General features: G+C 47.6%; 3 protein-coding genes across 12 annotated transcripts in view; 2 read left to right on the forward strand and 1 right to left on the reverse strand.

Annotated features, from left to right (window-relative positions):
- The first annotated feature begins 335 nt into the window (after positions 1-335).
- On the forward strand, positions 336-34208 carry nAChRbeta1 (nicotinic acetylcholine receptor beta1). Its single transcript, XM_075684363.1, has 6 exons — positions 336-712; positions 13836-13972; positions 15916-15960; positions 16025-16134; positions 18578-19664; positions 33740-34208. The coding sequence occupies exons 1-6, from the start codon at positions 547-549 to the stop codon at positions 33908-33910; spliced, it is 1716 nt and encodes a 571-aa protein (XP_075540478.1). The 5' UTR covers positions 336-546; the 3' UTR covers positions 33911-34208.
- Positions 34209-50523: 16315 nt separating this feature from the next.
- LOC142575222 (acetylcholine receptor subunit alpha-like) lies at positions 50524-64072 on the forward strand. Its single transcript, XM_075684374.1, has 7 exons — positions 50524-50797; positions 50870-50914; positions 54052-54161; positions 56319-56499; positions 58949-59330; positions 59717-60105; positions 61659-64072. Exons 1-7 carry the CDS (start codon positions 50624-50626, stop codon positions 61845-61847), a joined length of 1470 nt encoding a protein of 489 aa, XP_075540489.1. The 5' UTR covers positions 50524-50623; the 3' UTR covers positions 61848-64072.
- A 1259-nt stretch (positions 64073-65331) lies between these two features.
- The window catches only part of Nep2 (M13 family metallopeptidase neprilysin 2), a 190306-nt gene continuing 183887 nt past the window's right edge, over positions 65332-71750 (reverse strand). For all 10 annotated transcript variants that reach the window (XM_075684366.1, XM_075684367.1, XM_075684371.1 and 7 more), the window contains one exon: positions 65332-67132. In XM_075684366.1, coding sequence (XP_075540481.1) covers positions 67033-67132 — 100 coding nt within the window. In that variant the 3' untranslated portion in view covers positions 65332-67032. The remainder of the gene's footprint in view (positions 67133-71750) is intronic.

A 71750-nucleotide genomic window follows, 5' to 3' on the forward strand; every position in this document is an offset into this window, starting at 1 on the left:
TGCGAATGGAAAATGCATCCGTTAACTGCTAACGTGCCGTGACCCTTGGTTCAATAGGTCAAGGGCTTTCAGAACAAAAACGACTGGGGACCCCTTTAACTGCATTTCAGTCTGGCTGCACTTGACATTTCCTGGCGTTTCTGCACAGTCGGCCGCTGCCGCCGCCGCCGCAGCAGCGGCGCCCGCTCCCCCTTTCTTCCCGCCGCGGGAAGGGACGTGCAAGGGCGTCTCTGGCACGTGAGGGTCGCGCGAGCCTGCGCTGCTCCCGGGGTTGCCGTCGCCGCCTCGGAAGCGCCCCCAGGCCGCCTCGGAAGCCGACGGCAGCGGCGGAGACGATTCCGAGGATTACAATCGCCGGCAGCCGAAGTGCCGCGGCGGCGCTGCAGGCGCGTCTCGGGTGAAACCTGCGGGTCGATGGTGGATGCTGCGCGCGCGCAGCGTGTTCCCGGCGTCGCAGCGGCAGACCGGGTGCAAGGCGGCGCCAGCGGAGGAGCAGGGAGAAGCGAGCTCGGCCGATGCCGGTGAGGGCCGCCATGGGGCCCCGCGATGGGCGCAGCCGGGCGCTGGGCGGCGGCACCGCGCCGCGCGCCGCCGCCTGCTGCTGCTAACCGCCGCCGCCGCCGCCATGTCGACCGGGCCGTCCGCCGTCTTCCCCGGCCAGCCATGACGGCCGCCTGCACCATCCTGCTCTTGGCCCTGCGGCTTGCGCCAGGTGAGCGAACCCCGCTGGCCAGGCCTAGCCACTAGGCCTAAGAGGAGACCGCGCCATTGGCGCGCCGCGGGGCCGTCGACCCGCTGCCGCACTGAACCACCCACGTGGGCCTCGCAATCCGGCCTCGGTAGGTGCGGGCCCCGAGGGGGCCTGCGCGATGGCTCGGAACCCCGGGGCTCCTATCGCGCGCGCGGGGCGGCCGCCGCGGACGAGGGCGCCCCCCCTCCCGCCACACGCGACTGCAGGGGTGCACGGGCGCCCCTGCCGCCACGGGGACACAGAGGGGCCCAGACCTAATGCTTTCGCACCGTCCTCAGTAAGAAGGAAGCACGAACATCGAAGAGCGCTCGCCAATGAAGAGAAATTTGTTGCGCGAGCGAAGCTTGCGATCCAGGGAAGCTCAGAGAACTCGCACGTCAGACAGGAGGCACAGGCTCTAGGGAGAGGGTGCCCCCCGAGTCCTAACTCCAGGCAGAGCACAGAGAAGGGAACGTTCCAAGAACACCATGGAGGATTGAAATGGCACATGTACATGTAGTCTTGTGAACAAATAAAGCATGAGGTTCCAAAGTGGACTTTCGGCAACTGCAAGCACGGCGCGGCCTCGTCAATTCCATGTGCCTCGCTCAAGATCTGGTGGTCCAATGCTTTTCATGGGGCCGCATGGCCATTGGTTTGCGCACCTGGCGCCGAGTATTGTACCACGTGCTCTTTCACTTGCGAGCCAACCCTTGGACGTGCACGTGCCGGCCTATCCCGTGGCACCTCACTGTGTTGCCGGTATCTGCATAAAAGTGATTTTTAAGAGACTCCCGCTGTTCAGCTCACTTATGTACTAGCGACATATCAGAGTTCGCGGTGTGCAATACCTGCAGGTTTAATAGTCTGGAGTTACAAGCATCTCGAATTTATCATGACTGTTAGAAGGCTGCTTCTGGCCAGGAGTTGGTGATGCTTTTTTAGGGCGGATAAGGTTGTGCAAGCGTATTATGATTGCATTTCTCCATCATCACAGAGTGATGCATTGGTACAAAGTACTTAACGTGATGCCGCAATAAATGGCTTGCTGTCGTGAATGACACTTTGAGACTGCGTTTTTCACGTGCAAGTGTTTCGGCAAGGATGAAATCCCTAAGGAAACAACACAATTTTCTTCTAGAGATACTGAGTCAATAACCTGACTTGTACGTTCATTCATGACGCTGCCCGAGTGAACTCGCTTTGTTCATAAACATATCGCACGGTATGTCCTAGCGGATTACCACTGGAAATTGGATAAAGTGCAATCAATAGAAGTATAATTACTGCAGTAGTAAATATCACTTTCTCTTTCTTAGGCTCGATCGAATTCTGCGCGGAAAGAGTGCTCAGCGCTTCCTGGCCACATTGTCTTACTTTAGCACTCCCCTCCCCCGCCTCTTTTTCTTAACGCCCGTACATCCACAGCTGTCGTACTTTATCGGTTGCGACGATGAGGACTTGGTAACTTCACACATCAGTATGTTTGTACGTATGAACCACAGATAAAGCCTATGAAATAACATTTGAACTGCTCAAGACGTACCGGAGCATTCCCGAAATGACATCTTGGAAGAACTGGTCTGGTTTGGTGGCATTGCAGACGAAGACAGAAGATTGAGAACAAATGAGGAACGTGAAGAAGGAAGAAAAAATGATATTCAAGCACCCTAAGGGTAGCCATCGTCATCGACATCATTTCCAGGAACAGAAGTCTACTGCGGCGAAGGTTCGAAACTGACCCTTTTGGTTCTAATCTTATTTAGGTCGTAGATATAAAGCGCGGCTTCAGCATATGTGGAAATTTGGACAGTTTTAGGAACCAACTCTTGGTCAATTATCTTGGCACAGTTTGGGGAAAGTTCACCATGGTCGCGCTTTCGGTTCCAAGATTTCCCAAACCGCCCAGCCTATCCGAGGGACTACCATCCCCTAGAAACGATAGAATATCCTATCTAAAGTTACTGTCGAAATGATTGAACAAGGAAATTATAATAAAACGACGGGGACGTTCTGCCAGTGCATTCTAGTAGAACAATCCCATGGAGCGGAAACTCAGAGCACAACAAAGCTTGAGAAGAAGCGAAGGAGCGGGCCACGCACAATGAAGGGACAAATGAGAAGCGCTAAGCTAAGATAGATAAAAACACCTGTATTTATTAGGGAGCAGGCGGGTGCGGCTGATATTCTTGTTGAGATTAAGAGGACGAGGTCAAGTTGGTCAGGTCATGTAATGAGTAAGAGGAGACAGCCAGCTAAATGGAGTAACAGCGCGGAGTACAAGACAGAATGAGGCTTAAGGGTTTGCCTTCCTGCTTCACTGAAGTGACGCAGGATATAGCAGAACATAGGAAAGGACAGAAAGTGAGAGAGACAAAAAGGAGGGATGCCTCGACCTGCACCACTAATATATCGCAGGTTATAGGAAAGGACACTCGGAATGAACGAATGAAGCCCAACGATCATTTCTTTGATCCTATCCTGTGCGCTGTGTCTCCATTTAGCTGTAAGATGTACTGGCAAACCCAAATAAGCACAATTTTGAAGACAAGCAGTAATCGGTTAGGGTAACACAATGGGTGCCAAAGGAAGAGAAAGACATTCAAGGACGACACTGAATAAAGAACTGGGACGAAATTGGGACATTTCCAGGCATAGAATGGAACCGGCTGACAAAGGATAGGGGTATCCCACCCTAACCCTTCCTGTCAAATTACAACAAATGCAGATTGTTTAAACTTTTGATCGCTTGGATGTATACTGTTTGTGTCTTTTCGTCCCTCTCGTCATCTAGATGCTAAAATGAAGGCAAACAAGTCGAGAGGGAGAGAGAAAGGAGGCCAAGAAAGAGAGGGAGGCCCAATAGATACAGCTTTTTACCGTGCACGGGGGGGGGGGGAGTCAGGAGGAATATGCAGTTAAGATGAAGGAAATGGGGAAACACGACTGGGACGCACACCGCAATCACGACGTGAAGCAGCGCGCCGCAAGAACTGACAGCATCTCTCGCACGTCCGTTAATATCAAGTTACTTCAGTTAAATTTATTTTGTTTTCAGTGGTTTTGTAGTGCATTCATCTATAATAGACGCAAAGAGATTCCGCTAGCGCAGATGTGCATGCGTTGTAACCACAGTCTTAGGCTCCTCCTTTCTCCTAGTGGGAGTCTGGGAGTCTGTCTAGTCCGCCAAGGGCGTTTGCGCCCTATAGTACCGTAACGTAGAAAGATACAAACTACATGCACGGATATCTCGTCACAGCTGGAGACGTCAGAGCTAGGGCTGCTAGCTGTTACCATAAGAAAAAGATTGGAGGACGCTTAAGCTTCGCCTTTAAGAGCGATAGCATTAAAAGTTTCCTGATTGCTTCTCACGCTTCCCGGCAGCTGCAGCGTATGTAACCGTAATGTTTACCGGGAAAAGCTGGCGGCGCACGCTATGCATGAAGGCGCACTTTCTGGTAGGAACGCGGTCTCTTGCGTGGGCCGCGATGCGGCGGAGGCGAGCGCTAGCTGGAGGTGTTGCAAGGAATCGGGCGCGCCGCTCGACGCCGTGGCTGGTCTATGAATGGTATAAACGCTAGAAAAGTCGTTTGAGTTTTCGCGTAGCAAAATTATGTTTTATCGCATATTCAAATCACAATACGACGCTATAATGTCTGTAGGTTGTGTGTAAGTCGTACTTTGCGATTTTTCTACCTATTTTAGCTTGAGAAATTCAGTTAGTTCAGTAACTTCCTTGTGCCACATGGAGGGCCTGGGTATGCGTGGTTCGAAATTCCTTTTGCCGAAACGGCGTCAGATGCGCGACACCGGACGCCTACACAGGATTTTCTGCGACACGGGGTTTTTAACGCCATCGCGTTAATACGTCCATAGGCAGGAATCATAATGGCGCTGGCTTACATTCCAAACGAGATAACTTCTCACTGAACCGAAAAACAAAATGTCGGAGCTGTTCCTTAAAGTTCACGAGGGTTGTAATCTGGGCTTGTTGGTAATGCATCTCCAAGGAGTGTACGGTAGCGCGATTAAAAGACGGGACAAAGAAGACACACAGGGACACACACAGCGCTGTGTGTCTTCTTTTGTCCCGTCTTTTAATCGCGCTACCCTACACCCGTTGAAGATGTTTCTTAAAGTTGACAACTGAATCGAATAACTTCAAAAAAGTCAGGTAGCTGTCGATCATGATAATATTTAGCGTGGCTTCGCAGCTTCTTTAATTTATTGCACGCCGGGCGCCAATTATAGAGCCACGAGGCTCAACTGGAAAGGTGGCGCTAATTAGCACGCTTCTAGAGTTGGAAGCTCGATCTGTGATGACGAGCACGAGAAAGGAAGGCAGACACTGTGACCCTATACTTCCTTTATACTCCACTTGGGCGCCCAGTATGTCAAATCACCGAGCTCTAGAAGTCAGTGAACCTAACAAAGTCAGCCGCACTCACTCATGATTCACCATTCGTCAAGAGCACATATCTCCCTTCTAAACGTAATACAATTGCGATTCTAAAGAGGTCCACAACTATTCCATTTGTCATGAAGTACAAATACATGGGCACGGTTGTTAGTCATTGCAGACCACTTGAACGCCCTGCCCATACAGGGTGCGACACCGGTTGTGGACGCCGTCGCTCAAACAGCAGCGTAATATCGACGTTGGAGAATGTCGACTACGAAAATATTGAACGAGCAGATTTAGTTTAGATGTAAAAAACAACCAACCAAACCAAACCAAACTAAACAAAAACATTGAGCACATATAGCTGTGTAAAATGTAGCGTAACCCTTCTAATGAATTTCACATTCTAATTTTTATTATTCTTATGATTCTTTTCTACTGGGCTTGTATTCAGGAAAAGTTCTTGCGTAAGTTGACGCTGGGGCCCTATCGCCGTGGTGATTGTTCTGTTTTTCACGCCCACCGCCATCATAAACGACCGGCGCCACAGCGTCGCCCAGTGGGGGAATATTGGGAAGTTGGAGAGGTCAGGGTGAATGTCAGGCTTTTGAACTACTGCTCGACAGAGATGAAAGGGGAAATATGAAAGATAGGAACACAAGCGGCAGATGATGGTTAGGGGGCGCGATGATTTAAAAAATATTTTTGATCTCACGCACATGTGGTAGCAATGCTCCGAGCTATGAAGAGCAGCCAGCATTGTCTGCACAGTCTGCATCACTTTCACTATTTCTTTAGCCGTAGGTGTGTCCAAACAAGCAAATACCTGCTGTTGCAAGGTGCTAATCACTTGCTTTGTTATCGTCCTTATGTGACAGTTCAACGCTGAGCTCTAGCTGGGCTGCTGTCATACGAACTGAAGGCACGATTGCTGCTCCAGTCTGGTGCACTTTACTCGAGGACAAGCTTTCGGAAGACAATTTTCAGCTCTTGTGGCCTCCATTCGCGGAGCAGACACCGACGAGGCTACTAATTCGAACGTTAGAAAGGTAGCATGAAGTTAAAGAGAGGCTACAAGGAAGGTAAAGCTTTCAATATGCGTGATTTTTTTTCTGCAGTCTAAATGGCTTTGCCATCTTTAGAGAGGAAGAAAGAATGAAGGAGGAAAGCGCAGGTTGCTTGCCTGCGCAGCGAGAAGTATCATGCAAATGAAAGCCGTTATGCTTTACTGTGGTGACGCTGCGGCTGAGCTTCATTGGCTAGCCAAATAAAACTGACACGCCAAGAAAGAGATGGCAGATCAGCCATGACAAAAAAGGTCCACACGTAGAACCGTGTGCTTGCCTTTTATATAGGTAGTAAACGTTGATTCAACCATGCTGCCGATGTCTGATTTTCAACGCTTGATCTTATGAGCACGCGCGTCCATATTTCAAAGTGCCAGACAGCTAAACCTTAAGCTGTTAAGAAATAGGAAGCGGTGAAGGACTGGGAAAGAGGGCCTGCGGCTAAGTAGGACTAATATTTCAAAATAACATAGCATGATTATATATATATATATATATATATATATATATATATATATATATATATATATATATATATATATATATATATATATATATATATATATATATATATATATATACACGCATTGCTGCGCTTGTACTCCGATGAAAAAAGGATAATGCGCGTATGCATGAGCGTATTTATCAAGGCGCAGTGAAGAAGTCGAGGTTGCGATCAGTATTAAAAAGGCGACCTGCCGCTATGCCTCATGAATAGCACTCTACAACACCTGTTTTTGATGTTGCAACACTTGTGGAGGAGCTAGAGCCTGTAGCCCCATGCCGGCAACCCCTAATCGGACCCGTTCACCCAGTCCCGAAGCTCCACCTCTCGTAACGACTCCAGTCCACCGTTTCAGTCGGCACCTGCTCGGCCGGAGCCCGACCGTGCCTCCCGTTGCGATTCCCACCAGCATGGCTACATCATCGGCGCTTCTTCTTTGAGAGACGCTACGCTAAACAATATTTGTTTGCTCATTCTGCAATGAAGTGACTACGTTTGAGCGAGTAAGTGGTCGAGCAGCTGGACGTATATCGTGGCTCATAGCCAGTTTATCCAGAGAAATAAAATTAAATAAGTAAAAGGCCGTGGTCAAACGTTCATATGTGTACATCAATGTTTAGCCACATTAACGAGAAGGCGTGTTGGATTGAAGGCTGAAAGGGAAGGCGACTCGATGACGCTTGCGCAAGCCTATGTGTTAGCGCGCAAATGGCTGTCTGCGCGCTGTTGCAGGCGACATTGACAGCGTGCAAAAGATCGTTAGTCGCTTTCCAGCGCCATTGAGGCTCGGGTCCACTGGCGACCCTGGCAACGAATGGCGGCCGCACTCCGCGTATAGACGCGACGTTTTGTAGCTTCCAGCGTTTTGTTTCATCAAAATCGAACAAATTATAGGGATGCAGGGAGTTATGTATAGCACATGCACACAGCAGCCTCTCGGGATATAGGTGGTAATGTTCCGATATACCTCTAAACTGATATAGCAGTTCCAGTTCACGCATACAGTCATTCATCTATGAAGTATTGAATATCGCATTAGGCGTAAAATTTAATCAGCATTTACTTTCATGGCTCAATTTCCTTATCGCTGAGTAAAGCCAGTGCAAGCCAGTGCTGTTACGAAGAGAGACATATTTTACTGACAGGAAATGCCGAGAGGTCGACCTGAGCCCAGCGCGCTCTAGCCTGCTACTCGATAATACACAACATATACGGATATTGAATGTAGAAGATCCCTTTTATTTTACGACTACGAGAGCATGTCTCATTCAAACTCGCGGCACACCAGAATCAAAGCACCGCCGCTGATAGGCCTGTTCTTCATCTTGTGTGTAGCTAATATGAAGACGTATTCAGGCTTCTTGCAAAGCGGCTTCATCTTCGTGCAAGGATACGCTCTGCGAACGAATTCAGCGCCGGTGATTTGAAGGAGAAGAAGCGGACCGAGTACTGACTGCATCATTCTTATAGTACGTAATAAATTTCTCGAAAAAACTTACTGCTTGACGAAGCGGTATCATGGCCTACAGTTGCCTCAGCCCCATGGCCTACAGAATTGACTGCGCCTTGCTCATTTACATTGCTTGGGCCGTCCTGTCAATATTTAAAGACAGCGTAGTTTCTGGTGTTTTATTATGGTTGCTCAAGGTCTTGACAAGTTGCAGTAAGGCTTTAGTTCTAACATTTTCCAAAGGCAATGACACCCTGCTCATGAAGGAAGCCGCCTATATGTGCACTTGCTGAGAAGCCATTTCCTTCATGTGGTAAGCGCTAATATATTTATCTTCGGCTTTGCTCCCATGCGCCTGTTTTCTTGTGCCACTGACAGTTTGACATGGATTTGGCAAGGCTTCCATTGCAAAAAGGCAAGCCTAGCACATCTTGGTTCTCAGGAAGCTATAAATTTAGTGACGCACACTGGTGCGATGGATGCTGAAACTATACACCACATGTAGTCGCCAGTACATTCTTTTCTTTTTTTTTACCTATCATTACGCTCACTTAGATTGATTAAAAAGCGGCCGCTTCTCTTGATAGCGGAACAGCATTTGTACTTGTCGCATATTCTCGTTGACAATTAATACATAATGTAGTCGACGAATCATTTTATAAGCGATGGATCATTTTGCTGTAACTTACAACAGGGAATGGTAGCCTAATAACCGTTTTTGTGACGCATTGAAAAGACTACATGCTTAATACCTCCGAAGATACATGTATACTTCTATCAAAACAACAAGAATTGATTTGTATTGTCGTTAGTCAGGTTCCCGTGTAGCAGGTGCAAATTATTCTTCGACCAAATAAAGCTATACTGAGGAGAATAAAACCGTGGTCAACAACGAATATTTCCCAGAACTTTCCAGATTCAATTTTCCGTGACGGACTGCAAAATATGCCTACCATTAAGCCATTAAAGCGAGGCGGAGCAAGGTTAGAACGCTCTTACGCGCTATTATAAACGTGTTCAGTATTGTGCATCCGCATCCTCTCTACGAATAGTCCATCGTAGAGCGATAGTTTGACTGAGATGGTTGTGCCCTGCCCACTGGGGACAACCAGAAAGCGCGGTGTAGAGGCAAAGATGTGAGGAGAACCAGAGGAGAAGTAGACGACGCAGTCGTGTGTATAATATAAAATGCGTTCCGCGTAGCTGGAAGGTACACACAATGTGTGTCTCCATTCAAGCCGAAGACTCCGGATGAAAAAGAGCCGTAGCCATAGCATCTCTTGAGGTGCACGAGAATGCTTCCCGAATGCGCGCCACTATGTTCGTGCCTATCGGCAGTGGTGGAGAGACAATAATGAAGGTGCCCATAGCGAAGCGGAGAAAGCAGTTACGCCTTATCGTGTTCAGTCATATCGTTGCATTCATTGACTCTTAGTTGCAGACACTGATTTTGTCGCGTCGGTTTGGAAGAACGAGCACAATAAATCTCGGCATTCATTGCTCCGCCTTGGGTGACCATGGCAGCAATTCGGCTTTATCAGGTGTACAACGCTTATGGCAAGCTTATTTATTTGCAGTGTGAAAAGACTACTAACCAGCCAAGTTATGCAGAAGTCTTCAAGGTTTAGGAAGTTTCAGGTAGTCAAAAGTTGGGATTAACCCACCAATAGCAAAGATGCTACAAATAGAACCGTTTCCAAATGACCCACTTCATAGAATTAATTCTGCGTGGTACTGTAAGGTGGATGGCTTTTCTTGCACTCTATGTTGCATGTGTTTACAAAAAGCATAAGACGATTGAGTGGTTTGATTTAGAGAAACAAACCAGTAAAATCCAGGAAACACATGTCGACTGATGCATGCTGCCATTCGTCACATCTCAAGTCGCACGCCTATGTGACATCCTTGAGGAGACCGGGACGAGAAATTTGGTGTTGATGCACAAAAATGCTCGCATAACCATGATCGAAACAATAGTGCACTTCTCGAAATGAACCCGCGATAAAAAAAAAAGGGCAGCCCGATGAACATGGCGTGGTTGGACACATGACAGGCGTCAAACTGCGTAGAACTCAGCTTGTTGGGGCGCAAGCGCGATGCAGGATGTCCACGAAGACAGGCAACGACAAGAGCTGTTTATGAAGGACCAATAGCTCTGCCGTTGGGAGTGCGACTAGCAGAAATCCTACCGCCATACTTTTGATTTTCTTCATAAGCTATCTAAGCTGCACCGCAAGTCATGACGAAAATGCTACCAAGAAAATTACGGTTCAAGACGACCGAACGCGCTGTATTTGCGGTGCACACGGAAATGGGTAGACACATAACCTTTACTCGATTCATTTCTTTGATAAACTTTCTTTTCTTCAAGATTGGCAATTGCTGACGTCAGTGGCTTTTATAAACAATCTTATCCACCAGGCGAAGGGCTCATATAACGAGGCAAACTGGAAGCTTTGTTCTCCTGATAGTGCTGCTAGTCTGCTCGTCTCTGAAATCCTTGATGCCAGTATTATTTCTTATGTAAAACGTGGATTTCCGTTGCTTATTTATTTGTTATCCGTGCCTTCCGTGGCAGAGGGCATTATCGTAAGGCGGTTACATTGACTAGATTACTCTCACTAGCAAAAAAGAAAGAAAACATATGAAACATCAAACTGCCATAAACGGAATGTTAATTCGCTCAGAAAAATAGGTAAGGGATGGGAAAATCCTTTCAAGGGTGTCCATGAATCATCTGTTAGGCGTTGATGGCGCCTCTGAGGGACAAATACCTGAAAAGCACTTAGCAGGGCCTAACGTTCCCAGCAGTGGTCGCGTCGGCAGTAGTTCAGAAAAAAGAAGTAATTGGCGTGGCCCAGTTGACAGACCACTTTATACTAGACTTTAACCTACCCGATTCTTGACGAATCCCCCAGAGTGGGTACGTGTCAGCAGATTACAAGGTTGTACATCTACATGTCGCAGACGATCGAGGGTTCGAATATAGCGGGCATTTCTCCAATACACTCTCTGCTTAATATTAATGTTCCCGGTGCTCGTCCATTCTGCTTTCTCTAATTGTTGTCGAAATTCCAGTTATGTCTCTTGAAAAGATAATTCTTTTTCTGAAAGCTTTTTTCCCCGTCTTCTGCATGGTCTGCGCACAAACATTAAAAAGCAGGAAGCAACAGGATGTTGGGGAGGTTCTGTTCCCGAGTACACGAGTTGGCGCAGAATGCTCACTGCACTAAAGACTCTGCGAGTGATAACTGTGCACCGAAGCACCGCCACAGGGAGACGATAATTGGGGAACGTTCGGACATTGCAGGCCTGCTCGCAGACTGCTGCACCGCATGCACGATCTCGCCGCACCGTTCCTTCGACAGCGCGCCATTTCCACACCCCTATTGTCGTGTCGACGGCACTTATTCTTTTGCTGAGGAGCGATCGTGTTCTCATTGACACGTGTTGTCCCTGCCAAAAGCGATGCTCAGATAGTGGCACAAGAATCAAGTGCCGGATGCGAAGACTTGTTTGTCCTTCCTTCCCCCTTTCGCGCTAGTCTCGCTTTTCGATAATATGCGCCGTACTGCGCTCACCGTGAACGCCATAACTACTGTTATTCACTGGTAAATTGTTGGCGGCCTTCTCAAACGTGTTCGGTATACTCATAGTAAGCGATAACGAACACCTGATACGAATTTTGGCTTAAGAAAGGTTTTTCTCTCAGCGTGGCGAACCAGATATAGCGTCGTCGGCACAACTCCAAGTCGCCAGTTGCAGAGAAACAGGTTTCAAGGACGGAAGGCTTGGTAACAGTTGGACCACTTAAGAGACGAGAGCTTCGTAAGCAAGAAGGCAATACCGATTGATTTTGACGGTAAGGAGAGGTGACGCCGGCCAGCGTGTCCGTCTGTCATAAAGTCAAATGGAAGGTATAAAGTGCAAATGGATAAATAAAACAGAACAGCTGACGAAAAATTGAGTTCGCAAATGCAGATGATATCCACATGAGAACAAAAAAAAAATCACTGCCATGGCGTGGGGTCATACGTTTGGTCTCTATTTGAGAGCTTAAAGCACGTTACACGCCGCACTGCTGAACAGGCAGTTATGCATAGTACGGATCCGATATTTCTACAGATTATTCGTCCCAGGGATTACCCACAAAAGATGTACTTGTTCCGCTTGTTTGTTCTTCTTTCCCATATTACCACCGATGTTATTAATTTTATTGCTTATAAAACACTGAAAACGTGGAATCGTGGTGACGATTAGGCAAACAAGAAACAAATTGCACCATAAGAAGCACAACGGATACCTCTGCCTGCCTCGAAGGAAGAAGAGTCGGTAAAGAAAATAACCATAAAAAACGCGCAAAACAACGTACAGAAGGAAAATATACGAAGAAAAAAAAAGAGAGAACATGATGGATAAATAAATTTTCGAGCTAGAAGATATAACGGAATGTCGGTACACGTCGCCGAGATAAGCCTCGAAGGAGGAAGCCAAACATATGACCTCCATGGTCGCATCGAACTGACGCCACACAAAAACCAGAATTGCACGTGGAGTGCACGAGGCTAAAGTCTCTGTCTGCTGCGGCCACACCGCCTACTGTGTGCGCCGGCTACACGTGGGCTGCGCTCAAGTGTGCATCGTTTATTCGTGGGACCAGGCAAGGACGTCCAAGAACTCGTTTCTACAGACCTGCGTGCTTCTGGTTTTCTCTGCCTCCTACAAAGAAAAACGCGAGCACACCTTACAGACTCCCAGACAACAACGTCTTATGATTGGTCTGCGCATCCACCGAGGTTTCTGCGCTCTATGATCGACTTCATCGCACGAGCGTTTGACCCTCTGCGTTTCGTTCCGGCCAGTGCGTGGACCCTTGTTGGCGCCTTGATTGGGTCGTGCGGCTATTTACTCTGCCTTAGCAGCCAACTGGCTGCGAAAGCGTAAGAGAAGTTTCGAATGCCGGATTTCAGCGTAGAAGGGCTCTCTTTATTGCTTTGAGGCCTTTAAACACCACAAGATGTACAAACGACAATACACAGAACAAGCACCTGGCTGTGTTTTCCAAGCGCTTGGCCCGCGTTCTTCTTTTTGAGCGCTATCCTATATTGGAGCTTGAAATATAATGGGCGTTTGGTTCCGGCAGCCTCATCGCGCTTTAATAGCGAAGCAGCGTAATCGACTCGCAGCGACCGGATCAGTGAGAGCACGGACCTGCCGCGCGCAGACCACGCGGTTCACGCTGCGCCGTTATTAATGCGAAAGCATTATATCTGTCCCACGAGGAAGGAAACAAAGATCGGCGTCATCAGTGACGTCATCAATGTCTTTATTACGTCAATAGTAATACAGAAATAAAGTTAGAACAAGTTAGGGTAAGGTGACTTAAGGTGCAGTAAAGTGAATTAAAGTGAAGTAAAGTGAATGAATTTCGAATAAAAGTGTACTAAGGTGCCTTAAGGTTGTTACAAATTAAAACAAGGTGGATTAAGGTTGAATTGCGAAGAACACGTGACAATGCATGGCGTCACGTATTGTGGACGTAACCAATTAACTAGAGAAGTCATGATGCTTTCGCATTCAAATCACGTAGGGATACTTAAGTGACTGTCAATTATTGTTTACTGCTCTCTATAGACACTTTTCGGGCGACTTTGTAAGATGAAATTGCGTTTCGCTTCCAGTTTTGGCATCTGAAGACGAGGAGCGGCTGGTGCGAGATCTTTTTCGGGACTACAACAAGCTGATCCGGCCCGTGGAAATAATGAACATGACGGTGGAAGTGCAGTTTGGGTTGTCATTCATCCAGCTCATCAACGTGGTACGTATACCACGTTCACGATGCTACTAGGCTTTGTTTCTTTCTTTTTCTTTTTCGTTTCCTGGTTGACGCAGTTGGCCTTATTCAGTGGGCGCCGCCAGTATTCTTAGTTTTTACTGTGAAACGACATCACGCGGACAATATCCTTGCAGATCTGATCGTACAGGCGGCAGCGCCTACCGCGGTCCTTTTCTCTCACGATAGAGATAAAAAATATAAATAAAATGGTGGTCTGTCCTCTGTGTGAATCTCGAGCTTTAGAATTCTGGAGCTCATTGCAAAGTGTACCTACATTGAAACATTTGATGGAACTTTATATAATAATAATATTTGGGGTTTTACGTGCCAAAACCATTTTCTGATTATGAGGCACGCCGTAGTGGAGGACTCCGGAAATTTTGACCACCTGGGGTTCTTTAACGTGCACCTAAATCTAAGCACACGGGTGTTTTCGCATTTCGCCCCCATCGAAATGCGGCCGCCGTGGCCGGGATTCGATCCCGCGACCTCGTGCTCAGCAGCCCAACACCATAGCCACTGAGACCCGCCGTGGTTGCTCAGTGGCTATGGTGTTGGGCTGCTGAGCACGAGGTCGCGAGATCGAATCCCGGCCACGGCGGCCGCATTTCGATGGGGGCGAAATGCGAAAACACCCGTGTGCTTAGATTTAGGTGCACGTTAAAGAACCCCAGGTGGTCAAAATTTCCGGAGTCCTCCACTACGGCGTGCCTCATAATCAGAAAATGGTTTTGGCACGTAAAACCCCAAATATTATTATTATTATAGCCACTGAGCAACCACGGCGGGTATATATATATATATATATATATATATATATATATATATATATATATATATATGAGTATTATGAAGTTCCAACCCACGGTAAGCGCCTTCAAGAATTTAATTAAACTAATCAGATGTCATTACGGCCCTCCGTGCTTTCATTCTCCTCTTTTTCGTCTTCGTTATCTGTTCATGAAGGATCACTACATATATATACACGAATGTAATATTCTTGTGCCCATCAACGGTGCCTTGAAGAGTGTCGAAGTTTTCATGGAACTGCTCCCATGTTACTAAAGAGGCTATTACTCTAGCAGAACCCATTACTTTCGTTTTGCATGGTACAAACTCACATGGAATATCTTTTGCGGATTAGGGTACTCCGCACGATTAGGTGGAGAGCCTGGAAGTAACACGCTCCCGCACACTCAGTGCGTCTTTAAAGGTGCAGAAAGGCATTAATGATCCCTATCATACAGTGCAACCAAAACGTTACAGTTGTACGGGGGTGCGAATCTTAAGCGGTGTCCACGTGGAATGCATTGCAGGGGAAGTATCGTTGCGCCTAATTCACCGTACTTGGTGCCCAACCGGATATCTCGAATGAAATACACTCCATGTATCTTCTTCGTTTCTATTTTACAAATTTAGGGCAGCTGCCCTGGCTTCTCGGCTTTCCAGCAAGCAAACTAATTCTCTTAACAGCAACGGCCTCATGATACGAACTTCTAGTCCTTTTTCGATTTGGCGCCACTTGGAGTCGGTGCGTCTGTATACATGTGCACTGCGCAACGACCTCGTTAAAGCAGCTAGCTCTCCCTGATGGAACAAGTTTCGACCACCATTGAAGCACGGTTAACCGCGCAGCGTGAGGTGGGCGCACACAGAGAAGACGCTGGACGTACGTCTCATGTGGTCGCCGCTTAACGGAGCTTCAGAGAGCGCATTCACCTTGAAGATTTCAGACCACTGCAGTTGCCACATAGCAATGCCTCTCTGCGCTGTTCCTCAAATCTTAACAAATGCTGTAGAGTTGTATTGCAGCTGCCACTATGACGTACTGCATGACAAAAAAGCCCGTTGTTGATTGGATCTCGCTGCGCGTTTGTCCCGCGCGCGTCACTACAGTGGCATCTCTCCGCTTTGCGTGTTTTCAGAACGAGAAGAATCAAATCATGACGTCCAACGTGTGGCTGCAGCTGGTAAGTGGACATTTGTTGGCTTCGCTATCGTGGGCATCCCTCGAGCCGCCTGCGGTCGCTGCAGGTCTGGACCGACTACCAGCTCAAATGGGACGAGGCGGACTACGGCGGCATTTCGGTGCTGCGGCTGCCTCCGGACAAGGTCTGGAAGCCGGACATCGTGCTCTTCAACAAGTGAGCGAACGCTGCCTGCCTCTTCTCCTGGCAGTCTTGCACTTAGCCATTTTCGCTGCTTGCTAACAGTTCAGGCACGGTAGTGCTGTGCGAAAAAAAAAAAAGCTTTGACAGCAGGCCAGAACGTGCATATCACCTTGACATTGTCACTGCGCGTGCTATAGTATACCTTGAAATTCACGCGAATGGTCTTATTTGCAAGTCCGTGAGCATTTTGTAACGACTATATCATTATGCTGAAGTAACTACAGAGGGGCACATTGACGCAAGCAACAGTGATAGGAATTTTCATTCGGGACTCTTGTCTTCATCACAATACTTCCCTTTCATTATTTCTTCGAGCTTATATTGAGGCAGTATGTAACCGCCATCCAATACAGGTCTGTACATCGCAAGGTAGAGAGAGAGTTAACGCTTTATTGTGCACAGGGCTGAAACTTCCTAATTGGGTAAGGAGGAGGGCATCGCAAGCTAAATGAGCCATTCGGACACTTTCCCATGCCCTTTCTTTGTGCCACTTTTCTCCCTTTCCCAGAATATGAAGCAAAATACTTACCTTTCCTGCCTTTTCTCTTCACACTTCTCTCCTTTGGGTATAGTGTCCGGGACGCTGTCATGACAATAAGTTAGAGCACCCGGCCCGCACTCCGAGAGAGCTCGGGCAAATCATAGATCAAAGCTTACCACAGTTTTCTCGCTTTTTGTTTAGCAAAACCTATGCGATGATGGCTATGCACGCAGCTTAAAACCAGAAAGATGACTTTTCAAAAATTTTCGTTCACCACCTCTGCGGTGGAGGTTCGTTGCACGATTGCTATATAGTTATTAATCACCGGAAGACCGATGTACCTTGACTACCTAATGCAGGGCTGGTAGGGAGTTAGAGCTGGCGCAACATTCAGAGTCTCTTATAATCGGGTGAATTCAAGGTCATTTGCATGGCCTTGGAACTGCAGCTTTGGAAATGCAGTACGGTGTATCACGCAAGTATGCAACGCCCTTATTCATCATAACAATACCACACTTTCCAGCACATGAAAGATAAAAGAAAAGCAAGGAATACTTAGTTCATGGTGACTATTTCTTGAGTTGTGTTATGTTCCTAGGGTTGTCTCACAGTAAATGTGACGAGCCAAAGAGACGTCTTCCTGTACGCTTCCAAATGTCGGTGACGTAAGAAGTCGGGAGGCGTAGTCAGTATATGCATATGCTTGTTCTATACAGCACTGTAATTGGAATTTGAAGAGGCGGTTATGTGGTGCTATAGAATGCAATATACTCAGTAATACGAAGTGCTGGTGATTTTTCTCTCGCGGCATCCCTGTTGAGCGTCCTCCTTGAAATAGGTAATTATACGCGGTGCCCGAGGCAAGAGACTCCCCTAGCCTCAGCAACCGTTGCTGTTCATTTCCCTCCCACCTCCCCCTGCACTGCCCATCGAGGAGCAACGAGCACGATTTGGAACGTGTATTCACGAGTCCAGGTGTGAAGCGTGCAGTGCAGTTTACATGTATTTACACGTAGCCATTACCAGTGAAGCGCGCCCTACGCTATTGCCACAGACTTCGCCATTGCTGCGGTACAACGAGGGGCGTCCCAGCTAAGCCTGAAGTTGTCGCCAACAAACAAAGACATATTTATGTGAGTGAAAACCGTAACTATTATCTGATTTAGTTGCGTGCCGGTGCTTATTCCAGCTTTTTGTAGTGACTGGAAGCGGTAAGCGCGTAAAATTTTACGCTCTTTACATAGTCGGGAAGCTTGCTTCGCATTATGATTTCCCCATCATCATGGTTTCCTAGAAAGCTCTTTGAAGGCGCAAGGAGTTTGAAATCCTTAATGTAGGTGCAATAGCTGCAGTGCAGACGTGGCTATATACACAACAGACGTAGAACGAGCATTCCTCGTGCTCGAACAGAAGTTGACCTGCGTGAGTAACCTGGTTGTTCGTTTCTTTATTTATATCTACATTGGAGCGTTGCGCACATCATGAGAAGGCGACATTATCATACATTACTGCTGATGACTGTAAGCACAGGTTGAGTCTTTAAATAGACGCCTTAGCACAATTCTGCCTGCAAAGGGAATCAAGTGGAGCTCTTTCTGTAGCTCCTGTTTCCCCGCGAACAGCCCATTTTTACGATCACATGGGCTTTGTGATTAATTCAACCAGTGGTTCCTTAGAGGTAAGTTTTGTCCAAGCTGTAATGTACTTCTACACTCATGGCAGGCTTTCATGCATTTCCGCTCATCGAAAGTTGCAAGTTGTGCGAACAAACCTGGCATGGCACTAAGCTAAGTCCTAATGATGCGTGGAGCAGCGCTAGCGCAAGAGCCATTGGCGTTTCCAGCTGATTGGTTAACTGCGCTGTAAGTGCGGGAAGTAGGAGCGGCTATAAACAACAGGTGCGCGGTGTACGAGAGCGTCGCTTCTCCCTCGCAGCGCGGACGGCAACTATGAGGTGCGCTACAAGTCGAACGTGCTCATCTACCCTAGCGGCCAGGTGATGTGGGTGCCGCCGGCCATCTACCAGAGCTCGTGCACCATCGACGTGACGTACTTCCCGTTCGACCAGCAGAAGTGCGTGATGAAGTTCGGCTCGTGGACGTTCAACGGCGACCAAGTGTCCTTAAAGCTGTATAACGACAACTACTGGGTGGACCTGTCCGACTACTGGAAGAGCGGCACCTGGGACATCGTGGAGGTTCCGGCGTTCCTCAACCGGCACAACAACAGCAAGCAGCAGCGGCCCACGGAGACAGACATCTCCTTCTACATCACCATCCGCCGCAAGACGCTCTTCTACACGGTCAACCTGATCCTGCCCACGGTGCTCATCTCGTTCCTCTGCATACTGGTCTTCTACCTGCCGGCCGAAGCCGGCGAGAAGGTGACGCTGGGCATCTCCATCCTGCTCTCGCTGGTCGTCTTCCTGCTGCTCGTCTCCAAGATCCTGCCGCCCACGTCGCTGGTGCTGCCGCTGATCGCCAAGTACCTGCTATTCACCTTCCTCATGAACACCATGTCGATCCTGGTGACCGTGATCATCATCAACTGGAACTTCCGCGGCCCGCGCACGCACCGCATGCCCAACTGGATCCGCGTCCTCTTCCTCAAGTACCTGCCGGCCATGCTGCTCATGAAGCGGCCGCACAAGACGCGCCTGCGTTGGATGATGGAGATGCCGGGCGTCGGCATGCACCACTACCACCCGAGGCCGCCGCCGCCGCCCCCCGCCGCCGCGGCCGTGCCTCCCGCGGTGCCGCCGCCCCCTCCGCCGCCGCCGCCCGCGCACCACCTGGCGGCCAAGCACGGCAAGCACGAGTGCCTCGAGCTGGCCGACGTGCACCACCCCAACTGCACGCGCAAGGCGGCCGGCCCGCCGGCGCTGGCCGGCCGCCGGGACTCGGCCGACGGCCGCGACTCGGCCGCGGGCGACGTGCTCTACCTCAGCCCGGAGGCGTACCGCGCCACCGAGGCGATCGAGTTCATCGCCGAGCACCTACGCTGCGAGGACGAGTACATTCAGGTGCGTCTCCCTTTCCTTCGCCGAGGCTATAGGTGCGACGAACGGGGCCTCAAATGCGCGGAAATATATGTGCCGGCACCTGTTGTTATCTACATTTGCTCGGATGTGGGGGCATACCGTTAGTTTCATTTGTGGTCATAGATCGGCAGAGTGAGCTTAAGCTCACTCGCGCTCACTCACCAATATTTTCGCAGGATATGTACTCACTCGCACTCACGTGTGCTCACATCGGCTGTGCTCACCACTCCCGTTGCTCACGCCCGTTCACACTCAACGACGCTCTATCGCGTTCATAGTCGCCTCCATTCTCATTGAGCGGCTCTCTCTCACATGCATGCTCAAGTCCATTTAAACTCATTGACAATCACTCACGTCCACTTAAAATCACCGTCCCTGACGTTCGTTTGTTTTCACGTGAACTGTCACTAACTTCTCGTTTCTTTCACTCACGTCCACTCGAACTCACCGGCACTCACTCACACCACTCACAACCTTCGTCCCTCACTAAAGCTGCATCTTACACCTGCGAAATGAGTGTGGGGCAAGTACCCGTAAGTGTACCCGTCAATGCGCATTATCCGCAAGTATGCCGCGGGTGCGGAAGTCACCAGATCAGCTGCATCTGCAAAGCTTTATTTATTTATATATCTGTTTACTTGCTTAGCTATTTATTTATTTATTTATTTATTTATTTATTTATTTATTTATTTATTTTTCTTGTAAAGTTTCATATAATTGTCGTTGTCTGCAACCTGTGTCCTCTTGTCCCAATATCCTCTCAGTTTATGTGGCTAAGTGCCCTCCGGAAAAGCACCCGCTTCATATGCACGCTGCGGTGATGCCTGCTTGAGCACTTCGCGGGAGCGCTGCGCAGCTTAAGGGACGCAAAAACTGCACATATTTGTTCCTTCTGGTCATTTATGGTCTGTGGATTTATTACTGAGCGAGCCAGTGAGTTAATGAATTTGTGTAGTGAATGAGGGAGCGAATAAGCGAGACGGAAAGACAGCTGCTGTGCGAAGTCAAGCTCAGCTCGTTGGAGAGGTGATGGCATGACTTCGCCCTCATGCGGACATCTGTCTCCTCATGATTCTCCACGTTTGATTGTGGGTGTGCTTTTTAGTTCTAAACCCTCCTGTCTGCCTGTGCTGTCTTAGCTGACGCACTTGTCCAATCCATCATTCTCGTTCTGGGAAAAATGCAACCAGTTTATTTTAGCAGTACCTGCAGAATCTGCCGTTGCAGCGATATTGAAAGGGGTGATATGTGTTACGTTTTTATTTCCCGTAGCATAGTGGGCCTGTTAGTAAATTGTTGGAGCTACTTAAATATTGAACATGCTTTGTTATTATAACTATCACATACAATTACCACTTTTCCTTCCATCTTTCCTTTTTTTCTTGAGTAAGGCTTTGATACACAGCTGTCCGGCAATCAAACAAACAGCCCGAATAAGTTTTAAATGCGTAAATATTTCTGTGCCTAACCAACGATGAAACCCGTCCGTCCGTCTGTCCGTGCGTTCATCACGTAAGCCAATCGGTTTCAAGATAGAGCCCGCAGCAGCGAGCGAATTGACCTTCGTGCTGCCTCTCGCTTCAACGCGAACTAAGCGGCGAGAACACAGCGTACACGAAGCTATCAGCACTTGGCGCACTGTGTCCCCATCGTAGGTCACTTTCAAGATAGGGCCCGCGCGGCCGCGCCATACGCAGGCTCCGCCCCAGTACGGTTGATCATGGTTGATAAAGGTTAGGTTACGTCACCTACTCACAGCACGCATCGGCCAGTGCTCATCTTCCGCGAAGCAGCGGCATCATCCAAACACACTATCATCCATTTTACGATAAAAAAAAAACGCAACAAGGACCAAACAAGTGACAGTGCACATAATAAATGTTGCGTATATGTGCTTCATTTACAAAATCTCGTACTTTCATCCCACGCCCACATCTTCTGGGAGACATCTATAACATGAGTGAACATTGCTACTACTCGCCTTTTCGTCGTCTCCTGCTGGTCTCAGTTAACATTTCAGTGTTGCAACCATGCTTCTCGGTTTCACGATTCTTTCGCGGTGTTTTTCGCAATTATACCAAGCACAGCTGCATACGACGATGAAACAGCAGGCGATTAGTAGCAAATGCTTACCCGTCATTTGGATAACTCCTACAGGAAGTTCTGCGTGTAATTTATTTTTTCCTGCAGCTTGCCCTGCAGCATATATATTCATTTAGGCAAAGCGTGGAAGCCCTCGTCGTATAAAAAATTGCTGTTGTGGCTTAGCCAACATGTAGTCCATGAGCTAATGCCCATAACAGTGCCTGTTTGATTCTTTCGTAGCTCGGCTGCTCTTAGCACTCTTTCTCGAGAGGCGCCTTATTAAGTTGCACAAAGAGCTGTCGTGCTGTGGATACGAAATGACGCGGTGGCGTATCGTCATTAGCGTTTATTCGAAGAAAAAAAAATTATTTCGGTGTCATGGATTATAAAGCGGGAATCGGGACCTTGCTGCCTCATGAACACACCTTTTGAGTATTTCGGGCTTCAGAGTTTTTCTGGAGTAGATCACAGTTTGCACTGTCACGCGCGCTTTTGCAGATGCGTTGAGACAAGAAAGAAATAACGTCGGAATTTTGGCAAATTTTGTAACTGGGGCTGTGCAACCAGTCGTACGTCAGAACGTGCCCATCAGCGACGCCATTTCGTTGAATTGCATGGTTAACTGTCTCTTTTTCTTTCTGTTTTCGCCCTGCATTGAAGCACCATCTTCTGCCGATAAAAAGCGATCATTTGGGATTTAATTAATCAGCCGCTTAACTCTGCTTTTGACCAACATTGTTTGCGAGCAGGGGCACGATGCCAAAGGTAATCGGCATATTTTGCACATATGTTTGGATATCAGAAAGGCAATCAATTTGATTTTAATTGTATTACGGAAGGGCGCTTAACGCTAAAATTCAGTCTGTTCTAAACGCAAAAGCGTAAGACAAGTTTTGATTTGCACGAAGAAAAATAAAGATTAAAGGCATGATTTCTCGATTTTCTTCGAAAGCAAACTTCGCACCGATAAGAACAAACTATTTGAATTTCGTTTCTATAGTACAAATCCTTCCAGTAACTTGTCATTGCTTTCGTTATCTTGCCTTTCCTTCGCGCTTATCCCTCGTACAGTGCATACGGTAGCAAACCAAGTGCACAACCATCCTTCCTTTCCTTTTCTTTCCCTAACAAAGGTAACACACTTCTGCTACACTTTGACCATATCACCGGTATATATCCTCTGTGCAAATGCCAGACTAGCATTCCCCCAAAGCCGGTTTCCACAAAACAGCGTCGCCGCGCCAGTTTTGTCGTGTACCACAAACTGTTGCACGTCTTGGCGGCTCCATTGACCGCCGCCAGTGCTTTGTTCTTTCTGCCGCTAGCGCTCATCTTTCTTTAACTCGCTTCCTTTTCTGCGCTGCACTTCCCACTGTGCATCGCTCGTCTCGCACGAGTGGATCGTTTAAGGAGCCGCCAGCTTTTGCTACTACAAAAGTTAACAGGTCGCTCTCGTGTTTAATCCTACAACTCGGTCTTGGTCACTGCGTCCATATTGTCACGAGCCTTCAGAAGTGCTCTTGGAGGTTTAATAAACCGCAGAGCAGCTGGCTCCTGGAAAAAGCGTCCGTCGGGGATGGCTCGCGAGCAGGGAAGAGAAGCGCGTCTTTTTTTTTTTTTTTTTGCTCGACCCACTCTTGCCCTCGACCCACTACCCACATGTGGCATTATCCCCCATTCCGAACAGAAGCATCGTCTCGATGCTGCAAGATTGGCGTAAGCAATAAAAACAAACAAACTAAAACAAACAACACAACGCAGACAAAGCGAAAGTACGAAATAAGAAAAGGAAACGCACCGCTGACACAATTAATGAACAGAGAGGCAAGCTCACGAAGATAAATGAAAAGCAGAAACAAAGAAGGATTAATGAGAGAAAAAAAATCATGAACTCGCAGTGTACGGCTTCATGCGCACATAAACTATGCCCGAGCTTGGTTGTCACTGTGTCCGGGACCACTTCGTAGTTAACGTCACCGACGCGGCGTAGCACTTATACGGGCCAAAAAATACTGGCTCAGCAAGTTTTCACAGAGGCCACGGCGGCGAACAGGGGTTCACACTCAAACTTGGTCTCCGGGTTGTAGGACACGTCACTGTGGCGGATGTTGTAGCGTCGTGCGTCCGTCTGCTGCCGCTGGCCCCGCACGAGCTGCCGGTCTTCTTCGGCACGCTCACCAAATTCATCGGCGTCAGCTGTCAAGTGGTCGCCGTCTCGACACGGCAGCATAGCATCCAGCATCGTCTGGCCTACGCGACCGTAGAGAAGGCGAAATGGTGTGAATCACATCCTCTCTTGCACGGTGGTGTTACACGCAAAAGTCACGTTAGATCCGATCCCATGTTTTGTGTTGAACGTCGATGGACATGGAGATCATGTTTGTGATCGTCTTATTCAGTCGCTCGGTAAGTCCGTTGGTCTGTGGATGATACGCGGTCGTAATTCGATGCCTGGTGTTGCATAATTCAATAACTTCACCCATAAGCCGGACAGTGAATGCTGTCCCTCTGTCGGTTAAGACAGTGGAAGGAACACCGTGACCCAGTACGATGTGGCGCATGAAGAATTGCGCGACCTCTGAAGCTGTGGCTCGTGGAATTGCCTGCGTCTCAGCATAACGTGTTAAATAATCAGTCGCGACGATCACGCATTTGTTGCCGTAGGCAGAAAGAGGAAACGGCCCGAGAATGTCCATGTCCATAGTCGAAAGGCGTGTGAAGTGCTTCGATTGGCTGAAGGAAGCCAGCCGGCTTAACGGACGGTGTCTTTCGGCGCTGGCATTCACGACAGCCTTTAACGTACTGTTTCACGTTTGCCGAAAGCTCGCGCCAATAGTAAATCTCGCTTACTCTAGCGAGTGTTCGTTAGGAGCCAAAATGGCCAGATGTCGGTTCGTCATGGGAAGCGAAGAGGACGTCGTCTCGCATGTCACTTGGAACCACCAGGAGGTAAGTATGGCTGTTTGAACGGGCATTCTTCTTATACAGCACGTTGTCTCGTACACGGAAGGATGTCAACGAGCGGGACACATGGCGTGGTATGGCTGTGCCGCGGCCCTCTGAATGATCGATGATCGGTCGAATCTCAGCGTCGTCACGCTGCCGTCTGATCAAGTCTGATGAACTAATGGCGCCCAGGAAGCCGTCATCGCCCTCTGTTTCCTGACTGACAGGATCAATGGGTGCGCGGGATAGTGTATCAGCGTCCTCGTGCTTACGGTCATACTTGTAAACGATAGTGACGTCAAATTCCTGTACCCGCAAGCTCCACCGTGCCAGTCGTCCTGAAGGGTTGCGCATACTTGCCAGCCAACAGAGTGCATGGTGGTCCGTCGCTACTTTGAAGGGGCGACCATAAAGGTAGGGGCGAAACTTGATAATCGCTCACGCGACTTCGAGACACTCTTTCTCTGTAGTCGAATAATTCACCTCGGCGCGGAACAGTGAGCTGCTGGCATAGTGCTATAACTCTTTCCACTCCATCTTGACGCCGAACGAGCACTGTGCCAAGGCCAATGCTACTGGCGTCGGTATGCACCTCTGTATCGGCATCATCGTCAAAATGTGCAAGAACGAGTGCTGACTGTAGGTGCTGTCGTAATTCACCAAAAGCTGCCTGTTGCTCATCATGCCATACAAATGGCGTGTCGTCCCTTGTAAGGCGAGTCAGAGGCTCCGATACTTCTAAAAACCCTTAATAAACCGGCGACAGTAGGCGCACAAACCCAGGAAGCGCCGGATCTTCTTATCGGCAGGAGCTGGAAATGCGGCCACAGCGGCAAGCTTGTCTGGATCGGGTAGGACCCTATGGCGCTTACTACATGCGCGAGGAACTTGAGCTCTTCATAACCGAAGTGCCACTTTTCCGGATTAAGTGTGAGGTCTGCAGATCGGATGGCTTCTAGCACACTCCGCAGGCGGTCAAGATGCTGCTCGAACGTTTCAGAAAATACGAACACATCATCAAGGTACACAAGACAAGTCTGCCACTTCAGTACAATGTCCATCATTCGCTGGAAAGTAGCCGGGGCTGAACACAAGCCAAAAGGAAGGATTAAGAAGGACAAGGGCTGTTTTCTCGCGGTCTCGTTCGTCTACCTCGATTTTCCAGTAGCCACTTTTTAAATCGGGAGAAGAAAAATAGTGGGCTCGCCGTAGCCTATCTTATGAGTCGTCGATACGCGGCAGCGGGTACATGTCCTTTTTAGTCACGTTGTTAAGCTTCCGGTAGTCGACACAGAAGCGGAGCATTCCATCTTTCTTTTTGACAAGAACGACCGGAGACGACCACGGGCTGTTGGAAGGTTCGATGACGCCATCGTCAAGCATCTGCCGGACCTGCGTACGTATGGCTTCGCGTTATTTTGCCGGCACGTGGTAAGGCTGCTGGTGTATCGGGCGTGCGTCCTCGAACGTGATGATCCTGTGTCTAGTGGTGGGAGTCTGGCGTACGATTGAAGAACTCACGAAACAGGTCTGGAATTCATGCAAGAGCTTGCGCAGTGCTGTCTGGCTATCGGTGTACAGTTCAATATCAATGTCGATATGGCCCAGAGACGTGTCTGCTGTCTCCCCTACTTTCGACGTGAAACACTTGTTAACGTTTGCATCTTCGTCTGCAAACGCTATCGATGTGGAGCGGAAAAGGTGTCGATGCTCGTTGCTAAAGTTGGTAACGAGCAGTTGCGATTGGCCATCACGAAGCTGTATAACACTTCTAGCCACACAAACACCTTGCTTCAGGAGGTGTACCACATTAGTTTCGGCCACCGCTTCGCCATCGCGTAAGCCACAGCATGTGACGTCGACGAGGACACTGGCTCGTGAAGGAAGCGTTACACTGTCTCCAGAAACACGAAGTACGTCGGCACGCCATTGATCGTCCTGCACGTCGATTGCTCGGTCGGCTGAGAATGTGATACGACGCTCTTGAAGATTAATAATAGCGCCATATTCCTGCAAGAATTCAACGCCAAGAATAACGTCATGGGAGCATTCGTGTAAGATAAGGCAACACGCTACGAATGTAGATCCTTGAATTTCAACTCTAGTCGTGCAGGCGCCCAGTGGGGCAACGACGTAGCTGCCTGCCGTCCGAATTTACGAGTTATACTAAGGCGTGATTACTTTCTTCAGCTGCGTTGCAGTTTTCCTGCTTAATATAGAGTAGTCTGTGCCGGTATCCACTAAAGCACTAACGGCTTAACCGTCAATAGTCACTGCTATATCGAGAGAAAGCCGGTCGTCCTGTTCAGCTGCAGGTGGTGTCTGATCGGGATCTGTTCGTGTCTGCATCGATCGAGGGTTTTCAGCACTTCGATCGTCAGCGACCTCGCCCCCAAAGATCGCTTTAGTTTGTTTTCCCGGTGGGGCTGCGTGACCGCGCGGTAGAATACCGCTGGGACGGAGATGAAAATCGTCTGGGAGACGGTGACCGTGACTGCCGCGCCCGGCAGGTGGGGGCAAGAGCTGCCGAGAAAGGTAGTTCTCAATGTCCCGGGGTCGCTAGGCGTATCGGGGTGGCGGCGAGTATGCAGAAAAGCCACGAAGTCCAAGGCGCCGGTATGGGCACTGGTAGTACAGGTGGTCAGCTTCACTGCAGTGGCAGCACAGAGGCTGGCGATCGGTTGTACGCCATACATCCGACTTCCGAGGGAACGTGTGTCTATCGTCGCGCTAGTGGACCGGTTGCTTCGGACGATGGGCAACTGGAGCGGCATGAGCAAAGGGCGGCGTGTACCCAGCTTCGAAGTACGACAGCGGCTGCGCCGACTGCAGTGGAACTGTAGGAGGAACACGAACGAACAGCGGCTGAGAGGAAGCAGGGTGCCGTAAGGCTTCTGCATAGGTCGCTCGGCGGTATTCAGTAGGTGCAGCCGCAGCATTATCAGGAGGCAAGGTGGGCCTGGTGCAGCTCTTCCTTGATTACGCTTGTAAGGGAGCTTACCGTAGAGTGCGGTGTTGGTGTGACGCCGGCCTTTTGCAACTCTTCACGCACTACAGAGCAGATGAGCTCTCGCCGACAGTCACTGTTGCTTCCGATGGTCATGAAAATGTCAGCAGCGGACGTTCTGTTCTCTTGCCGCTCGTACAGCTTGGATCGATGCAGAAGCATCTTTTCCATGGTCACGGCCTCGGACATAAACTCCGCGACCGTCTTCAGAGGGCTCTGCACGAGATCAGAAAAGAGCTGCTCCTTGACCCCGCGCATCAGATGACGTAACTTTTTCTCCTCCGTCATTTCTGGGTGAGCGCGTCTGAAGAGGCGCGCCATGTCTTCGAGGTATGTGGTCACAGTTTCGTTTGGGAACTGGACGCGGGCCTGAATCGCCCGTTCCGCTCGTTCGTGGCGATCAGCACTGGTGTAGGTCTCCAGAAGCCGACGACGAAATTTGTGCCACAATGTCAGTTGCTTCTCATGGTTCTGAAACCATGTACACGCGCCGTCCTTCAGGTAGAAGTAGATGTGTCTCAGTTTTGCCGCGTCATCCCAATGGTTCAAGGCGCTCGAAGTCGACCATCCAGTGTTCGACATCTTCGAACACTGCGCCATGGAACTTAGTCGGGACCCGTGGGCTCTCAAGTGTATACCGATTCAACATCGTCCTCTCCGTGCCGGTTGAGGCAGGTTGAGTGGAAGCGCTGGTCACACCGGTTGAAGTGGTGGGAACCGTCGCGTCGAAGATTTGCGGGGCCAGTTCCTGCGGCTGACCCGATGCACGGGAGTATCGACTGGCACTGGATTCGTCGTGCGAATCCTTGGAGGCGTTTGCAACATCCGTGAGGGCTGCCCAGCACCTCCACCAGTTTGTGACGAGCCTTCAGAAGTGCTCTTGGAGGTTTAATAAATCACACGGCAGCGGGCTCTTGGAAAACGCGTCCGTCGGGGTTGGCTCGCGAGCAGGGAAGAGAAGCGCGGTCTTCTTCTTCCTTTTTTTTCTCTTTTGGGCTCGACCCACTCTTGCCCTGGACCCGGTACCTACATGTGGCAATATGGACTACGGCGACTACGTATGCATGCGCCGCCGCACCAAAGCTTGCGATGCCTTACATCACAGACCGGAGGGACCTTTGGCGCTTGTGTCTACGGGAGCTGCAAGCAGGGTCGTTTAGCCAGCACTGGAATGATGGTTAGTAAATGTATTTGCCTAAACTACGTCCTTTTGGCTTGATGGGGATGTGGTAGGATAAATCGACCAAAAAAACGAAATTTTTTAGAATTCATTCCTAAAAAATAATACACACTATTCGGAGCGAAGCCGTGCACTGGCGAGCATGCAAAAGCACTCGAAGCCATTTAAAAATGGCGCCTAAAACCGCGCCTCCTGGGAATTAAATATAATCATAAAATTGCATTTTGCTCAAAATCACTTTTTGAAAATTTTCCGAACCTTTATGTACCTTTTCTCGAAAGCTATCTGATCGATTACGCTGAAATTTTCTCAGATTATACTGGAATCCCTCGCACATAATCTGAACTTCAAACTTTAAAAACTGTTTGAGTTACAATACTGAAAGGAAAAAGAATAATTCGAAAGCATCTCATACGGTACGTGGCAAATACGGGCAATATATATTTTATCGTAAGATGAATGTCGGAACCTAAATTTTTTAAGATAAGGATTAAAACCACCATCATGTGGAATTAGTATGCAAAATTTAACGCTCAAACTAGTTTTGTTCCGGAGGAAAGGTACATTTAAATTTAGATCCCGGCCTAAAATTTAGTTCTGAAGTAAAAAAAAAATAGAAATGCTGCAGTAAAGGAAATTACACCAAGAGAAGGCCGAAAGCATTCCTATTTAATACGCAAGATTTCACAATAAAATATGACGCAGTTGTTGAGATACAAAGCTGGAACCGAGATGACCCATTTGCCATATATACCGTACCCCCTTAAACAGCTTCGTTACTTTGCAAACTGATCATTTTCGTGAAAGCACAGCTATAAATAATTAAATAGGCATTATTTATATTGTCGGACGGCAGGGTTCGAAACCCCTAGCACAGAAGCCCAATATTAAAACCATTACGCTACGGACTCACCGACAAGCGGAACCATGGCAATTATCAGCGATTATGCGCGTTTGCAGATTCTTATTGCCTTCCGCATTAAAGAAAAAGTATAGACTGTTCTGAAACTTGGACCAATGAAGGCAGATAAATCGCATCAAACGAATCCACGAGAACGTCAGAAGCCTCAAGCATGAAGAGCAGACAAATCCACGTACTATGCTCATCATTTCCATGGTGGCTGAACGATCGCAGAGCCAGAGTTTCCTCTACCAAATGTTGTGGGAAACTCTATGCCTTGCACATTCACCATGTTTTGCCGCCGTGAACGAGGATGGTTGCAGGGTCGCGTTCTTCACCGAGATGCGCTACACTCTAAGAAAAGTTTGCACTCTTTGGGGCTCATCTTCTCCCCGAAAATAGTAACCGCCATCTTGCTTGCTTGCTTGCTTGCTTGCTTGCCTGCGAGAGTGGCTCACACCCACTACGGGGGATTGGCCAAGAATCGGGTGATTTATGAAAAATGATTATATGAGTCTTAAAAGAAGCACTATTGAAAAATTTTGAATCGCCATCTATCTTGCTTACCTTTTCTATCTCCACCGCTGCGTGCCCGGTACTTCCGCGTCACGAACGGCATTCATGTTATCAGCGTGGCAGCGTTCTTGACAGGAAAGCCGAGCGTTATGAAGGAAGGAGAAATGCACGATGCGTGCGTGGCGATTGTCGTTTGCCGACAGGATATGCCCAATGGGTGCAATTTCTCGTTTGCGTGCATGCGAGTAATGATGAAGTTGAAGAAGACGAATGTGATGATGAAGGGGATCATGATAATGACGCATTTTAAGCCTCCTTTCCTTTCACCCAAATTGAACTTGAATTGTTTTATTTTTACGGTTATGATAGAATTTTCATATTTACAAAATCACGCCGGCTATCCAATCTCTATCTTTCGATTCTAACTTGGCCAGTATACAATTTAGCGCTCTTTTCTGACATTTCCCCTCGACCTACCCGATTCTTGGCCAATCCCCCAGAGTGGGTACGTGCCAGTATTACGTGCCAGTCTATGCCAGGGATCTACATCTACGCATTAAATCGGGTGGAGAGGCATTCGGGCAATGTTGAAACGGTGAGAGGCAAATGTCATATTTGAATATACTTTTAAATATCATTTGGTGAAATCAAGAAGAAAATGAAATGAAGACTGACTGAGCAGTCGATGCGAATTAGGTGCATAACTTGGGTGTTGGAACAAGTAGGAACACCGTGACGTGTCACATGTCATCTCGAGCTATCTCTTCTTCCTAACTCAACACGTGGTGTTTTGTTTACAGACTTTACTTACACAAATTCATAAATAGTAACATTCTCAAAGTAATGGTATTCGTAGGTATTACAATGGTACATTATAAAGGGCACCAAAGATAAACTCTAAATTAGATTAGACGGATAAATTAGTCATTCAAAACTCTCTTTTTGTTAATGCCGCGGTAAGAGGCTGACTACTGGAAGAGAAAATGAAGCCAAAGTACCTTTCTTTGAATGTTGTGCTTAACCACCAGCACTGGTACGTCAATGTGACGTCACGGATTTCAAGGTATTTTCTCGTATGAGCTGTTTGGAGCGTGAGTTGGTCTCGCAACTTCCTAAATTCAGTATCCGGCTCTTTCATAATGCACTCTGTTCTGTCTTTAGTGTTGAAACATTAACTACGCCTTAGCTGAAACCATCAACATATATGACGTCTGCGCGACGCGGTGCTGAAACTTCAAGGCGACGTCGCGACCCGTCTTCCATTTCATGTCTTTTCTGGCTGATCAAGTTTCTTCTTGCGGCTAAGAATGGACTTTTTTTTTTTTTGGCGTGGCAGGAGGGGCGTTCTTCTCCGTCGGCTGGCAGGGTGTCTCGATGTCCTCCTCGCCAGCCGCTCCGTACAGAGTGGAGAGATTGCGGCGTCTATACTACGGCGTTGGTCATGAGAATCACGGGCGCCGTAGTAGACGCCTTTGGTGGACGCCGTAGGGACGCGTTGCTGGCGCTCGTGTGTCTTGAAAGCAATCGGCGACGTGGCCAAAGTGTGCGCCCGTGCGGGCCTCATCTTCAAAGCGATCTGCGATGTTTGCAGAGTGCGCGTAGAGTGCGGTAGCTTCCGGTATAGCTGCCGGTATAGTGCCGGTACAGCGTTTTTACAGATAGTTTCCGCTGTCATTTAACGAGATGTGTTCATGTCTGCCTGTGCGCTTGTGACACCGTGTTGGTCAATATAGTTAAAACACGTTGACGGGCTAGTTGGTTTGAATAGATGATCGAATGGGCAAGCTCGACTGAACAAGGACGTAGAAAGAAGCAGACACGCAGTCACCTCTGTGTGTCTGTTTCTTTCTACGTCCTCGTTGAGTCACGATTACACATTCTATCATCGTTAATTTAGTTTGTATAAGCGAATGTTTACAACTTATACGGCCGATAAAACTATTATCCTTATTTGGTACAGCTATCTACTAATTTACTATGGCAACCGGTGCTTCGCCTTTCGGGTGGAACTGCGAATTTCTTTAGCATCATGCTACTGTCGGGCGGACGAAGAATTTTCCTTTTCAATTTAGAGCACGCATTATTCTCTATAGGAGCGATGCAGCAGTTCCTGCTGGTGCAGGCGACTGGCCGCATCTTGATGGCTCGCCCCGTCGAGCGCTGAACTTGATGAATTTCACACGGGCTTTGGACGAACCTCTTCGTTACTGGCAACGTGTGCTGCTGCCCACCAAGCTTTAACACGCGACTGAAGTTCGATAGAAAACTGCTCGCAACTTCCACTGCTGAAAAATGAAAAATGTCATATCGCGTTTTAATCTTAGAGTGCTGGACCCGTGTTGAAGCACCTTTACGAGCACCGCACCTACACTTGCGCGCCGTCTATACACAATATGGGGACGACCGATAACATGCTCTTGCTACTGGCCACAGTTTTGAGAACCTTTCTTTTTTGTTTGTGTTCTGCACGCAAGGGATGTCGGATGCAAAGAACACAGGCGAGGGCAGAAATTCTAATACAGACAACTTAATATACATTCATATAGGCAAATCTGTAGCTAGCCTCCTTTCATCGAATCTCTGATGTCGTCACATAGCTGCGCATTCTCATCGTACACTAGCAGAGTCATACGCACACACTAGTATAGTTGTTTACTCTTAATGTGTATAAGCCGAACGTGGGGATATCACTTTCGCGAGTGTCATAGTGTAAACTTGCTGACGCTTACTGCTGACAGGCATTTTAGTGACGCATGTCAGTAGCATACCTGGAAATGGTCCACAGAGCTCTTGACATAGACAGGACTGGTTCACAGGTGACTGGCGTTTGTGCGCTCGTCACTCACCGGCCTGCCATAACTTTCATTTGTAAGAGCAGCAGTTTGGGCGTCTCAACCTGCGCCCCTATTCGCTTGGAATGGTGGTCAAATGCGCGCCTATTGTCTGCCATCTCAGTCACCGTGCAGTAGATGAACGTAGTTGTGTGACTGTTGTTGGGTATGGTTGTGGTCTTTCCAGAGAAGCCTCAGCGCACTCTTCACCGCAGCGCTCTTACTTTCTGCAGAATTTTCTGGGGGCTGATCATTTCTGCGTGGTTGGCTGTTTTTGTGGGAATAATGCACGAGCGGTGACGTATCTCGGATTTGTAACTCGGCTCAATTACGAGGAGCAGTTAATTTTACCAACGTGTGCGCCACATGCAGGCCGAAGTAATAAGTAAAACTGGTGTGAAGTCGCGCTCAAAAGCCATTAGTCTGATAAATTGTCGATTGCAAGCATCTGTGCCAAGCGTGAGTCTTGAGGATTGTTGACGCAATACGGGGACAAAGCGTAACAAGTGGTACAGTGGTGGTGAACACCGGTGTACACCCCGCTTGGCCGTTGTGTGAGTGCATTGACGCCGAGTCGCCGCTCTGTTCCAGATCCGCGAGGACTGGAAGTACGTGGCCATGGTGATCGACCGGCTGCAGCTGTACATCTTCTTCGCGGTCACCACGGCGGGCACCGTGGGCATCCTACTGGACGCGCCGCACATCTTCCAGTACGTGGACCAGGACAAGGTCATCGAGATCCACCGCGGCAAGCCCACGTGAGCGGGCCCCCAAGCATCTATACGTACAGTCTCTTCTATATACTCGGACCATAGGTCTAGGCGGACAAAAACACGTGGCATGTCATGCTGCTGCGCGCGACTTTCGGGCCACACCTCAAAGTACTATCTGGAAGTTGCCACTGATTGCTCAAGACTGTGCTGCGCCCCGGGGGGACGAGGAGAGAGACCGCCGCCGCTGCTGCTGTGCGCCGCCCCCTCGACGATGCAGCCGGCGGCCGCGTGCGCTCAACGCGACACGACTATGTTTGCATTCGACGAGTAAAAAATGTTTGTTCTCTCACGCGCCTGCTCTCTGGCCGCCGCCGCAGCAGACGACGGCCGCCCAACACCGCTGCATGCGCGCGCGCTTCTCTCAGGTAAGCAGGCTGCGTGGAAACCGCGTGGGGATGCCCGCGCACTGCTGTCCGCGGAACCGCGAGTTCCCGTGCTGGGGCACGCTGCCAACCGTGCCTGGCGCCTGGTTTGTATGTACTCTATAGTGGGTCATTGATATTGCCTTGCTTAGAAACTCAGGGGGGCCAATTGCAATGCATGCTCACTGACCTGGAGAGGCAAAGCAGAAGAGTGGGTCTAAAAATTTATCTGCAGAAAACTGAAGTAATGTTTAACACTCTCGGAAGAGAACAGCAGTTTACGATAGGTAGTGAGGCACTGGAAGTGGTAAGGGAATACATCTACGTAGGACAGGTAGTGACTGCGGATCCGGATCATGAGACTGAAATAATCAGAAGAATAAGAATGGGCTGGGGTGCGTTTGGCAGGCATTCTCAGATCATGAACAGCAGATTGCCATTATCCCTCAAGAGAAAGGTTTATAACAGATGTGTCTTACCAGTACTCACGTACGGGGCAGAAACCTGGAGGCTTACGAAAAGGGTTCTGCTTAAATTGAGGACGACGCAACGAGCTATGGAAAGAAAAATGATGGGTGTAACGTTAAGGGATAAGAAAAGAGCAGATTGGGTGAGGGAACAAACGCGAGTTAATGACATCTTAGTTGAAATCAAGAAAAAGAAATGGGGCATGGGCAGGACATGTAATGAGGAGGGAAGATAACCGATGGTCATTAAGGGTTACGGACTGGATTCCAAGGGAAAGGAAGCGTAGTAGGGGGCGGCAGAAAGTTAGGTGGGCGGATGAGATTAAGAAGTCTGCAGGGACGACATGGCCACGATTAGTACATGACCGGGGTTGTTGGAGAAGTATGGGAGAGGCCTTTGCCGTGCAGTGGGGTAACCAGGCTGATGATGATGATGATGATACCGATGCCCAGTGGGTTCTTGTGGCACATTTGCCGCTTAGGACAGGCAACCCCTGTCCAGCAAAGTAATGGAAATGACAGCAAAGGAACGTAGCCGAGGGAGGTCTTGAACGACATAGACTAAAGTTCCGAGTGAATTCGTTGGTCCCGGTGGGGGCAGGGTTAATTTGAGAGCCGCAGAGTTGTCCTTGTCATGCAGTAGACTGGGGGTAGAACCACTATGGATGTTTATAACATTTGAAGTGCCTACTCAAGCTCTTTCAAAGAAGCATCGTATTGTTCTCCGGCCATTTCTATTGCTCCATAATCCAATCTCTTGGCAACAGTGCATGAGGATGAAATGTGTACATTCAGAGACGGCCACGGTAAGTTGAAGTACATCCAGTGCAAGGGAGTTACAGAGGCCTTTATGCGTGACAGAGATGAGAGACACGCGTGTTGCGTTTAAAAAGAGTATGTCTCTTATAGTGTGTCGACCGTTGCGTAATAACTAAATGGTGGCTACAAATAGATACTGTTGATTGTATTGGCTACAGTTGTTCTGACTGAATTATCTCATAGAATTGTGATCATTTGTTATAATTGTCAACATAGCGACCTTCAGGGCAGCTCTTTGCGTTAAAGCGAATTTATTTATTCGATGAGCGGTCATTTTTGCAGGACGGGATGTGACCAGGCTTGTGCAGCTGTTGTAAAAAATATTCGGTCAGCTTAGCTCGACATCAACTGTTTGATGGATTCTCATTCAATCTCTTGTGCTCCGATCATGATGATTTGAAGACGAGGGCCCTACTGGCTGTCCCAAGTTTCTGAGCGCGGCAGATAGGGTGAAATTTATTTATGTATTTACAATTTAGAGCACTGCGTGAGGGCTGCTTCAGAAATAGTCAAAGTTTATTTAGGTACACTAAGAGCTACGAAGCTTTTCACTAGACAGCTCGCAATAAACTTTAGTACGAGCCTATGAGGCTCTGACTGCATAAGGCTGTATGTTTTGGACTGAGCTCTTTCATTTCCTGCTTGAAACTTGAAACGACATTCCTATATTAGTGACTCTCGCGTTGAAAAACCAGCATTCACAACATAACACTCCCGAAAGCAGGCAACCGTGTACGGTCGGATTATTTTGAATTCGACTCCTTTTCCTTCCGGGAGATGTCTCGTCTTAGGTAATCTTACAAGCTGGGAAAATAGCAAGGTCATGACTACAACTACGAGACGATGTTAAATGTTGCTTTTTATATAATAACATAAGATTACAGTCGCTTCTGTCTCTATAGTGTACGCGAAAATTCATTTGCCTACATTTGCGAACATTCTGATTTGTGAGCTTAAAGAGGCAAACTTAATTGTGTTTGCGTGTGAAGATGCATTGGTGTTAGTTTTGTGCTTTGATCTCGATGTAACAAGATATTTCTAAATAACGCAGAATGTGTCATGAAATTGCGGCTCTCGGTGGATGGTGGCAGCATACTATAGTGCGAAAGTGTAAATAGCAAATGCCTGCTCATTAGAGCAGCTCGGTCATGGCTGAGCAGCATCGATGACCGGAGATAAAATTTTCTCGTACGGTAAACGCAATTTCACTGGTTAGATCCCGGTAGTGGCATATCAGCCTCTCAGCTCAGTGACTGGTCACGCACAGTGCTTACATAAATGCTTGTGTGGTTGCGTAACTTTCCCAGTTTTGAGGGTGACTACTCTGCGTTGCGCTTAGTACGTGAGAAGGCAAACGGGATCAGATTTAGTCAATTTCAGGACACACCCCAGAGTTACCAGTGCAGCTTCTCGGTCGTCACGAGAGCGCGCTTCATATAGGTGTAACGATGGTCGCATGTAACAGCTACATCACATCATTGTGTCACTCACGAATTACGATGCACTGTCAATAAATGTGTCAAAATCGCATAATTTTAGTCTAAGGTGCTGCAAACGTTCTTGAAAGATAGCAATAGTGGTAGAAATATGCTTCTTTCATTTTCTAAGAAGTTCTCTTAATTACAGAGTAATAAAGTTTCGAATTACTGTACCGTCAGTAATGTCACATTTCTTCATAAAAATATTTGAATCATTGGCCCAAACCACACGCGCGAGCAAATCATTTGCTGCAAGCATAACAAGGAACGAAAGACTACTATTTCTTCCGCGTTGCTGAGAGAATTCATTTCGTCGGACATCCGTCAAACAGGGTATATGCCTTTAGTAGAGTGGTAAAATGAAGCAGAACGCTTTGAAGCGAACAGGAGTGAAAGGGGTAAGCAGAGGTATCAATTTTCGCATAGCTCAGTTACCGTTGTTTTCTTTTTTGTTTTTTTTTTAAAAACTACTGCACGAAATTGACTACAAAAAAATGCTTCCTTCGGTTCAGAGTGAGGACAGCCATTGAGCGTCCATGATGAGTACGCAGGCTTAACAACTCCAGAAAATTGATTGTCCCCAGGACCTTTCGTTTACTGACGCGTCTGTTAACTTCAGGAAGGTCGAAAATAGTTTGATTTGGCAATGCCCTTAGTTATTATAAAGAACCGGCCGAGCTTCTTTTTTTTTTTTTGTAACCTCTGGTGCAGTTTTTTTTTTCTTTCGTATGTGCAGATCATGAACTGTTAATTGATTGCATTCACGTCCGTGTCTCTTTTAATTCTAATAGCATTCTTGGAATTGTCAGGTCAGTTTTCTTTCCAGCTATCTATCTGACCGTATTTGTGGGCCGATCATAAAGATAATTATAATGTAGTCTAAAAATGGCGGGCCGATCCCGAAGGTTGTGCAGTCTAAAAAAAATGTGCGTCTCTTTACTGCACTCTTCAATGATAAAAAAGTCCTTCAACATTTCTGCGAAATAATTTTCGTCTCAAAAGAATGCTATTCACATAATTCGTTCCGCTGGACTGAATTTCTTTCTTTTTGCGCTTTCAGTTTATTCCGCATATCGCTTGCTGTCTATAGACGCAAGAGAACGTGACAAGCCTAGAATATTAAAATGTTTCGCGCGGCCAGATGATTCCTTTTAGTGGATAAAGATTCGGAGCAGCGAAGTGGTGAATATGACGAAAATGATGCATCGCAGTGCACAGTAAAGAGGAGTGTGTCACATACTGCTGTTCCCTGTACTGTGAAAAACTGACTCGTCGCACTGACAGGAAGTTGGAAATCTGAAGTTATCGTCATCCTTTGAGCAGATAACCTTATCTGCAAGTTTTTTTGTAACTTTGACCCCAGCACTTTCCAAAATGTGACTTCCAAAGCGGCTCGGAGCTTGTACAGACGACCAGGACAAAGATGTAGCCTTGGCTAAAACCGAGTAGAATTCGGAACGCAACGTGTAGCCGGAAATGCAAGAGCTTCAGCATTTATCATCTGAATTCTTAGAAATAAATAATCATAATTTATTATATGTACTAAATATTGTGCAAATAACGGAGGGAAGTATCAGTGTTGAGAGTAATGAGAGATGCGATGAAAGCGGAATACACGTGAACCTGAAGGAAAGGTACAAGAAACTGCTGAGTACATTCGCAAGGAAGCCGCTAGCCTATTTGAAAAATGTTCTCTTTCAGACTGCTTTGTTGACTGCACGATTACAGCGCCATGAAGGCTAACGTGCACTGACTTGTGCATAAAACTCTGTAGTTTGCCTCAATTGTGCGCTGTTATTGAACCTAGGGCATGCACCAGCTAATAAGAAGGCGAACTTAAGACAGTGAAACCAGCAAAAGCACGGGGGAAGGTTATTGCTACGGTTGCCCCTCGATATCCTCCTACAGGAATGGTCTTCAAAGAGTACGCAACCTTCCCGCAACATTGCAGTTCTGCACGCACGTGTGACAATCTGTGACCGCAAGCCCACATAGTTGCGCGACGCTTCCGTGACGAGGCTGCGGTCGGCGCGCCACGCGTAGGGAAGGATTGTTTTCGCTCAGGGGCTCCTGTGTGTGTGCAAGTGGGAAGGTAAAAACAGTTTTTCTCGGCAACCGCTGCACCGACTTTGATCATGCTTCTTGCATCTGTCGAAGAAAACAGCGCTAAAAACGCGGACAAAAAAGGAAGACGACAGGAGGACGAGCGAAGGCAGGACCAGGGCTCGTTCTTCCTTCTTCACTTCTCATCCGTGTTTCTAGCACATGTTTTCTTGGATGAATTCATACCAACGAGCTCGCATTCAAACACCTCCAAGTCGTTGCATCTAAAAGAAAAATAGCCTTGTGACTGCAGGAAGCAGAATTTTATCGGAGCTTGGGTGTAGGCCAGCCGTTGATTCGTGATTTTTGGAAGTTACCGTAAGCAAAACACGAGACTTGAAGAAAGACTTGTCCCTTTCTTCAAGTCTCATGTTCTGATTGTGGTAACTGCCCCAAATTAAAATTTTATTTAGGCTGTCAGTATATCTAAAAATATCCTTGAAAATTGCAAAATTACCAGCAACTCTACTATCAAGTTTTCAGCTTCGTAACTCAGCAGCAACAACAACAACAACAACAACAAAACGGTATCACAATTATCTAAGCCGCACCTAATAATATATCTAAAGCGGATGAAATTGACGTATTATATATGGTTCTGAAATACCGGGTGTTTCACGAAATGCGTTCGTAATTGCATTAAAAAGGGAAAGATGAGATAATGAAGCGGTTTAGCCGGGAACATTTTTACCACGAAGGCCTACATTTGAAAATGGCTCTACGTTGTAATCATTCGAGTAATTGTGCAAATTATACTAATTGCATGTGTTAATCAGAAGAGCCTTGGTATTGATTCTAATGTATTTCAAGCGTACCGACTGTGCAGCTCATAACCGGTTCCACAATAGCAAGAACTTGACGCTGGTAATTTTTACCGCGTTATGAATTTCACAGAGATTTCCGCGCTCAATTTCACACAGAAAACCGAAGCTGGACCGCCAACGGGTTCACACCCTTAGCAGGTTGCCCGCGAGTGACGTCACCGCTCGCACGTCACCGGCGGGCGAGCGTCACGCCGCGCTCGCTTCGTGCTTGATCCGACGGCGAGGGGCAAGCGGTGACGCCGGTGATCACCCGTGGGCGTTCGCTGAGGGCGTGACAGTTGCGCGATTAGGCTGTTCAGTTTCACTTTTCTCTGTGAAACTGACCGGAACTCGTACCACCGTAAGAATTAGCAACGTCAAGTTTTTTTTATGAAACTGCTATGAGCTCCTCGAACGGCACGGTTCGAGTTTTCCACGGGGACCAGTCACATGGCTGTTTCGGCTAAAAAGTTAGCATGTCTAATTTGCGTAATTACTTGTCTAAATTACTACACCGACTCATTTTCACGCGGATGCGTCTGTGGTAAAAGCAACCCAGAGGAAATCATTCAAACATCTCACTCTTCTTCTATTTAAGGAATTTCAAGCACATTTCCTGAAACAGTCGCCATACGACTAGTTTGTGAGCAAGGCTTTTGCAAAGCGCTAGTAAACATTGTAACAATTTAATGTAAGCTGTATTTTCACATATCGAATTTGTCCGCTTTATGTGCTCTAATGGATGCAGTTTCCAGAATTGTGATATCTATTTTTACTGCACAGTTACAGACTTGTAAACTTCTTGCTATAACTTTTTTAGCTTACCAATATTCGGGAAGCTAAATGTAAAAAAAATTACAGACCTTAAATCAAAACTATGCATGCTGGAGCTCAAATTTTACGTTATCTCTCAAATGCAGCAAATCCTATTTAAATAGCTCCATCGCTTGTCTCCTAAAAGCGTTTCTGCGTTTTACATACATTCGAATTGGGAGGGAAATCGGAGCTGGCCTTGAGCTAAAGGTTCCTCTTAAAGCAGGGCCCACAGTAGGGTTTTTGCAACACCGAACCGAAGTTTGAACCGAAGTTTCAGTTCTCAGCGAAACGATTACTACTTAAAGTTAACTACTATGCTAATTAAGCTATAACTGAAATGGCATTTCATAGTCTTTAGTTACGAATCTTTCTATGGACAAAAGTAAAGGTGGAAACTGTTTTTACACTTATTTACTGTGGTATGGTGTTCGGACTTTGTGGGGTCAAGAAACTCAACTTGGTTTCTCTAAGTCAATGGCGACGGGACAGAAAAGACGCGAGAACGGGAACGAGAAGCTTTTAAATACTCTGCACTCAACGACTGAATTACGAACATCCAAGTGCGTGTTCTTTTTTCTTTCTTTTTTTTCGCAGCCTAGCGATAAGCAGAGGGCGACGAGATGCGCGACAGATGCTGATGTTTCGCGAACACCGCAGGTGGCGCTTCACAGCTGGTCGCGCATCTTCGCGCCCTTAGCGTTTGGCTAGGCTGCGCAAAAACTCAGCTGATGGCGTCTCTGTCATTGAGTGCTTTACGTGCATATGCGCATATTAACGCATAAAGCTATTGGACTAAGAAGAGAAATAAACGCTTTGAATCGTTGAGGGACCTAAACTCGCTCTTTTTTTTACCGGTGTAGGAGGGTAATGAGGAAAACTGAAGCTACGCTATCATGAGCGACGTGGCGCGTCACGTTACCCATGTCAGGGAAGTCGGCGGTGGCACAGCAAATGCGGCGGGCTGCCCAACTTGAGATGTGGGGCGTGGAGCGAGAAGGGCGTGAAGAAAGTTGCCGACGTTTCTTCCAGCCAGAAAACAAACTTCGTGCTGTGAAGGAGTCGGCATCCTCGCGAGTGGTGAGGCTGCTGAGAGAGACGAGTATTTAAGCATGGGCTCTGTCGTGTTATATGCAGTAACTGGAGAATTATAAAATTATTTGGCAATATTGAAGATAAGAGCAAACGAATGAAGGAGCATCTAACGATGGTGTCAGCTTGTGCATTCGCATAGACCATTGCGTAGGCGTCGGAGCATACAGTAACAGTAATAAGAGCATATAATTCAAAGGGGTGTATTTGAAGAGTAGCGAAGGAACTAACTTACGACTACAGCCCACACGTTGCTTTTCATGCGCGGTGCGTAAGTGTATGATTCTAGCCATGTTTTCTGCGCCCATATTTAGCCAAAGTCCGTACCTGTCGCTACTTTGAAACGGGGCAGAAATATCTTCTTTTTTCACCCAAATTTCGTTGACAGCGAATTTCAATCACTTTACTGCTGGGCTGCGTGTGTGAAAAGTGCACATAGTAGCCATAATACATCGCTTAAGTGGTTAATTCATTCATTCACAAAACTTTATTAGAGTCCTGAAGCCCGGTCTTTTCAGACCGAGGTGGGCCGCGTCCACGTCGGCACCGCCAGGCCGAACTTTATGGCGTCATCGTGGACCCTCTGGACAGCCCGTAGTTGATCTTGATATGAAGAGCTTGATATCATCTTGTGCCAGTAAAGCCATTTTTCTTCGGGGTCGGCGAGAGTCGTGGGACAGCCCGCCAGCATGTGTCCGATGTCAATGATGCCATCGCACACGTTACATTCTTTTCTAATTTCTCTTTCGGGGTGAATTTTATTTATGAAATACGGAGTGGGGTGCGTCCCGGTTTGCAGTAAAACTAGCGTGACTGCCTGAGCCCTGTTCAATTTTACGTGTGGCAGTGGGAATTGCCTACGCCCCAAGTAGTGATATTTAGTGATGTCGTTGTAAGTTAGTAAGCGATCTTCATGCTCCCCGGAATGGTAGTGGGCGTCGGTTCGGTTCTGACCGGCACGGCAAGCAAGTCCTCGTGCCAGGTCGTTCGTCACATCGTTGAGGTTGGGCCGAGTCTCGTCCACTTGTCCCATATGTGCAGGAAACCATCGGAGTTCAGTTTTGATAGTTTCGACCTTGTCGATAATTTTAGGCGCAGTCCCAGCGACATAGCCTGTGTCAAAGCTCTCAATTGCTGCTTTGGAATCGCTATAGATGAAAGACCATTTACGGTTCCTGATGCCTAGTGCAATCGCGGGTTGCTCCGCCACCGTGGAATCCTTAGTGAAGATCGGGACGGCGTCCCGTACCTCGCCCCGGCTGTCGACCACCACGGCCGTGTAGGCCTCTTTGCCTTTGACCCAGGCAGCGTCTACAAGGGCCGCCTGTTGTTCTAGCTGTTCAATTTCTTTCAACAAAGCTTTCGCTCTCGCTTTTCTCCTGCTAACGTTGTGTTCCGGGTGCATATTTCTCGGGAGGGGGGTGGTTCTGATCGCATCTCTAAGGTTCGCGCTCAATTCTACCTCGGATTCCTTCGGGTTCATCGATCTATTGGGGTCTGTCCCTATCGCTTTGAGCATAAGCTTGCACGCTCGCGTTTTCGTCAGTCTTTCCTGCTGCGCCACCTGTTGCGCTTCCGCCATCTCTTCTATCGTATTGTGCACACCTAGGTTCATAATGTGCCCACATCCGAGTTGCAGCACAGATGAATAAGGATTCATGCTTTAGCCAAAAGCAGTGAATGATCTTAAGCAGCGAAATATTGTTTCCGAAGAAATTGGCGCATCTATTTGAGGGGCAGGTGCTGCCTGCTGACATCTATATCTTGCCTGAAGATTATGAAGCTAGAGTGGTGGAGCATAGTGAGTGAGCTTGAAATCTATCAGAAGAAGAAAAACGTTAGTGTGCCGACTTCTTTCTTTCTTTTTTGCCGCCTACTGACTCCGTGTAACGTGCAGACCTGTTAGTGCTTGACTTCACCTGCTATGCGCTACAGTGCAAAAACACAGGCTACGCCCACAGGTGGTGCAGTCAACAGCGCACGACACTCACATTTGAAGCGCACGTTCAACGAGCACATTTCCTCTCCTTTCGCACAACAACACTAGCAGAATTTTGAGTCCAGCTTAAACGGTACCTAAAGAAAGCGCCACAGTATTATATTTTTCGTACGTTTGGTGCACTTCACGCAAATGTACCCCATCCTATGTAAGAATCAAAGCACGTTTTAGAGTTCGTTGCATACTTTAGCAGAGCAGCGGCCCGATCTCCGGGAGCATACTGCACCGACCTCCAAGTTCTGCACCGGCTTGTGCGTGCACACAAATGCCAGAAAGTGCCGCCTAATATGCACCTACCATGATCAAACTGACTTGAAACATTGACTTCTTAAGAGAGAGAGAGAGAGAGAAACGTTTACTAACCGAAACAGTGTCCCGAGCGAGGCCGGGACACTGTCATCAGCAGTCATCTACTACAATAAAATAAACAAACAAACAAAAAAAAACATCGCCTCGTCTCGACTCGAATTCTGAGATATTTTTGTATGTGCAGTTTTCCATTGCTCGGCCTCCTTCGCTAATAATATGTCCAATATCAGATTGGCTGGCATTTATTCTTATGAACAGCCCGAAACGTTTCCTTATACCTCAACACCACAGCATGCCCAACACTCGCTAGAATAGCGCAAATGCACATGGCCTACATTCTGTGATGCTGCACTCATGTTTCTCATGCCAAAACTTCTTCCAGCTCTCGTTTACGACGTGCTCTTACGCAAAACGATTTGCAAAGTCCTCTCGTTTTTTAACTGGAGACAGACGGCTGAACTGTGGGAACTGAAAGTAGCGGTTTGCCTCTCCCGTGCGGGCAGGCGTAGTTGTGCCAAGCTGCGGAGAATATTGTTTCAAACAGCTTTCTTTGTTATTTTTTTAACCATGAACATGCTACTTCCACACAATATGGTCCCCTCCGCTCCCATCAAGTAGAATGGGTTGGCGCCGTTTCGGATTCTGGGGATTAGCCACAAAGACGTCTTGATGCCGATTTTTTTTCGGAGCCCAGCCTCCAAGTTTAGCGCTACTAAACGAAGGAGCGAGCGCGCTGTTTTAGCTCCCTAGTGCGTTGTTTCTATAATGAATTGCTCGTGCTGGCTGCTGCTTCGTCTGGATTAGGTGCCCGAAGCTGGCACTAGACGTCTTCTGCGCATCCCAGCGGTGCCTTCAATGTATCGCCCTCTGGTGGCGCCTCCTTCGTGTCTTTTCTGTTCTAAATATTTTGACATCTTTGGTTTCTCGCAGAGACACGGCAGGTTTCGGTCTGTTCTTTCTTTGACTCTAACTCGCCATCTCTCGTGCACTCTGCGTAGTCGTGAAAAACGAATGTGGCTTCACAGCAGTTTGGAAAAAAAGAAATCCTTGGTGTTTTTCATCGGCTATAAATAGAGGAATGTAGTTTATTTATTTATTTATTCAGAATATTACCGTATTATTTTTGTTCCTTTTATAACAATTCGCTACAGCAATCAAGCGTTAGTGTACATAATATTCTTTATCTTTTTAGAATACTGCATATGCCAGCGCAGTGCGCTAACACGGGGTGAAGACCGCATTAATTTTATGTGTTGCTTGTTCCAGATAACGTGGAATGCAGCGTGTGTCGTTTTGATGGTCCATGCCTACAGGAGTGATAACGCACTCGTAATAAAAAGAATATTTGCAACAGCCATTCCGTGTCTGAAAGTAAGGTGTGGTTTCTGCAACGTTCAAACGAAGCTTCATATCACGAATGGTTGCAACCCGTTACCCTCTATTTCTGGCCATAAACAGTACATTTGCACAAAAGACCGTGAAATGTTAATTAAGCTATATCAATTAGTATAATAATTTAATAATTATTAATTGGTTTGGTGGACCATTCACAACCGGAAAACTTTCTCCAGCTTATCATAAACGCTACTATAGGCAATGCAGCAAGTTTCCCGTGCCTCAATCAGAATATTCAGGTATAAAGAAAGCGTAGCATTTATGACACTTTGGGAAAAACTGTCATCGACTGCCCAAGTGCTGAGGTTCATGTGCGGGAAAACATGGGTCACATCTGTGCGCTCCATGCTTCAATATTCCTAGGATATCTACGCTACAGCCTTCCAGCGTTGTCTAGTGTTGTCCAGTACGTGCAAGTCAAATATTCGCTCACTGGAGAGCTTACAGGGCCAAGCATTGCGCACGTGTTTAGGAATTCCTCGCTATATACGTGTCAACACCTGCAACACCGGTGCTCGCCAAATATCATCCCTTCCAAACATACGTTGCTGTGGATTGTCTCAGGAAGCATATCCGTCACCTTTCCCGCGTCCCCAGTCATCACTTGGCGTTACTGCCCTCACAGAGACCTCGCACAACGTTTTATTACGTCATCATCACCCATACAGATTGTCTTCCATCAGGATACGCACCAGCAGCAAAGCCTTCATTTTCCTTGTGATGTCTAAAACAGCCCAAGGTGCGCCTAAGTATTCCGGGTGTAAAGAAGGAGGTCAATCACCCAAAAATAGGCCTGAAACAGGTGACGCTGCTGTTAATCAATGAGGCACACGAGAACCGAATACAAATCTATACCGATGGTTCGGTCTCATCCACGAGCTCTTCAGGTGCCGTTGTCATTCCGGCTACGAAAACTACAATGAAATTTAAACTGTCACACATGACAGCATCTACGGCGGCAGAGCTTGCAGCCCTGTGTGCTTCCGCCAAATACCTCCTGCAAGAGACGCCCCAGAAGTGGGTCATCTTTTGCGACTCTAGGGCAGCTCTTCAGAGTCTGCATTTTGCCCTATACCACAGGACTCATGAGCAGCTGACATATGAAATAAGAGAAGACTACCGTCAACCTATCGCTAAAGGGCACGAAATTATATTCCAGTGGCTACCTGGACATACCGGCATTACTGGTAATAACCTCGCCGACGTAGCCGCCCAGTCTGCCCACCTGCAAGCCCGACCAGTTCCAATCCCCTTATACAGAACAGACGCTGCAAGAAAGCTTCAGTTTTGACACACAAATACTGGTCTTCTCCCAACCTCCCTAAACGTCACCTTCATAAATTGATGCATGCCCAATGCCACCAGTTCCATCAAAGGTTTCCAATTCTGAGGCGACAGTATTGTGCCGCCTCTGGCTCGGAATGGCTTTTACGAAGGCCTAATCGATCCGCATTGGAATGGGGATACGCCCATGTGTGACTTTTGTGGAACTATAGAAACGATTTAACACATCCTATGTCTCTGTCCCCAGTAGGATGTCGAGCGTGAAGCTCTCCGGAAAGCGTTGAACCAGCTGGACTCTAGACCATTTTCGGAAATGAAGATCCACGAAGAAAGCCACGAAAGCGTTTTTGCACTACCTCAAGTCGATAGGTCTTGGCGACCGTGTGTAGACTGGGTACGAACCTTTAAAAGAGCGCGCAAGTGCTCTCTCTATGTCCCCTCGCCCTCTCTCGCTTCATCCCTATACCACTCCTCGACTATCACTCCTCGACTTCATCCCTATACCACTGACTCGATGGTAACGCCAGTGGTGGAAACCCTCCTGCAGAAGGTAAAAGGATCTAGGGGCAAAGCAAGGGTGAGGACGACTACTACGGCCGTAAGACCTGAAGTGGTGCCGTATATTCACAGGGTTGCTCACAACCTAAGGAAGGTGGCAGGCAGGTCTGGAGTCCCCCTTGTCTTTTCAGCCCCCTTTAAGCTGGCGCGGCTCTGCCCCCGCACCTCCCGTGACCCTAAAGGAAGGCAAAGTTGTGGCAAGAACCACACCAAGCCGTATGCAAAATGCAATGTAGGAGTTGTGTACGATATCCCCCTGGCGTGTGGCAAGTCCTACATAGGGCAGACTGGACGTTGCCTAAATGATCGAGCCAGGGAACATGAACAAAAGTTAACGAAAGATGAATTGGCGCACTTACCTGCGCACTGCAATGCCTGTCGCTGTGTACCTCTTTTTGAGGAGATAAAGATTATGGGGAGAAGCCATGATCAGACTGCACGTGAACTGATGGAGGCTTATCACATAAAAAAGAAAGGCCAAGACTGTGTTAGCGATACCTTCATTAGGTTGTTTCAATCGGAAATTGATTTTTTTTGATAATTGGTTGCCACGCTAAGCTGATGTGTATTCTTGTTTGCTGCGATCTGCGCATGTTCTAGTTGCCTATATATGCCCACGGGCTGCTGTGAATAAAACAGTTGAAAGTTACCGCCTGTGCTGTTTATGGGTTCTCTCCCTCTGTCCCGTCTTATTTGGGGTCAATATGATATGCTAGCTATCTCACTAGCGTGCAGCACTAAGGCCCTTTGGGCCGTGAGCTCGCAGCTGGTAAGCCGACTCTCCCATTGCTCCGCACTCGGGTTATTGTGTTGGCGGAATGATTGATTGTGTTTACATTCCCATGTGACATGATATAGTGTGGGTGTGGCTCCGCACCATGTGCAGGTGTCTCTGTATTGTGTTATCAGTGAAGAAAGTTCTGTTGTCTCCGAGATACGCCCACAGTTCATCACGCCCATCTCCGGGATGAGTCAAGCTTATTATTGCACTATCTTTAGGACCGGTCCCCTTTATTCGGCAAGAAGCGGACCAAACAGACCCACCAAACTACGAGAAAGAAGGCCATGCAAAGCTTCGCTCTAATAAAATAATTATGCGCTTGGAGGTGCATATTTGCTGATATGCAGATATTAAGGTATTGGTTCTTGTTTCACTGCGTAATTCAGCAGAGAACAGAGCGGGCTATCAGCACACCTGTACACCGGTAGGGAGCTACATATTAGCCGATTCGTTAGATGTGTGCTGTCTTGTATGTCAGCTGTTCGTCAAGCATGTTAGTTCCAGCACAACGGATCCTTACCGAATAGCTAGCTCGCACGCAGAACGGCGCTCCTATAATAAATTGGCTTATAGTACGCTGCAGCATCCACTGCAGCCGCGGTAAGCAAATTCCGAGAGGGTTCAACTATGAATCTTCGCTTTAAGGAGGCGCGTGTAAAAAGGGAGGGTGTTTATCGAAAGCTGGAGATGCCAGTCCAAAATCATAAGGGGAAAAAGAAAGAGGCGGAGAACGAGAAGTTAATGCAAGAAAAAAGAGCGGGGGGGGGGGCATTCTGTAAGAGTCCACCCAGTTCATTTCGTCCGCTGCTGATTGGATGTAGTTGTACGGGCGAGTAGGAGACGAGCGGCCCTGCCAATCAGTAGCGGCCGCAATGGACAGTCCGTTAGGTGGACTCTTACAGAATGTTACAGAATGTTACAGAATGCGTTAGACGAAAACTCTTATTTTCCACGAACAAACTGCCAGACGCCTCGAAGCCTGCATGTAGGCCAGCATGAAGCGAGGAGCGAGAGGTTGTGTCACAGACTCGGGCGGGTATTACTGGCACCGACAGCTTGAAGAACCATTTCCTCAGTTACGGGATAGTGATCCTTGAAGAGTCGGTGATGTTACCTGACTTTCTAAAGGGAGCACTCTGTATATCATAGCACAGGCAGCACACAATAATCATCCGCACTAAATTGAGGTTAATTGATCAGACGTCTTCACTATGCCTTCTCGATCGATTATTCTGCTCTGGATTTTTACGACTCGCCGTAAGGGGATTGGAAACAGGGTGTTACTTTTGTGTATCACACCATAAAAAATGGTGACGATAAAGTCATCTTGAAGAGCCCAGCGCTTGAAATTTACAGCACGCGCTCTTACTGCATAATTCGATACTCTTTCATCGATAATTTTCTCTTCATCAGCGCGAAATATAACATGAGTAACACATCAGGTGAAACCAAGCTTGTCTTTCTTTAAATAAATGCTCTGTCTCTCTCTTGCTCTCTGACAGTTTTTCTCCTCTACAAAGGCATCCCGAATTTCTCGCTACTCCGATGCACGCGGTATAGTAAATTGCATTTGAGAGGTCCAGTCTGACGATGAGTTTAGGGCCTCGGGCGTGCGCTCGATGATTAGCGCTCACTTGCACCGATTTAAGTGATAACTTTCTTTCTCACGTCGATTCCCATGAGAAATATTTAAAAAACTAACTCCACCGTGGTAAATGTCCATGCGTAAAGCATTGCTGAGCGCCGTTTGGCGCAGCAATTGCGGCCACATGCTTCCAGCAATATGAAGCAGCGCGGGAGTTGCCGTTCCGCAAGCAGTCGTTGAAGGGCAGCTGATTAATTTGCCCGAGTCGGAGCATCTTTATGCCCATTAACGCCGGCGGCGATTCCGCATTCCTGCTCCGGGGAAATGCAGCCGCTATACGGCAGGCAATCGAAGGCGCCTGCTGCGCTGAGAGGTGTCGGGGAGCACCGAGAGCGTTTCCTGCGATCGGGCTCTCGGACCCGAGACGATATCTGCGCCGGGTGCAGCAGGATCGATGCCCCGTCGGCCATGGCTGTGAAAACAGGCCCAGTAAGGAAGCATGCCGCCAGCCTAGACATAAAGAGACATCCACAGATGGCGGTGCCGGCAGGAAGTAACGGTGCGAGATGCCCCCTGCCCGCTTTCACTAGAACCTAGACGTCCCAATTTGCGTAGACAGCAGAGGCCTGGAAACATTTAGCCGGCAGGCGTCGCTGATGCGGCTTTTCTGACGATGAAAGGCCTCAAAAAGGGTCACTGACAGTGCGCGCAAGTTGCATGCGTACTACAGCAGTACGTGCGCCGCAGCATCCGCGGCACCGGCGGAGCCGATCGATGGGAGGCCAGACGCCGCTTGCAGAGCGAGGCGTTGACGCAGTGGAGCTCTGAAGGAGCCGGCGCGAACGTGGTAGTCGATGATGCTACTCTGGCTGGTGCTTTTGGCGGCCGCTGCGTGCGCGTCGCGCGACGCGAAGCGGCTACACGATGACCTGCTGTCAGACTACAACCGGCTAATCCGTCCTGTCGGCAATCATTCACACAAGGTGACCATCGTCGTCGGCCTAAAGCTGTCACAGCTCATCGACATTGTAAGTGTCCAACGCAAGCCACCCTCCCTGGCCAGGTATGGTCCTCACGTTATCCTGCTTACTTTTGTGCAGAACCTCAAGCACCAGGTCATGACTACTAATATATGGCTTGAACAGGTGAGTTGCTTGCTTTTTACTATTGTTGAAGGCAAAGTCGACCCCGATCAAACCCGTTTCTATATAGATTGACCTGTTTTCGCCAAGCGGAAACAGAGGACGCTGGTTTTGATTGAGCCTGAGCTGTGGCTAAGTAGGAACACGTGACACAGTAGAGCCCGACTTAGCGACGTAAGCCAGATGACTGTTTTTGGAGCACTCTGAATTTACGAACTGGTTTGAGGCACAGGATGCATACCGTCGAGTAGCCTTGTTGCATTTTCGCTCCACCTGAAGGCTTCAGAAAACTTCCGCGAGAGGGCCTCACGGCCGCACTAACGCGGTTTAATTGCCATTAAGATGGCGATAGCAGCACACCCACTCCCTCCGCAGGCTTCAGCGGCATCTGCGCTCGCGCACGAAGGGAACAATGCAAGAAATAGTGGCTCGGAGTCTAAGGGCTAACGACGTCATCGAAAATGTGTGTGGCGTTGGTACTTCTATGCAGGATGGCGGTCGCATAGGGAACGGTCGGTCTGATTCATTTGTTCGAACACGTGCGCAATCCAGGAATTGACCCTAAGCTTTATTATATTGAATTGTTTTCGAAAATTGGAAACTAGATCAACGCGACGCAAATTTTAATGCACATTCATCAAACTCGGCAAAAAATATAATAAAAAGGACACGCCCCCAGCGACATACTCAATAAATAATAAGGCGTGGGCATGATGTCCTCTCGAGGCACGCCTCGCAAAGCAGCTGTTTTGTGTTTTGACGCTGCCCTTTACTTCACCTGGTCGCTAAGAGATGCATGCACAAAGCGAAAGAAAGAAGCCTACAACTTCCACTTCTGGCAGTCAACGAAAGACACATGAAAAACACGCTCAGGCACATTGGATACGTTAAGGTTGCCGACGCCTAGAACCCACAAACATGTTAGTGTTATGTATGGCTCATTTGGCCAGTGCAGCCTTGCAGTGATTGAGCCACCGAGCCGTTGGCGGAAACCAGTCACGCCCATTGGGAACATCTTGCAATGCTATACCCGCCATGTTTGCCTGGCGTACAAAAGCTATTTATCAACATTGACGCAGGAAATAAGGAAAACAAGTCCGTGTGAGGTTACAGCGGCTCCTTACATACCAGTCTTTAATGCTGCAACTATTAGTCAATTTAGCTTCAAGCGGACGTACGTTGCCCACTTCCGACAGACTGTCGCAGAAGACAATATTGTTTTTGTTCTCTTGTGAAAAATTTAAAATTTTAAAGCATTTGCTTCATGATCAGATCAGACTGTGATACGCGCAATCGTTGGTTGGTGTCAGTGGCATGAACCCCCGCCTGTATAAAAGGGCTTTCCAAGACAAAGGAAGTAGGAGATTCAAAAGAAGAGACAGGTCTGTCTGATCTACCGAGTATGCAGACCTGGGGCCCTATAACGTAAAGCTATTCCAATCTGCTTTTATTCCAATCTCCTGACGTCAAATTTACGTAACCACCGACGCAAGCATCGGGCGGTAACCAGCAGCGTTGTTTCAAAAGTCCAATCAAATGTCCTTCTCGTTTATAGGATGTCACTTTCTTTTGCTTTCAAAGCGAATAGCATTGCCTATATTGAGCAGTTTTTCTTACCTAACTGGCAGAGAAGAGGCGATGAGCACGCTCAAGTGGAAACAGGCTCGACGAGGCTAAGCCAGCACAGTGAAAGTAGATAACCGGATGAAAAGGGTGGGGCCGGCGTCTGCGATTGGTCCACTTCCACTTAGCTTGCGGTGGCTGGTCAAAAATCGCCGCGGCGTGCAACGGCAGGTTAAAGATGCCGCTAAAATCGATACTCAGCAAGGTAGAGTTGACAGATCAATGCCATATACGTGCTGAAAGGTCTCAATAACGTCATACGGACACGCAAAATCTTTTATTACAAGCAAATAAATCCATTCTCCACGGCAGCTCCGAGTAGCCAGTGCCACAGCGATCGGCGGGCAGCCATCTTCTATTTCTTTCGGAACGGGACAATGCCCGGCTATTCAGAAATAAACTGTCAATTTTGTCCGGCATATTAATGCGTTTTTAACGCGCACACATCACTTTGACGCGGTGAGTTTTCGCGGTTTTGGGATGTCGCGTGACAGACGGGCAAAGTTGGTGCAGCCCGAAAAGGTTCGACCAATAGCAATTGTCAAACACATTTTTCGCTAATGGCGAGAAAGACGCCGAATCAGAAATTATTATCTTTCTTCCGTTTGGTCTAATCATGCATAATCAGCGCGCGCATATCATATTAGATGAGGCGTTTTCGCAGTTTTCGTGACGTCGCGTGACAGACAGGCGCATGGGTTGTGGCTCCAAATTTTTTGATCAATCGTGGAGGGCTGATTGCAGAATTAGAATAGAAAAGTTTGGAATAGCTGTACGTTATAGCGCCCCTGTGCAGACATCTGCAAAGTCTCTGGCTAAAAATGTGAGGACTCGTCTTTATATGACATAACACGACTCAAAGCGGTCGGTATTTTCATGGGTGTGTCCGACGAGTGCATTTCACAGTGCTGTAACAATGTAACGTCAACTGTAGCACTTTCGAAGCGCCCTTGCGGGGCACACATTGCAAGGAAAGCACGGACTGAGCAAGGGTACGACGCATGTCCTGCATGAGTCCGGTGTTTCATTTGCGCACTTTTTTGCAGTTTGTCGTACCAAGGCGGAATCTCTAACTGTTCTCAAATTTTGAATGACCCACAGTTGCTAGATCAGGAAGACAGACCAAGCGGGCGCTTGCAGTGTAAATGTACAGGTCATGTACAGGTTCATGTCGAAAGGCTTTGTCTTATTGAAAGTTCACGGTTTGTCGGAATAACAACCTGAGAGCTAAGGCTCTGCTCGAAATATGTAGAGGCGGACTTGATCTTCGAGGGATACTCAGTAACGCTCTTTTCAGTTCATATGAGAGTGTAATTGCTTAGTTGGCCAACACAAATTCACCTTGTTCACTTGCCGTCTTGGGCTTCAGGTAAGGCGTCATAAGGCTGTAGAAGTATGACGTTATACTTCATTTGAGGTGTAGCACTATGCACGTTTATTGCTTGTCTGCGATGGCAGTGTCTGAACGTAAGAAAAATAAACAGATCGAGCAGCTCTAGTTTAATTCATTGCTGCAGGTGTGGGAAGACGACAAGCTTCGCTGGAACCAGGAGGACTACGGTGGCGTGGACATGATCCACGTTCCGGCAGAAAGTCTCTGGCTTCCAGACATCGTACTTTTCAACAAGTGAGCACCAAATGACTGTGGACTATAGAAACTCCTACACATTTTTATTGGATAAAGTCCGTAGTTTATATGATTATTGTGGTCTTTAAAGCAGTACTTGACATAAAAATTGTTACAGCGTAATTACATGCAACCACAAAGTATGAAGGACGGGACACAAGCGTAATTACAGCGCTTGTGTCCCGTCCTTCATACTTTGTAGTTGCATGTGATTGCGCTGTAACAATTTTTATGTCAAGTATGCACCAACTCGCCCAGAAAGAAGTTTTAAAGAAAAAACAGTATTTTGCGCACGAACCGCAGACGTAATATAAACGGCTTATAGGGGTCTTAATTTCATATTAAGCGGCACAATGTCTGAGTGTGCTGAACACTTCACACTGCTGCCCAGCGTTGAATATTGTTGTGATAACTTGTTCTGCACATATAAAGTTGATGATGAATTTGAAGGATCTACTTTTGTTTGCAAGGACTGATCACATAGGTAACAGCGAAATGTCATAAAGTAGGCGATGACATGGTGCGAAGTCGTGTACTTGGTGAATGCACTCTTGTCTACTGAGCAGCAGAACAGCCGCTCGAAGCTACGCATTACCCTAATGCCAAGTCCTAATGCATTTCTGTAATATGGCTTTGTCAAAGCATACACAGGGCGGCAACTACATGTACGATCCATGTGTTGGATTATATACACTATAGCAGCCCCGTTGGACGCAGACTGTGACAAGAATCGGGGCTAGTCTACCAATTACCGATTCTGTGCCTCGATTCTCGAAGATGTCGGTATGCACAAACATAACCAGCACCGTTTAATCGTAATAAAAAGGCGTCGATACAAAGGTACCTGCTAGTGACAACGAATCTTACAGAAAAATTCTTTGTGAATTCGATACTTTTTTTTAGATTGCTTTGAGAAAAAAAAAACGCCATGCATGTTGAAATTGACGTCACCGGTTGGATATCTCGTCTCAGCACGCATTTTCACACACTGCGAATTTTAACATGCGTACTTACCAATTCGCCCAGTTATCGTTTCTTATTTGGTCATTCGTTCGTGCCTTATATGTGGCGTGACTGCTGTATAACTCCACCTGGGAAGTATTCGGGCGAAGGCAATTAAGCAGCCTGTTTACGAAGAATTAAAGGATCGAGACTGCCTGCTGGGAGAACTTGTGCTCGTCATCTTAGAGTTTCCTACAAAAATTACTAGTGGGAACTCTGGCACTGATATCATCCATCTACCCATAGATTGATGGATTTGTCTGTGAATGCAAGCGTTCTTGTGATGTTCTTTATTACGCGTATATATTTATACATCTACAAGAACTCATACTTTTCAAACACAGTAAAGATATTGCTTTCTGCGTACATGAGCAATCACTGTGAATTGTTGCATTTATAATGCAATATGTTGTTGAAGATGTTCAATTCGCAAAAGCCACAAAGCCGTTTGAAGCCAGCAGGTTGACGTATAGGCAAATCCACCCACTGCCCAACATTCCCATGCTGACTATGAAACATCACTCTTGCAGCTCCCGTAGTCACTAGCACCAGTTTCCTCTAATAACCTTTGAAGGAAGCTCTGTGCTCGAAACGGAAGCTTACAATAACGAAGCTCTCAACACACTCGGCTGTCGTTGTATGAAATACTGCTTGAGTCCGTACGCTATGCAGGCACCATGCTGTAGATTCCAGAGCAGTGTGTAGGGTTCACGTGGTCTCGACAGTAAACACGATGCATCAATACGAACAGGAATACCAGGAAAGACAGTAACGATTGTCGTTGATACGTTGAAAAACAGAAAGTTTCATCCTGGGGACTTTCCAATACGTATTGCGAAAAAAATAGGAGATATTAAGGTTCGGACTTGCGTCTTCACAGGAGTCGCTGTTCGAACAATTATAGGCTAAGTGTTCTTTTTCAGATTATAGCGCTTATACCAGAATATTTGGCGTGGTGGTGCAGTCTGATCAGTTTGGCGAGTGTTGATGAAGATACATATACAGTCAATCGCATCTTGCAAGATGGTAATAATGTGAAAAATTGATAGCACGGTTAAGCGAACGACAAAAAGTAAAGCGACGCACGTGTGACAATGTTAACGGCTTTATTGCACGATTTTCCTATCTTTTCCTTATGTTCCACGCGGGGCACAGTGCGGACGGCAACTACGAGGTGATCCTGATGAACAAAGCGACCGTGTACTCGACAGGCAAGGTGGTCTGGAAGCCGCCCGCTCTCTACAAGAGCACCTGCGAGATCGACGTCGAGTATTTCCCCTTTGACGAGCAGAACTGCCTCATGAAGTTTGGCTCCTGGACCTACGATGGCCTTGAGGTGCGTCAATAATGAAGAGGGTGGTTTCCGACGTGAATATCACACCACTGCGGTCACAGGCAAAACAATAGTCATATGGGGAAGTTAAGAAAGATGCGGGAATTCTGTTCTTATATTTTGCTCATATCTTTGCAGTGAATGTGCAGTATTCCTAATGTACGGTAAAACTTAATAAATGAGAAAAGTAGTCGATCGTGAAAATAGTCACACTTTCGCCCGAAAGGCGAAGCATCGATTGCGATAGCGATTTAGTAGATAGCTGTACGAAGTAAGGATAATAGTTTTATCGGCCATATAAACTTGGAAACATTCGCTAACTAACTGAATTAACAAGTAGGGTGTCATCGCGCTCAAGCCAATATGAACACATCACATTCGATGAGCGCGGACACTCGCTGTCAAAACGCTGGTAACACAGCGCACACAAAGGCATGAGCCGTCTGCAAATCCCTTTCAAGATAGGCGCGCGCGACTGCGCGAGGCCTATCTTGTACGCACTGGTTGGCGGACTCGAAACACCGCCCTTCCTTCCCGCGCTGCCTCCCCGCTTTCCACCACATACGGCGCGCGAAATTGAGCCACGATCGTCAGTTCCCCATGCGCCCGGTCCCGAAATGCGCATTTGCTGCCGGAGCACAGCACCGCCCCACCCCTCCCTCCCTACCACCCCCCACGGCCTTTCACGCGAAGAAAGACGGCGCGTTCGCTGTCCGCTTTCTTCCGTCGTGTGCGCCATAATGAGCCGCGATCCTCGGCCTCGCTCGCGTGCTTTCACTCGCACATGCAGCATATGACGCGCGGCGACGGTGTTATCGCCCTTGGACTTTATAAGGAACATCACGGCGACGGCGCAAATACGTCTGGAGTGTCCATATAATTGCTATCGCAATAATATTTTATTTCGCTCCTTACTCACGCCACGCATAACTGGTCTTTTGCGTCTCTTGCCTGAACGAAACAATAACCTTGAAAAGTGCCACAAGCAGGCTTACTCAAAAACCGAATCGAAGTAACAATTGTGAATACACCCGCCCTCTTCTATCACTGTGATGGCTGTGTTTAGCTGTAATAGACTTTACTGCTTGCGGTTATTTGTGCACCGTAGTTTTGGGCACAAGGCGCAGCGCATAGATTGGTCTCCTATTTCTCTGTGTGTATGGTGCCGCATAAATGTGTTCAATCATTCATTATGCGTTTTGAAGGCTTCTTCCTGCCGTCATGTGACTATCATGTGACTATCTAGTAGTGACTATCGGCAAGCTCACTTGCCGATAGTCACTACTAGATTGTCAGTCCATAATGTGTTCCCGCAGACTATAGATGGCCGTCGTCGTCGTCGTCGTCGTCGTCATCATCATCATCATCATCATCATCATCATCATCATCATCATCATCTTTTATGTCCACGGCAGGGTGAAGGCCTCTCCCTGCGATCTCCAACTACCGCTGTCCTGCGCCAACAGATTCCAACTAGCGCCCGCGAATTTCCTCATTTCATTGCCCCACATAGTCTTCTGCCGTCCTCGACTGCGCTTCCTTTCTCTTGGTACCCATTCTGTAACCCTAATGGTCCAACGGTTATCTAACCTGCGCATTACATGACCTGTCCAGCTCCATTTCTTCCTCTTAATGTCAATTAGAATATCGCCTATACTCGTTTGCTCTCTGATCCAAACTGCTCTCTTTCTGTCTCTTAACGTTATGTCTATCATTATTCGTTCTATCGCGCTTTGCGCGGTCCTTAACTTGTTCTCAAGCTTCTTTGTCAGTCTGCAAGTCTCTGCCCCATGTGTCAGCACCGGTAAAATGCTCTGATTGTACACCTTCATTTTCAATGATAATGGTAAGCTTCCAGTCAGGAGCTGACAATGTCTGCCGTATGCGATCCAACCCATTTTTATTCTTCTATGAATTTCCTTCTCATGATCAAAGTTCCCTGTGATTAATTGACCTAGGTAAACGTACTCCTTCACAGACTCTAGAGGCTGACTGGCGATCCTGAATTCTTGTTCCCTTGCCCGGTTATTCATCATTATCTTTGTCTTCTGCATATTAATCTTCAACCCCACTCTTACACTCTCTCTGGTAAGGTCCTCAATCATTTGTTGTAACTCGTCTGCAGCGTTGTTGAATAGAACAATGTCATCGGCAAGCCGAAGGTTGCTGAGGTATTGGTTGTCGATCCTTACTCCTAAGCCTTCCCAGTTTACTAGCTTAAATTCTTCCAAGCACGTAGTGAATAGCATTGAATACCACCAGTGAATACCAGCAGTAGGTGGTGGGGAACCGCAAATACATCTCGTTCCCACCCTCTTCTTTATCACTTTTGATGGATGTTTTTTTTTCATTCAATGCCTCTGGCCGTTACTCCACTAAACATTTTATAAGATGAGGACTCATTGCCGTCTTAGTTTCATGTCATGGCTCTGAGTGACATATCTGGGCGCAGGTGGATCTCCAGCATGTTAAGCAGCGTCCCGGCGTGGCCGTGGTGGAGACGGGCATCGACATGAGCGAATTCTACAAATCCGTCGAGTGGGATATCCTGCGCGTGCCCGCCAAATACAACAACGAGTTCTACGACTGCTGCGAGGAGCCCTTCCCGGACATCACCTTCAACATCACCATGCGCCGAAAGACGCTCTTCTATACGGTCAACCTCATCATCCCCTGCGTGGGCATCTCGTTCCTGACCGTGCTGGTCTTCTACCTTCCCTCGGATTCTGGCGAGAAGGTGACGCTCTGCATTTCCATTCTCGTCTCACTCACTGTGTTCTTCCTGCTGCTCGCCGAGATCATCCCACCCACTTCACTGGCTGTGCCGCTTCTAGGCAAGTAATCTATGTTGATTGGTCAACTTCATGACTGGGTCGGTAATAGAACAGAGAGCGAGAGAGCTTATCAGGCTAAAAAGGAATCTGCACAGTCCTATGCTTTTCATCTTAAACATAACATGCACCTGCTGCATGCTAGATGCACGCAAGCGTCTCAGACTATCACACTACGAGGCACGAGCGGTGATGCACTTTATGCCCAAGTGAACGTAACTGCATACACGTACGGCCGCAAGTGCTTACACGCATGCATACACACACAAACGTGCGTACGCGTCGTCAAGCTATATTTTGACAGCATCTTTCTAAGGTGGCCTTCAACATGGTACGTGTTTTCAATAAATCTAGAAATGTTGAATGATATTTGCTTTTCATTTTTTTAGGCAAGTACCTGCTCTTCACCATGATTCTCGTCACGCTGTCCATCTCGGTGACTGTCGGAGTGCTCAACGTCCACTTCCGCTCACCATCGACGCACCGCATGGCGCCCTGGGTGCGGCGCGTGTTCGTGCACCTGATGCCGCGGCTCTTGCTACTGCGGAGGCCCGACGCGGCCGACCGCCAGCAGCCGCCCGTCGACCCCTTGCAGCTGCTGCTACTGCGGCGGCCCACTGAACCGGTGGTGCCAGCGCCGGTGGTGCCTCCTTCGGCCGCGGACCATCAGCAGTCCGAGTCTCCCGAGGCCGGCTCGTGTACGCCGGAAGTGCGCCGGGCCATCGACAGCGTGCTCTTCATCGCGGACCACATACGCAAGGAGGACGACGACGAGAGCGTGCGTACTCAGGCCGTCGTCGCGTTTTCACCAACTGGCTCAGAAGGAGCCCTTCTTGGGGCAGTGTTTGTCTGTATACAAACGAGTTGTCCATATGACCCAAACCATGAGATCCACCCTGGAGCCCAAAACATCACAGGAACTGAACTATCGGATAGGGCACTGCGTAAGCACAATGCAAGGAGTGTTAATAGCCGCAAAGCAACAAATTTCATGAAAGAGCAGCAAATATTTGTAATGTGTTAGGATCGAGAAAAAGAAAGAGGGAGAATGTGATAAAAGTGTCTACGAACGAACCGTCAAGTGGACTTCAGCTATTTCGGATTGTTGGCTCAACATACTGACAAATGGTAACGCAGATAAGCATAGACAGACACAAAAAGAAAGACAAACGACAAGCCTTCGTCTGTCGTATCGCTTCTTGAGTATTTCTATGTTTATCTGTGCTACAATTTGTCAATACGTCGTCTATACCTGCCCGAGTCATACATGTGTGGTATTATTGTGCAGCAGTGTTGAACGACAAGTTAACTTTCAGCAATGTTGTTCTTTGTTGTCGTGATGAGCGCGTGTTGACTGCTTGACCGCGATGGTCACAGATGGCAATCAGTTCTGCCAGCAAAAACCGCATCCCGTGCAGATCGCTGTGTGTTCGATGCATGGCAGCTGTCACATTGAAAACGCGGGGATGTTACTGCAAATATTTATTTGACCACTCTCGGAGTGCTTTATTCTGGGTCTTTGGCCTCACTTGAGAAGCCTTACCTCAATAGTACGGTCCATGGCATAGTTTCTGCACGACAAAGGACTGGACTCAATATTGTTATTCAATTATGCTGCTGTGTTGACAGCATTCATCGCATCCCTGTTATCGTCGACATCCGTTCCCTTTCCGTTCCTATTTTTTTTTTGCTTTTCCCGACGCAGAGTGGCATGCCAAACTTTCTGTCTTTCTGTAAATGAAGTTTTCTTCCTCCTCCTATATTAAAGTTTTTCCATCCATCCCTCCTCCTCCTATTTTGCAGGTTACCAAGAATTACATTTAGGCAATTCCAGTTTGTAAGAAATTCAGAGAGAGCAAGCTTCGTAGCAAGACGGATTCACAAGCGTTGGCCTTATTTAATATTTGTTGCTTCCTTTTTCCTAATGTAACATTGGGCTGTGGAATCCAACGTAGCCAACATGACGCAGAAAGTATGTCGGCTACTACTGTGCATGACTAGCTATGTCAGAGCACTGCAGCCAAGCGTCACTGTCTCGAGCTCACACGATCGCTGGTTTCCGCTCTAAAACTATCAAAGTATACATTCAATATACGCTCTCGGACATCACAAAGCAAGTCTCGGACAGACCGCGAAAAATTTATTCTACTGAGAAGGGTAAATGACTGACATTTGTCGTAATTTCTATTTTTTGTACTTGGAAGATAACGTTCATTCGCTAGGTAGTCAAGAACACGTTTCGTCATTCGCAAAAATTATCATTAGCTTCGATTTTTCCTGTAAAGTGATATCAATAACGGTGACCCGTGTTCATGCTGGTCGATGCTGCAGGACTGCGAGGACTGGAAATACGTGGCGATGGTGTTGGACAGGCTGTTCCTGTGGATCTTCACGCTCGCTAGCCTGGTAGGGACGTGCGGCATCATCCTGCAGGCACCTTCCCTCTACGACACCCGGCTGCCCATCGACGTCCAGATGTCTCACATCGGCCGCGAGTACGCCACGCTGCAGTCGCCCTGATCCGTGACGAGTCTCCCAAGCGGCGCTTTACGCTTTAGATGACTTAATAGATGCGGCGTCCGGAGCGTAATGCTTTGTGTATCTCCGCTTACTGCGTTCCCCCTCTCCTGTAAATAGCTGGCCTCGCGCAAATACATTGGAATGCCTTTCTATTGAACGTCGCTTAAGAATACTGAGCTGAGCGAACAATTAGAAAAAGTTACCGCGGCAATTACGATACTACCTAATGTGAAATTTGAACGCAGCTCGATACGCCTTTTTATTTCGCCATATATTTAGGCAAATAATTCGAAACCGAAATCACCGCACCGACTGGCAATGGGCCATCAGCGCCTTCGCAGAGGGAGTATGGGAACGCTGGCATGATAAGCGACATCGGCGCCAGCTGTGAAAGTTGGCGATGACAAACGCGCGAGCCGTGGCACGAGCGCGTTCGCGCGGTTACGCTGAGGGACGCCGACAAGTCAGCTGTAGTAGAAAACGATAAGCAACGCGCGAGCTGTCGCACGAGCGCGTTCGAGCGGTTACGTCTAGAAAGAGAGAGAGCTTTATTAAGCTCCTCCTTGATGAAGTGAACGGAGGCGGAGGGCCGGGAGACGAGGAACGCCGACGCTGAACTCAGGAACGGGCGCCTAAGAGCTGCGCTCTAAAAAGTCCGCTCCGATGGCGAGAGCGTCTCTATTCACGCTTTAGCAAGCAGCAAGCAGCAGTGATGAACGCGATCGTTGTACGTTCCTGTCTCACGAAAGAACGATCATGATGCAAGATTTTGTGCGAAAGCCTCGTTCTCTCTGGAGCAGGAACATCATGTCATCTATGTACGCATATTGTGATATTATCTAGCATACTAATCGCATAGCGCCATTTGTACAGCTCATATACAGTCCTGTTGAAATACAATTTCACTAATGAAGAAAAGACTGGGAAAGAAAGAACGTGGTTCTTCGCACTGTTCGCGCAGATAAACAACTGGCGTTAGGCATGGCGTGTTAACGACGCGCAGGCGATGTCACTACGGTGACTAACGTATTGCAACGTACAGTTGACGACAATACAACGAGCATGCATTGTTGCAGGCTGATTTGCTGGGCGAGATCAATGCGTTTTAGTGATATTTTTTTAGCGGTGCAAACCAGCTGTGGGTGAGGAAACCTGCGACCCGGAAAAGGGGAGGAGGCGCGATGTTTGTGCAGTCGCTCTTAGTAACCTACTGTGACGCTCTGGCGCTATCGCGTTTTGCTGTTGAGGGTCAAGTTGCGGGTTCAGATCGGTCCGCGGCAGCTGCATTTCGATGGGCGCGATAGCGAGAACGGTCGTGCATCGCGGTACAACACAGCAGCGCAAACCCTTTTTCGAAGACACCCCATGCATAAGGAAAAATAAGGAAAAAGAACGACTACAGAATCTTTCGTGTATTAAGTGTTGCTTTGAATTTTTAAATCCCATCATCAACGGCTGGTGACCACGCAACTAGTGTTCTTGTATATGATACACTACACGCCACTAAAGCCCCTTAAACTTCGTAAAGTAGTGTCACGCTTTGAAGAATGCCGCCTCCTCCTCGCGCGCTCTGGCCAAGGCCGACGCTGCGTCGCTATTGGCCTAATAGCATCACGTGGGACCTCGCGCCGTGCATCAGCGCCATTTTTGCTCGAGAAGCTTCTACGGAGTGGCGAGGAGCGCATGTTGGCGCCGTTGCTACGCTCGAGCAGTGTAGGCGGCACCATGGTCGAGGAGGGAGCGTGAAAAGGAGGAGAAACGAGGAGTGAAGGCGGAGAAGGAGAGTATCGCTACTTTAATAAGTTTAAGGAACTTTACATGCCACGTATTCTCAGCGCCATCTCTCGCAACAATACAGAACCATTTTTATAGCCGCGTATTCCACAGAGGGTGCTGAGGCGGAACGGAGTTTATGGTTGGGCATTTAATCTCAAAGAGGCCGTGTGACCAGGTTAACTGGTTAACGTTTTCTTCTCTAGGAAATCTCTGAAACTTCTATTTTTTTCTGAGAATCTCTACGTTTTACTGCGGTGACCGTGGTGTCCGACGATCGTATACATAGGAAGAGGTCGAAAGCTGTCGATCGAAAGCTTTTGTTCGCAGAAGGGTTGTAAGCTGCGCTTGTTTGTACATATTTGCGTGAATACTTGGGGACAACGCTGTTGTTTGTTTTGCTGTTGTGTACTTGCCTTGTTCGTCGTTTTTAAAATAAACATAATTCGTTCTGACAACGATGTACAGTACCTCCACATCGAATGACAGCACACACACTTTCCGCATTTTGTGTTGAGGTGTTTTGGCTGCATTCGACGCGTACAATAAAGCCGACCTATCAGGCCATCTCAATGGATGAAACTCGTCACATATCGTCTGTGTGTCGTACGTAAAGAAAAGGAGGTAATTCACTTTGCAGCGCTTTGAGTAGAGCACATCGCAGGCTGCAGCAATATTACATTTCCTTTTGGAGGGTCTGAAATGACTTGATCGTTGAACATCTTTAGAATGAAACGTTTTTCAAACCAGTCACGTCCGCTGCAGCCACTGCGCCCGGAGCCCAGACATTTTGCATATACCTGGACACAAAAGCCTAGCAGGCCTCGTTATCACACATCTCAGAAGGTGCGTTAATGTACATGGAACAGTATATAGACTTCTGTACAAGCAAAAAACATGTATATATATAAGCTTGGGAACGAATGTCTTTTTTTTCCACAACACCATGCGCGTATTCGAACTGCTGTCTTGCCTGAAAGCAAGGCGCAGTTTTACGTCATTACAGCACGAAGACGTTAGGCGGCTTTTAGTAATTTGGGATCGTAGAGTTGCCACTTCCTGGCTTAAGCGAAGCTGCAGGCTGCGCTGGATGGCACTTATGTAATAAGCGCGCGGCCAAATTTCATCAAGAATGTTTGAAATTTATTACAACCCGACTTATAATCAAGCCATAAGATGCAAAACTCAACCAAATGTACAGAAAAGAAAGAACAACAAATTAACCCGATAAAGAATGCTGCAAATCACATTTCACTAAGGATGTAGGGTGCTGACAAAGCCTCCGAACCTTGACAATAATTCTGATATTACGGACAGCGGCGCCTTGGCTTACCTGTGATTTTTCGAGCGCCGTTTTTACAACAACACTATGACGGTACAAATATTAGCTGCCGTCTTTGACCCATAAGACACGACTTCAACACGCAATGATACAGAAGAAAGAAAAGGTGCAATGGGCTATTTGACTTCGGAGTCGATGAAATTGAGCGTCGAATCTAAACGTCTGGTGCTTATTCACAGCGCAGATGCGTGTGTGGTCCGAAACTGTGATAGCTGTGAAGAGACTTCGCTTAAGCAAATAAATTACTGGGCACGAGGGCTGTAAAAAGTTACGAGAGATAAAGACATGCAAATGGTGATCGGTTGTCCAAGTGAATAACCAATCTTCGCCGCGACAAGGGCAAAGAAATTCGCATGCACTTCAGACGACTAGCCTTGTTAAACATTTTATTTTTCGTTTATCTCGCGCTCGAGTATTGAAAGCTTTAATGGAATGGAAATATTCAGCAAGACCTGGCTGATATCGACACAAATACCACATAATTTGCAGTGTTTAAAAGAACGAAAAAGAAGGCATGACTTCAGCGATGCAAACATGGTGAGAGTAACCTAGTCATCAAAATAATATTTCGTGCAAACTCGGGCATCAACAGAATTACTAAGATGAAAGCCTCGTTGCTAAGATTACGGCGCGATATAATGCAAAAACGTTTCACTGAGTCAAAGTTTAGCTTACAAATCGGCGTGGTTTTTCGAAAGTAGATGAGATACTATTATATATGTATTGGTACATTCCCACATTTCTATATCTCACCGAATCAAAGGTAGTACTGCGCTGCTACGGTACAAAGCACCCTTCACACAGTACACAACCGATTGCGCTCGTTCGCTTTCTCTGACCGTAGTGCAATATCTAAGTGGGCGTACGATACAAAGTCTAAGCATTGCCACAGGCTTGGAACTTTGTCATATAGAACACAATGCCAATAGAAAGCTGGAAGGCAAACGAAGCCCGATTTGGTAACTGAAGTCACAAAAGCTGCCTTCATTTGAGAAAGGGCCGACAACCCACACTTGAGAGCTTACGTTATCCCTGAGCGATGCATTCCGTCACGCTCGAAACATTGGATCTGGCAGGAGTCGTCTTGCTGCTCAGAAAACATGGCTGGCAGAGCTCTTCGAAGTCATAGCGTGGCTGAGAAAGCAAGAGTGCCTAACGCAGACTTCGTGAGACACGCGACACAGTGGTTGTCGCGTATTGTATCAATCATAGTCCTTATATAAGACATGTATTCAGTAACTCGAATGCGCATTAGTGGCTCCGCCTTCAACAGCTAAGGGCAAGGGAAGCCTACCAGCCATGGTGGAAAGAATTCAACGTGTCTGTCACTAAACAGCAGTCGACAAGTGCCGCCTCGGGAGCTCGATAAAAAGACTGAAACGACGTTGACGACTAGAGTCGAAATGACTTGTCGCTGCACCGAAGTGTCAAAATGCATCGTGCAACTATAGTGATACTGCTGCGGACGGGAATTTCGCTTTTGTCAACAGTAATCTCGGCGCTCGCCCCCCGCCCCCTCCGCCCACCCTTTTCATTCCAATTTGTTTGTGGCGCTTTCTATTCAAGGATACCAAAGGGTAAATAAACGCACATAGTGAATACAGACAGTACCAATAGTGTAATTAGATACAATACACTGTAGTGTCTTTCATTGTGCACGAGATGAGCTGCTCAGCCATAAAATTTCCAACAGCCGGCCAGATGTGTGCACCTGAGAGCATTTAAACTAGCAAGCTTGCGTTTTCATTCACTGCGACAGCCGATGCTACAAACGTACGTGCTTGCTCTCAGTTACCCTGTAGCGCGACATCTAGCGCGAGCGACTGGACCTTTCGCCATAGCAGCGACCTTAACGTGAAACACACGCACACAACACGGATGGTATATTTCTTGTTCGCACTGCTTGTTTTCGTGCCGACCGCCTTGCGCGCGGTACACGCACACACAGTTTGGCGGTCCAATTTGGAGCCGAGCACCGCGGGCCCGGATAGTGTCCGCTCGCACAGCACTGTTCCCGGAGTGCGCCCGAACGGTGCCACGGCGTCGGCAGCGCACGGCCTGGCGGCGCCATCACCAGACGGTGCACTTCTTGGTGGGGTTCATGGAGGATCCTGGCGAACAGTTGAACTCCTGGGCGAACTCGGGCGTGTTCGACATGGGACCGATGACCCTGCGGGAATGCTCGCCGCGTTTAGAACCGGCAAGAACCTCGGGCCCGTATTCACGAGCAGCTGTTACGCTATAACAGTTTCGTAAGAGAAAATTCCAGTCAATCCAGAAGCTGAATGATGACTTCCGGTGTTTTACAGGCAAAAAACCACGATTTGGGGGACTACAGATTAAGTTCGACCCCCACGGGATCTTTAACGTGTCCCCAATGCACGGACACTAGCGTTTTTGCATTTCGCGGCCATCGAAATGCGGCCGCCGCAGCCGGGATTTGATCCCGCGTCCTCCGCCACCGCAGCGGGTAAAATCCACACGCTGGACGTATCATTAATGAAGGCGGCGGGCCAATGGCAAGGAGCATTTAAGAGCGAGTAGCTTTGTGAACGCGGTCCTTGGTGCTTCGCAAGCAGAACTCCGAAGCCAGTGCGCGCTGTGTGGACGGCGGGTACTGTGCACCGATTCGCAGCAGATCAATCGAGTTTTGCGTTCACTGTTACTGCCGTGCAGAAATATTCGAGTGGGGTATCGACTATTAGTCGCTAAGGATGACGTTTTCCTTTATCTTTTCTTGAATATAGGCACAAATATTTACGATATTCTTTGTTCCATAATAACTTTCGCGGCAGGACGGGTATTCAAAAGAAATATACATACAGAAGTCTGTGTATATATCTGTCTGTACTGAACAGTGCTGACCATTGTATGAAGGTACGGGGGTTTGCTTGCAGGACAAACATTTATTCGTCTTTTTCTACGTGAGAATTTGCGATGAGAATGAGCTCCCTCATAAATCTGTCTGTGCTTCCCCTCGATAATGTTCTTTCTCGCTTCAGAATTTTCTATTGAATTAGTCTGGGTAGCATTGAGGGTGGTTGTTTGCTTTCCTTTTGTCATAATCGTTTATAGTTAATCTTTGTGGCCGTTTGTTTATTAAATAATAATAATAATAATAATAATAATAATAATAATAATAATAATAATAATAATAATAATAATAATAATAATAATAATAATAATAATATTATTATTATTATTATTATTATTATTATTATTATTATTATTCAAAATGATTCTCAAAATTCAATTACTCTGGCAGATATTATTCTATTTTTTTCAGCTTAATAGGTTTGCGATTGTTATTTCATTCGGTGGCATCAGACTTGGATCCAAGCACTCTACATGTCGTGAATGCAACCTATATTCCATTTAAGTACACGTTGTCCAATGCACACATCTCAGATGTTAGCGTTCTCTTCATTCCCGCTCTTATCTCCACTTGCTAAGAAAAAGAACAGGTGGAATCTGACACCTCCTGTGAATGGTCATACGTACTTCTAAAAAAAATTCAACAAGAATCATCAAGGTAATTATCATCATCCTTGCGAAAAACTATACTGATTTCATCGTCCTAACAATATGACATTGAAGGAAACTAATAAAGTAAATTTTCCATGAAACTTTAGGTGGAAGTATCTGTGAGTGGCACATTTTCTCATGCCAAGACAAGTGCGCCTCATGGTCGAGTACCTGTATTTCTTCAACAGCAAATGACTGCACTTAAGTTTGAATGCATGTTAACAATCAGCAGACATATAAGATAAATAAATCAGCAGGATTGTGCAATTTCGCAGGTGTCACGACCGAACGTCCTGCGAAGCTGGCAGTGGAACCATAGGCGGAAAGCTTTCTTTCCTCCGCGAGGAGGTGGTGGGGAGGGGGGCTGGGGCACGACCATATTTCCGAACCCCCTATTTATATATCTAGGGCAGTAAGGTGTCTATAGCATGACGCGGATGGCTACCGTACAATAGGAAGAATGAAAAAAAAAAACTGGCTGTGACTTGCGTAGCAGTGTTTTAGGCGCAAGTAGTAAAGGGGAGAACCAGGTCCTAGTTTGCCTGATTGGACACATGATGGGTCGCAAGCGTTTCTCCCAAAGTTCGATTAAACCACTCAGTGAGGCCACTTGTCTGAGGATGGTAGTCCGTGCTGGTGCGACGGACAATATGCCACTAATGAAGCAGGGATTCAACCACGTCAGAACGCAGACACGGCCGCGGACGCTCAGGAGTTCACGTGGAGGGCCATGACGAAGAATAAACCGGTTAAGAAGGAAGGATGAGACGTCCTGTGCTGTGACGGTGGGCAGAGCGCCAGTATCGGCGTACCGCGTGATGTGGTCGACGGCGACGATAACCCACCGGTTGCCTGCAGCAGTGAATGGCAGGGCCCACACAGATCAATGCCGACACGGTCGAACGGACGGGCAGGGCAGGGAAGCGGCTGCAAAGAACCGGTCATAGTACGAGGTATTTTTTTTTTCGTCGCTGACATTCAGGGCACGTACAAATAAACTTGCAAGTGAAGGTGTACATCCCACGTCAGTATTATCGATGCCGAAGGCGTTCGTAAGGCTTGAAGACACCGGCGTGAGCATATTGCGGGTCTGAGTGAAAAGCTGCACAGATTTCAGAGCGAAACGTTCGCGGTATGACCAGAACCCACTTGCGACCATCTGGCGAGTAGTTGCGCCGGTACAGGAAGCCGCCACAAATATCGAAGTGCGAACCTTGACTACGCCACGTCCGATATATCTGGAGTTTGGGTGCTTCGGAGATAACGTGAGGAGTGAATTGCTCCATGGATCGTTGCGCAGTGCTGAGGAGACGGTGTCGATGTCTAGAGAGCACGGCGTGTGTTCGAGGATAAGGAGAGACGCAGTCTCGGCAGGGAGAGGTGACCGGGAGAGTGCGTCAGCATCTGCATGCTTGCGGCCGGAACGGTATACAACGCGGATGTCGTAGTGCTGAATACAAAGAGCCCAACATGCAAGGCTGCTTGATGGGTCCTCCAATGAAGACAATCAACGCAGCGCGTGTTGGTGTGTGACAACGCGTCGAAGGTGCAGCCATATAAATATGGGCAAAACTTGGTGAGAGCTCTAACTATTGCCACGCATTCTTTCTCGGCAACACTCTAGTTTTATTCAGCTTTTGTTCGGCTACGACTGGCATATGTGACGACATATTCGGTGAAGCCGGGTTTCCGTTGTGCAAGCACTGCACCAAGACCTACACTGCTTGCATCCGTGTGCACTTAAGTTGCAGCCGTGTGGTAGTAATGGCGCAATGCAAGGGGGAGAAGTAGGAGACGGCCGAAAGTGGAGAGCGTGTGGTCGCACTCGGAAGACCACGAAGATACATCGGTGGCATTGCTAAGGATCTGTGTCAAAGGTGACATGACAGAGGCTAAATAACGAACAAACCGGCGAAAGTAGGAGCAGAGCCCAACGAAGCTCCTTAACTCCTTTGTTTTCGTCGGTTTGGGAAAGTCGGCGACCGAACGTAGTTTAGCTGGGTCAGGAAGTATGCCGTCCTTGGACACAATGCGGCCGAAAGTTGTCAGCTGCCGCGCAGCGAAGCGGCACTTACTGAGACTGAGTTGGAGCCGAGCATCCTTTAGGCATATCAGAACGTGTTGGAGGCGCTCAAGGTGAGTTGCGAAATCTGGAGCAAAGACATAGGTGCCACTTTGAGAGGAAGAGGGTGCTCTAATCTAAATATACGTAGAAGGAGAATTCGTTTTTCTCGGAAGCCACTGCACTAAATTTGACGAGGGTTGTTGCATTTAAAAGAAAAACTTAAATCTACGTGACTGTTGGTTTTGAATTTTTGATCTAGGTCGTCAATTTTTTATTAAAAATTAGTAAAAATTATACATTTTAAGAAAACGAATGTGTCAAGTTTACAACTCTGCAACTCAGCAATGAAAAATGACATCATAAATTTGGGAATTGCATGTAATAGCACATCTAAAGCGGACAAAATTGATGTTAAACATAAATCCTAAAAAAATAATAGTATGGAAATACAGCTTTTGCAGAACCCTTGTACACAACCTAACAAATTCATGTCAGATATAAATTGACATATCAAATTTGTTCGCTTTAAATTATCTAATGGATGCCGCTCACAGAACCGCGATATCTGTTCTCGATGCCGAGCTATTATTTTGGAAACACTGTGGTTCTATTGTTTTCGAACTACCGAATTTTTGTAAATTCTCTTTACAAAATTCAGATCCTAAATCGAGACTCCGCTTTCAAGAGTTACTATAATTTACCTTTATCTCTCAAACGCAACAAATTTGGTTAAAATTGGTACAGGGGTTACCTCAGAAAATCGTTTTTGCATTTTACATGTATTTGAATAGGCAGCGTCGGAGTTGGGCCCGAGCTAAAGCTTGCTCGTAGCCGCACAGAACCGAGTACATCATGCGCGCAAAGGTGGCCGGCGCATTGCAAAGGTCAAAAGGCATGACAGTGAATTCATATAGCCTGTCGGGCGTAACGAAGGCAGTCTTGTGGCTTCCATGGGTACCTGCCAATACCCCGAGCACTGATCTAAAGATGAAAAGTACTCGGCGCCTTGTAAGCAATCAGGAAAGGGTTATAGTACGTCTTTTTGAGGGATCTTAGGGCGGCGGTAATCCATGCAGAAGCGGATGGAACCATCATTTTTCTTTACAAGAGCCACTGGAGAGGACCACGGACTATGTGACCGTCGGGTGACGTCGCGTCATAGCATGTGATCGACCGTTGATACAGCGATGAATCAGAG

This window comes from Dermacentor variabilis, chromosome 3, assembly GCF_050947875.1.
Source record: "Dermacentor variabilis isolate Ectoservices chromosome 3, ASM5094787v1, whole genome shotgun sequence".
NCBI classification, from domain to species: domain Eukaryota; kingdom Metazoa; phylum Arthropoda; class Arachnida; order Ixodida; family Ixodidae; genus Dermacentor; species Dermacentor variabilis.

Excerpts from the sequence above, each read along its gene's own strand:
- nAChRbeta1 (XM_075684363.1), top strand. The coding sequence starts at position 547 with ATGGGCGCAGCCGGGCGCTGGGCGGCGGCACCGCGCCGCGCGCCGCCG. Across the intron at positions 713-13,835 it reads GGCCCTGCGGCTTGCGCCAG|TTTTGGCATCTGAAGACGAG; the intron begins GTGAGCGAACCC and ends TTTCGCTTCCAG. Across the intron at positions 16,135-18,577 it reads GACATCGTGCTCTTCAACAA|CGCGGACGGCAACTATGAGG; the intron begins GTGAGCGAACGC and ends TCTCCCTCGCAG.
- LOC142575222 (XM_075684374.1), top strand. The coding sequence starts at position 50,624 with ATGATGCTACTCTGGCTGGTGCTTTTGGCGGCCGCTGCGTGCGCGTCG. Across the intron at positions 54,162-56,318 it reads GACATCGTACTTTTCAACAA|TGCGGACGGCAACTACGAGG; the intron begins GTGAGCACCAAA and ends CGCGGGGCACAG. Across the intron at positions 56,500-58,948 it reads GGACCTACGATGGCCTTGAG|GTGGATCTCCAGCATGTTAA; the intron begins GTGCGTCAATAA and ends ATCTGGGCGCAG.